This window comes from Mus caroli, unplaced genomic scaffold (assembly GCF_978045245.1).
Source record: "Mus caroli unplaced genomic scaffold, Mus_caroli_1 scaffold_1, whole genome shotgun sequence".
In the NCBI taxonomy this organism is placed as follows: Eukaryota; Metazoa; Chordata; class Mammalia; order Rodentia; family Muridae; genus Mus; species Mus caroli.
This window is the reverse complement of record NW_028227256.1, coordinates 187,443,078-187,507,922: the sequence shown is the minus strand read 5'-3', so window position 1 is coordinate 187,507,922 and position 64,845 is coordinate 187,443,078. Positions and strand designations below refer to the sequence as shown.

Here is a 64,845-nt window from a genome sequence, read left to right as displayed (position 1 = left end):
AGAGAAGAGGGAGAGGAAAGAGAGGGAGAGAGAAGAGAGGAGAGAGGAGAAAGGACAGAGGAGAGAGGAGAGAGAAGAGGGAGAGGAAAGAGAGGGAGAGAGAAGAGAGGAGGACAGAGGACAGAGGACAGAGGAGAGAGAAGAGAGAAGAGAGAGAGAAGAGGGGGAGGAAAGAGAGGGAGAGGGAGAGGGAGACCCAGCCTGGCTTGAGTGTTTGAAACCTCAAAGCCCACCCGCAGTGACACACTTCTTCCACCAAGGCCACACCTGCTCTAACAAGGACACACCTACTCCACCAAGGCCACACCCACTCCACCAAGGCCACACCCACTCCACCAAGGCCACACCTGCTCCAACAAGGCCACACCTACTCCACCAAGGCAACACCTGCTCCAACAAGGCCACACCTACTCCACCAAGGCAACACCTGCTCCAACAAGGTCTCCTACAACAAGGAGATGTCTTGTGTTGCCATGTGAGTTTTGGAGATCAGATATACGTCCCCAGGCTCGCTAGGCAAGCACCTTACTGACTGAGCCATCACCTTAAACCTCTATCATGGGTTTTGAGACTCTTCTTGTCCCCATGCAGCTCAGGCTGCCCTCACTCTCCCTGCCTTGACCCCTAAACGCTAGGATTACAGGCACGCACCACTGTACTAACTATGCAAAGTGGTCCTTAAAAAGATCAATCAAGTCGATAAAATTAAAGCTGAATTGAAGAAAAACTAGATCACAGAGACACAGTGTCAACAAGGAATTGTGACTATGTTCTTCCAAAGCCAGGCAGAAGATAACAGAAAACTTTGAAAAGCTATATACCAGTAGTTTTAATGACCTAAACCAACCAGAAAAATAGATTTTCTTTAAATATACAAATTATCAAACTAAACCAAAACTAGAAAAGTAAAGAAAGTCTTTACTAATACAAATTTAATTCCTAATCTAAAGCTCCCCAGAGAAATCTCCTGGTGTAGACATTAAGGCATAAATAGTAGAAATTCTACACAAACTCAGAGATGAGCAGGAAATATTTCCTAACTAATTTTACCATGATTATAAAGCAAAGACTAAAACATAACAGCCCCAGGAACGTTGCTTTTTAATGGTTTTACACTGGAAACAACACGATCTTCGTGACTAGATAGACCATTTTTATGTTTGCAAATACACAGTACTAAGAAATTAAAAAAATAAAATCCCCCAAAGCTGTGAACAATAATGATGTCTGTATAAGATTCAGAAAGAAGCAGACTTCAGGCAGTAAATTGTAGTGAGAACTTTGGTTTCTTTAAAAACCCAGTTATGTTATGTGAATATGTTTTTGTTAAAATCCCAGGTGTGGGATATGGGGCTCCTTCAGATTGTCCACGGCCTTTAACCATGATTGTCTCGTGCTCTAGGAGGGGTGCGATTTTTGCCAGCTGCACATAGTTTGGAATTCTGGGGACTCTTGAAAGGGTATGAATTTAAGATCCTTGAGAGGGCCTGGGGTAGCTACTTCCTCTGACCCCAGTCCCCATCCAACTGACACTGCTACTGCTGGTTCCTGCTGGTTCCTGCTGGTTCCTGCTGGTTCCTGCTGGTTCCTGCTGCTGCGTTTGCTAGTGCTGTGTTGCTGAATTGTTGGCTGGTGATATCCTGATGATGGAGACTGGACTTGCCTCAGGGAACTAAAGGTCCCAAACCAGCAGGAAGTCGTCTAAAGAGATCTATGCCCCTTTCCCCACAAACCTTCCCACCTACCTAGAGTTGGTGGGTTTCAGTGCAATAAGGGTCGGAAAGGTGGTAGATAATAGAACCCAATAAAATAGGCACCCCCAAAAGTACACTAACAGTATATCTTGTGTAACTCCAGATAGATGAAACCAAACAAAACAGTGATTTACTGTAAACTGTCACTGACCAAACTAGCTAGTGGTTGCCTGGCTGTGGGAACTAGGGACTAGATAGTTGGGAAAGGGTATATGAAACCCTATCATGGCAAACAATGTTTGTATTATGGCTTAAAAATGTTTATAGAGGTGTACATACTTGTCACATAATTTTTTGCACTTCAGAGTTAAAATATGCATGCTTTGTTGACATTTATCACAGTAAAATATAAGTTGATACGTAGGAAGACTGTACAGCACAATAAAACAATGTGATGTTGTAGGAGAAACAACCAAAACGGAAACACATAAAGGTTGAAGACGAGGGGGAAAGGTATATTCTACCCAACACTAACAATTGGTTCTAAATGAAACCCCAATAAATGAACCAAAATCGCCATCAAACTGTCATCAAACTGTGGCTTTCTTGTGGAATTGACAGCAGTGTGAGGGAGAATCTCATAACTATATGGGCAGATGTGTTCATTAAAAAATGTTTTAAATCCTCAAATAGATAAAAATAGATGAAAGCTATTATGCTGCTGAAACAGGTCATATTACCTCCATGATTCAGAGAGGGAGGGAGACAGCTTTATCTAAAAGCACTTTTGATTAGAAAGTAACAACCCCTGTTATACCTGTCAGAAACCATCTAGGAAAAAAGCATGCAAGTGGGTTTTCTGGAGACAGTCCACTGTTTTGCATGGGCTGCTATGGGTGAGCTCTGAGGCCATCAGAGACTTCTTCCCAGGATTGCTTCCTGCTACGGATATGCCTTTTCTGTCAGTATTACATAACCTAATGATTGATGGGCCCCTGCCCACACTATTGGACACATTTCCTCTAGATCACCATGAAGATGTACTCTCATGTAGTAATCCGGTATAGACGAATAGATGATTTTACAATTTCTGATGATTTTATAGAACTCAAATTGATGTAAATAATCTCAAGTCCTCTAAGAAATAAAGCTGCAAATAGTGCTCTTCACATGTCACAGGCTAATTGCACCAGGGAAAGAACGCAGGCTTGGTACAAATTTACGATCAAGGAAAAGCATTCATTCTAGGTCAGGTTCAAGGAAGAGGCTACAGATGTGCACTATAACAAAGCAAGGGCATGTAAAACTGTTGCTTTGAATTTATAATGACCTTGTAGAACAAAACACTGCTTTGAACTTACTGTCAACATCCTTCTGTAACTCTCCTTCTGTGTAACATTTCATCTATGAGGTAATTGTATAAAGAACTTTTGTCTAAAAAGGTAAAACTTGCCAGAGAGAAAAAAACAAAGTGTGGCATTTAGGGCTCAGCCCCATTCACCAAATGAATATATGTCTATGTCTGTTTGCCTATGGGTATGTACATAAATAATATGTAGGTATATGTGTATCTATGTAAGTTGGCATGAACACTTGTGAAATTGTTGAGACAGGTGGTCCGGCAGGGTCAGTGTGTGTGTGTGTGTGTGTGTGTGTGTGTAGGTGTGTGCTTGAATTCTCCCTTTCTTCCTCTTCTTTTCTCTCTGGCTCACAAAGAGTTAACAGGCTCCAAGCCTCTAGCCTGGCCATGGAGGGGTCCTTGAGTCAGAGAGAACCTAAGCCTTTTTTCTAATACTCTTGCTGCTATCAGTTGGGAGTCAAATTACCAGAAACCGCAAGGATATTTACTTTTTTTTAAAAAAAAATTATTTTATTTTTAATTTATTTTCCACACTCCATATTCCATACCCCCGCCCCCATCCACCTTCCGTTTGCTCCACATCCCATACCTCCTACGGATATTTACTTTTAAAGAAAAATATTTCGGCATTTAGGTGCTATTAGGAAAGTGGAAGTAGTATACTCAGTTTAGAAGAGCCTTGTGAATATTTGAATCTGATGAAAAGTGTTCCCCTCGGATCTCATATTCAGCAAATCCTGTCGGCGTGCGCCACCACAACCCGTGCGAATCGCATATCCAGATTTTGAAAATATGACGGAGATGACTGAGAGGTCAGCAGTTGAGTTTTGCATGCATGTCTATATTATTTGTTATACTGTGCCTCTGTTATCCCCCCTCCCCCCTTCTTTTCGAGACAAGGACTCTGTCTATAGCCAGGCTGTCCTCCAAACGCCCTCCGCAGGGCTGCTATGGCAGGTGCGCGCCAACTTTTAAAGTAATAATCAACTTCGCAGCCAACTTTTATAATAATAATCCCCTCAGAGCTAACACCTTACGCTTGTCCTACGGTTAGAGCGAGCGTCCACCCCGCAGCACAGGCCTCACCCTGCTCCTCAAGCCCGCCCAGCCGCTCAGGGCTTAACCCTCATTCAAACCCCGCAGTCCGCTCCTCGGACTGTGCCGCGCCCGTCTCTAGGCAACGCCAGGGCATCCGACATCTGCGCAGGCTCCGCCACCGGCACGGCTTGTTTTTAAACAGTCGTCCAAAAGGGCCAATCAGAGGCGGCTCACCGAGAAGCCGGGTGAGGACTGGTCGAAAGCCTCTCGCTATGGCCAATGGGCGTGGAGGCTAACTGGGCGGGACCGGAAGTGAGCGTGAGGGAAGAGGGGCGGCGGCGGCGGCGGGCAGTTTGAATCGCGCGTGCCGGTCCGGGAGGAACGGTGCGCTGTGTGAGGAGCTCGGCGGTGAGGAACTCGGGGCTCGCAGAGCCCGGAGCCAGGTTCTGTGAGGAGCTCAGGTGAGCAGCGTCCCCCCTCGGGGCCCCCGTCCTCCTCCCGCGGCGCCCCATCGGAGGCCCGCATGGTTTCTAGAAGCTTCTGTCTCACTTGGCGGCTTAGGGTCGCCAGGGTGCCAGGCTGTGCTGCGGGCTCAGCAGCCAGAACTAGCTAGCACTGGAGAGAGGCAGGGGGATGATCCTGACGGAGGACAACCGCAGAAACCTGCCAGAGCCTCTTTAGGGCCTGAGGCGGGCGGTGGTGGGCCCATGAACGGAGCCCTCCGCATTGTTAAGACATACTTTCGGTGGAAGTTCTTTTGCCTCGTCACCGCCGAGATTGTGCTTCATCTTTCAAAGTCTTCCTCTCAGACCCTGCCTCTTTAATCTTACTTTTTACAACTTTTGCTCCAGTGACCCGTTTTAGGTGGCCGACAGGTGGTTCCGTACCCAGTCAACACCTAATGGCAATTAGGCGATCGGTGTGATGTATTTATACGTACGTGTAGGAGAGCTAGAAAATGTATATAAGCGTGTAATGAACATAGTAAAAAAAAATGCCTTTTAAACACCCAAGACTAATAACCAACTCTCTGACATCACTCACTCAAAATAACAATCCTAAAACCCCACGATGCCCACGGAACAATATATAATTGGAGACTAGACAACGCTCTGCGCTGCACATATGATAATACAACACCGTAATCTGCCCTCAGGAGCCTAACCCTCAAATCAAAAACTTCTGTTGGCTTGTAAGGCCTTAATGGGAAAGGGTGTGTGTAGTCCTGCTTCAATTTGATGTCCCAGGATCAGGTGCTATCCAAGGGGGTCTCCCCCCCTCTCTGAGAAGGGAAGGTGTTTGTGAGGGTGGGACTGGGATCACAGGCGGAAGGGGCGGGGCTACCATTAGGATGTAGAATGAATAAATAATAATAATAATAATAATAACTAAAAGAAAAAAAAACAAAACTGAACCTGACGTTAGGCTAAAATATGTCACCCAGGTGAGCAGCCCTGGGAAGATAGGGTTAAGACTGTAGTTAGAAATTTAAAGTGTAAATGCTGTATACTAATTCTCAGCATAATAAAATATAACTTTAGTTATCTTAACTACATATATAAATATCTTCTTGCTGTCAACAAAGTGTGTGCCTACAAACATGAATATAGCTGTTTGTAGGTTTTGAATTAGAAAAGAAACCTGCTGGATTCCCTTGTTTATATTGCCTCTCTAGATGTTTTGTTGTTTTTGTTTTGTTTTTTGACTTGTTGGCTGTTTTTGCCCTGGCTGTCCTGGAACTCACTTTGTAGACCGGGCTGGCTTCAAACTCAGAGGTCCACTGGCCTCTGTCTCCCAAGTGCTGGGGTGAAAGACTGATATGGCTGTGGCACCTTGATGTATTGATTTCGGTGGCTGGCTGAATTGTTAAGACAATTTTTGCATGTGGTTTTTGGTCTAATGTACTCTCCTCACTCTTGAATAAACAAGCTACAGGGTCAATTGTTCTTTGTTTTAGTTAAGAGGCCTTTGATTTCTTTCAGAAAATTTTGTGGGAAATTGGGTGTGGAGTTACACATGTCTTCAGTGAAATGAGATCTGGGGAAAAAAATAATGAAGCTGACAGCAAACAGTGTCGTTCAGGCCCGGTATCTAATATGCCAAGATCCTTGTTTCTCTTTAACTTTTGAAAGTACTTTTTCAAAATATTTACAGTTAGATACTATCTCAGTATACAAACACAGATGTGGCTCGGAAAGCGGTGACCCACATTTCCTCAGCGTCATGAACTGAAGAATATTTTGGGGGCATTGACATCATAGTTAACACATACAGAAAGTGTACTGGGAGATGCCATTGTAATGCTCCAGGAAGTTGCCAACATCAGTCTCACAATTGACAAAACAAGACACAAAGAACAGTTGGATCTGAGTGACAGTGGCAGGGCTCGAGTTGTCCTTTGAGTCCCTGTCTGTGTTCCTTTTTCATGTGGAGTGTGCCTTTATTACCTTTGCAACAGTCCTGGCAGTAGCCTGGAGCTCACTCGACTGATGCATGCATCAGTTTAACAATTGATAAGCTTGGAAAGTGTTAGAATCTTATGAGGAACTGACTGGAAACGATGACCTGCTTGGGAATCACAGAAAAGGCTTTCCTGAGGGTAAAAAGCAGTGGTTCTCAAACGGTAGGGTTTGACCCCCCCAGGGGTCACAGAGCAGATATCCAGCACATCAGATGTTTACTTTACGATTCATAACAGTGGCAAGCTTACAGTTAGGAGGTAGCAATGAAGTATTTTGTGGTTGGGGTCTAGGAGCTGTGGTAAAGGTTTTCAGGATTAGGGAGGCTGAGGAGCACTGCGCTAGAGTCTGAGTGCTAATGATGGGAAGAAGGAAAAGAATGTTTGTAAGATAGTGTGACGCTTTCCTGCCATACAGCTAGGATCTGTTGCAAAAGCAAGTAGCTCTAGAAGATGTTAAATTGGAAAGATAAGAATAAAATGAGGAAACCACAGAGTGTTATAGAATTTTAAGTTTCTTTACTAATTTTATTTTATTTTTTTTCAGTTTACTTCTAAATGCTTTAAAAATAAAACAAGATGAGCTGGGCCCTGGAAGAATGGAAGGAAGGTCTCCCCTCCAGAGCTCTTCAGAAGATTCAAGAGCTTGAAGGACAGCTGGAGAAGTTGAAGAAGGAGAAACAACAGAGGCAGTTCCAGCTGGACTCTCTTGAAGCTGCGCTGCAGAAGCAGAAGCAGAAGGTATCAGTGTGGCAGGCGGCTGCCTGCTGGCTCATTCACCTTTATTTCACTTTCCCTAGGAAGCAGAGCTTGCCATCTCCAGGTGATAGCTCCTCCCTTTTCAGACGTTTTCAATTGCCTCTGGTCTTCTTCATCTACTTTATTGCTGCCTGCCTGTGGATATTTAGGGCTTAATTTCATTCTAACTTATGTTTGGGAAATGGCTTTTTTGCCACGTGTGATAAGGTCACGTGTCTGGCTTCAGACCTGGATTGGGATAGTTTTCTGATATTTTACAGTTAAAATGGAGATTGCCATCTAACAGTGAGTTTTAAAAAACTTTGATGTTCCCAACATCATCTCCTCTGGGGTATTAATGAAAATGTTTAAAAAAACAAAGCAAAACCCTGCTCACCAACAGGGTGGTAGTCAATTCTGAGTATGACTTCTAATACAGTTTTGCTTGTGGAGGGATTTTTGATTCCTTAAATATCTGGCTTCCTCAGTGAAACTTGAAAATGAATAGTTCAGGAAAAGTTATAAGGTTTATTTTAAAATTCCTTTTTAAAAAATATATTTATGTGTGTGTGTTGTGTGTGCCTGATTGTATACCACAAGGTATACACGAGGGCTCAGAAAATGACGTCAGAGCCCATAGAATGAAGTTCCTGACAATTGTGAGCCATGTGATGTGAGTGCTGGGAACTGAACCCAGGTCCTCTGCAAGAGCTGCAAGTTATTCTTACTCACGGAGCCATGGCTGCAGGCTTTTATTTTCAAATTCTTTAAAGGATGTTAAACGATAATATAGTGTGTGACTTTATAGAACTTTCTGTCTCAATGCTTAAGAGTTTGGTCATCTAAAAGTTCTTGGTTCATGAAGCATCAACCCCCCCCCCCCCCCCATCCCCCCGGGCTTCTTATTACTACAGTGTCTCAGAAAAGTTAGAGTCAGGCTGATATGTGACACTTGGTAAGTACATAACTATTCTCTTGTCAACAAAACCATCTCTGTTAGGTTGAAGATGGAAAGACTGAGGGTGCAGACCTGAAAAGGGAAAATCAAAGACTGATGGAGATTTGTGAGAATTTGGAGAAGACAAGGCAGAAGCTTTCTCACGAACTTCAAGTTAAGGAGTCACAAGTGAATTTCCAAGACAGTCAACTGAGCTCATGCAAAAAGCAAATAGAAAAACTGGAACAGGAACTTAAGCGGTAACTGTCTGAGTAACAGTCCTGTGGACCTGAGTGCTGAGGGTCTCAGACCTCCACCTGAGTGCTTGGGCAGAGGCGGAGGCATCCTAACTTGTAGCTAAGCTCTGTTAAAACTTGTAGTGCTGAGGGTCTCAGTGTACAGTACCTGCAGAAAGACCAACCGCTGGCTTTTGCCAGGTACTCAGGGAAGCTACAGCTGCCAGAGACCAGCACTTGCTTGCCTGTGATCTCTGTCGCTGGAGCAAAAGAGCCCCTAAAGTAGCAGTTCTAGCCATAATCTTTTTAGATATGTTAACTTAATTTGTATATCTTTTTACAATGCCATATAATATCTATCAAATCTTTAAATTATTTATTTGTGTGTTCATGCACACGTAGGGAGGTCATTGAATAATTTTTGGTAGTCATTTCTGTCCTATGAGTCCTCAGGATCAGTCTTGGATTGGTGGCAAATGTCGTTATTACTGAGGCATCCTGCCCACCCAAGTCTCTTGTTTTGCAATGATTAGCATAAGTAATGTCTCCATTTTCATAATTAGAACCTATGTTTCAAGACTATCACTTGACTTGGGTTTCTGAGGTTGTATCCCCAGCCCTCTATGCTTCTTTGCTGCTAAAGTATTATAAAGTATTATAGGACTTCATAAAATTTTGAAGAGAGGGTACTTCCTTTTACATCTGGCTTAAGAACTAGCTCTCACTAAATGTTGGATAAAAGGATTTTGAGAGGCTAAGTTTCATACACTTGTTTGTTCTTTGGAAATGTATGGCATTGGTATTCTGTTGTCTTGGTTCTAATCTGTGCTGTTGGTTTCTTGGGTTTTTATAACAGGTGTAAATCTGAATCTGAAAGAAGCCACCAAGTCGCACAGTCGGCAGATGTTTCTCTGAATCCGTGCAGTACACCACAGAAACGCTTTGCAGCTCCACTCACACCGAGTCAGTATTGTATCTCTATAAACAACTCGTGAGTTTTAAATTATGAATTAATAACTTAGTCTAAGTTTGGACTTAGCTTTTAATTTTAGTGTTTCAAAAATGTCATTCCCCAATTGCATGTTTGTTGTTATGTTGATCCATTAGGGGTAAGCATTAACTCTTACATTTTACCTTTCTGCAGTATGTTTCAAAAGAAATTCAGTTTTAGAATATAGGAAACACCTCTGTTTCCATATGAGTAATTTGATCAATACTTTGACATTTTGCTCCACAGTGTTCTATTAAATATTGTTACTTATTTCAAGACTTAGCACAATCATTGCTGATCTTTTAAATTCCTTTATGAAATCATTAGTTGGCACAAAATCTTATTTGGTTGTCTGGGCTTAGGTTCCACATATGAAGATCTAAAAGAAAAATATAATAAAGAAGTTGAAGAACGGAAGAGACTGGAGGAAGAGGTTAAAGCTTTGCATGCAAAAGTAAGTTCATTACTGCCCCTGCAGATGAGGAGGCCTTTACAGAGCCCTTGCTGTAAGATAAGAAGGGCTATCTGTCTTCTATTTCTCTTACCTCGAGAAAAACTCCAGCCCTCATTTGGTAGTGATTATTTTTCTTTGTTTTAAAAATAAGGGCTAGCAAGATGGCTCAGCAGGTGAAGGCCCTTGTTGTGCCATCCTGACTTCCTGGAGGAAGGAAAAACCGACTCCCAGAGCTGTCTTCTGATCTGCATGCAGGTGCAGCAGTATGCACCTTCTTTTTTTTTTTTTTTTTTTTTAATATTTTTATTAGGTATTTTCCTCATTTACATTTTCAATGCTATCCCAAAAGTCTCCCATACCCTCTTCCCCCCACTCCCCTACCCACCCACTCCCCCTTTTTGGCCCTGGCGTTCCCCTGTACTGGGGCATATAAAGTTTGCAAGTCCAATGGGCCTCTCTTTCCAGTGATGGCCAACTAGGCCATCTTTTGATACATATGCAGCTAGAGTCAAGAGCTCCGGGGTACTGGTTAGTTCATAATGTTGTTCCACCTATAGAGTTGCAGTTCCCTTTAGCTCCACCTTCTTGAACTCACCTGTTACTCAAATAAAATTAAACTTAGGAGAGATCTGGGCATTGTGGAACATGCCTGTGATCTCAGCACTGAGGAGACTGAAGCAGGAGGATCTCGAGTTCTAAGGGATCCAGAACTATATGGTTAAGACCTTGTTTTAAAATGAAAACTAAAGACTCTAGGTGAGGTTAGTTTTTTCTGCAAATATTAAATGTTCATGGGTGTATCAAGGCCATTATCTTCTTATTAAAACTGAGATATGGAGAGGAACATGTTTGGAGAGGGAAGGTCTAGGGAATTCTCATTCCTGGTGCTTGCTGCTGACGCCTGTGGTATAATGCAATTAATATCAGAACTGTGGGGTTTGAGAATTGTTATTGTGTCCTGTTTCTTGTAGGTAGTTGTCAGTGGGTTTTTCTGTTTGTTTTGTGTTTTTGAGACAGTCTCCTATCTTAGACTTATTATGTAGCTGAGGATTGCCTTGAACTTCTGAGCTTCCTGCCTTGTTTTCTGAGGGCTGGGGCCAGGGCCTCAGATATGCGCCACTGAACTTGGTTTTATGCAGTGTTGTGGATAGGATCAAGGACTTCATGCATATTGGCTACATGCTCTACCAACTGTGCTGTACCCTAGAGTGAGACTCCATTATCATATGGGCCAGTAAACAGAAGTGATGAGATAATTGCTTAAAGGCAACAAAAACATAGACATTTAGTGAGATGCTATAATTCAACAGCTTAAGGCAGACTTTATAAGTAGGTAACTAAATACTGATGATCAAAAGATACCTATTTCTTTTCCTGTTCTTAAAGCTTGTTTTGAGGTTACCAGGATTTTTGTACCAAATGTACTGCTTACCAAAATAAATAAAAGTAAAATTATCCAACTTGTCTTAGAGACATGTACTTCCTCATTTGGTACCAGTTCTACCCCTGATGTTAAAAGGAGGGTGAACTCCGTAACCATTGAACCTCTCCAATAGACAGAAGAGTGCTTGCTGTAGAATTAACATAGCATCCATCTCCAAGTCTTTGTGTTTATCAGAAGGAGGGCAGAAAGAAACTTCAAAGCACAGGCTACGTGCAAGTGTTGATTAGAAAACATCCCCTGATGTTTCTAGGGGTTACCAGGTGTGAAGATGAGGTTACTGACAGTTCTATAGGTTGATATTTAGTGTAAAAGGCGGTGGGGAAGGAAGACAAGACAGACAAAGGAAAGCTGGCTTGGGAATTTAAGATGGAGGTAGATAATGGTAAACAGCACCAAGATTTAGCCCTTATGAATTGGTGGCATCTCAGGTGGTAGTTCTTGCTCACCTGAGAAATCTAGGTCTTGGGACTTATGATGTCCTGCATCTGTTTGGTATTCATTATTAGTATGCTGTGCTAGCATTGTCATTATGGGATTGTGGCTTCATGTTCTTTTTGGAAAGAATAACCCTGACTGTTGAGATTTCCAGGTTTGTGCTTGTAGAGCATATATAGGATCCTAGGTTTGATCCCCAACACTGGGGAAAAAGATAAGTACATTTAAAAAATATGAGATTTCTAAAGGGCTCTAAAGAGTTTCTGTTTTTTGCAGAAAGTGAGCCTGCCTGTTTCCCAAGCCACCATGAACCACCGGGACATTGCGAGACATCAGGCTTCCTCATCAGTGTTTCCTTGGCAACAGGAAAATACCCCAAGTCGCCTTTCATCGGATGCTCTGAAAACCCCACTGAGGAGAGATGGCTCTGCTGCTCACTTTTTGGGGGAAGAAGTGACTCCTAACAAATCAAGTATGAAGACAGGGAGAGGAGACTGCAGCAGCCTCCCTGGTGAGCCTCACAGCGCTCAGCTTTTGCACCAGGCCAAAGCCCAGAATCAAGGTGACTTTCTGACAAATTAAGTTTAAATGAAGGTTTTCCTAGATAATTTTAGTCTGGAGTGTGCATTGTATATTTTGTTAGAGACCTTGCTAGTTTATATTTCAGACCCATGTTGTAAAATTTGCCATAATGACGAAAGACACTGACGTTTTGGAGAAACTTGTCTTTTTATTGAAACATGGTGCTATGAGCCTTTAGAAGTAGTCTGAAGGCTTGGATTTCTTTCCCCAAAAGCAGAGAGAGAGAAGGTTATTACAAGTTTGCCATCCTCATGCTTCTCACCTGGCTCTTAAAAGGAGCCTGTGCCCTGACCAGCCTTGGCCAGAGGTATGACCTGTGTGCAGAGCAGCTCTGCCCTGTGTGCCAGGCTGTCTATATGGGAGCAAACCTGTAACCTTGGCTGCTGTTCTACACTTAAACTGACAGCCAAGCGTACCAGGTGGTGTTTTGGAATCTGCTCTGTGGCCATGGTAATTTCCAGTGCTGTGATACATGGAGAATCATCATCAGTATGTGCTGGTGAGAGCTGCTGCACTGCCAATGCCATTGGAACCAGCACTGTGTGCAGGAACAGGGAGGGACCTCATTGTTAATTTTGGCAGTATTAGAGGTTTACACTGTTGTTCTTCAGTGGAGACAGAGCTCTGAGGTACTGTAGGGAGTGAGCGTTCACTGCCCACCACAGGGTTGGATCGATATGCAAGGACATAAAGCAAGCCTTACTGCCCAGAGTGTAAAGTTCAGGGAAGGCTTTACAGAGGACATACCCTGTGAGAAGCACAACACTGCCGTAGATACTCTTGAAAAGCATTTCCCTCCTGTGCTCCTCCGTGAAGATGGGAGTAAGATGTTTGTATTTCTTTTCTTTCTCTGGAGTATTTAAATATATGTCGGTGGCGATGCTGACTGCTGAAGTTACATTCAATGAGTTTTTGTATTTAATGTAAATTAGAGGTATCTCACTGAAGATCTCAGAGTATGTAAAATAAATAAGTTGTGAACATTTTGTAAATATATGTCTATTTATCCATCTAAATTGGAATGTGGTTTTCTTTTGTGCTTTAGACCTAAAAAGCAAGATGACTGAGTTAGAACTACGCCTGCAAGGGCAAGAAAAGGAAATGAGAAGCCAAGTGAATAAATGTCAAGACTTACAGCTACAGCTGGAGAAGACGAAAGTGGAATTGATTGAAAAAGAGAGAATTTTGAATAAAACCAGAGATGAAGTAGTGAGGACCACAGCACAGTATGACCAGGCCGCAGCCAAGGTGCTTGACTTTCATGAATGACTGATAAAGTGCTGGGTTTTGACATCTAAGTTCATAAGGAAATTCTTAGTGAAGGCCTTGGAAAGCACATGGGGGTGCTGCTGGTGTGGGTGAACTAGGAGGCTGTGTGCTTGGGCAGGTAACAGGACCTGTCTCGCCTGTGCTGTTGCAGCTGAAGTGACCTTGAGTAAGTCACAGTGAACAGTGATAGCACTGATGGGACAGGAGGAATAATGAAGCTGTAGACGCATTCATTCCAGAACACAGGGTGGCAGTTAGATGATCTGCCCCTGGGACTCAGCAGGTGCATGCAGCCATAGACCTTTTTAAAGGTTTTGAGTGAGGTCGTATTTAACCCAAGCCTACCTCTGGTTCTCTGGCTTTCACTGTCACTAGTTTTCATTCACTAAGTTATTTATTGAGTGCTGCTGTCTGTTCAGCATTGTTCAAGACCTGGAGATATGTAGAGCAACAAAAATGATTGGAAGAAGAATATAATAATAGTGAGATAAATTCAGAAAATAGTAGTATAATAAATAATAAAGTTTTTTTTAAAAGAAAATTCCACTACGATCATGGAGAAGTGAATTACTTTCCAGAACCAGCTATGATGGATCTGGTGCTTTCTGGAGCCAGTCTCTGGCCCAGTGGCTTATCTTATCATTCTGTTTGGAATACCCACTTTCCCTCCAATCTTTGTGTTTTCTTGCCATTGCTTCCGGCATCTTCTTCACAGTCCTCTTAATGTCACTATTTATATCCTAGGCATAGGGTTCTTTCTATTGGCTATTACAATTACAGAGAACCCTGAAAAACCATGTCTGAGGTGTTCTTAAGGAATTGTTTCCTTTTCATAAATAACATTTCTGAGTATTATGTGAAAAGTGCTTCAGTAGACCTGTGTCTCTTTGCTTTCCATGGCCAAGTTCCTTGTTCTTCCCTAACTAGAATTTTGCTTTAAGGTAATTGAAGATTCACATTTAGTTATATGAGGTTCTAGCTTATTAATGTGGCAGACTACACTGATTTGGTTTCAGATATTTGAAGGAGCCTTATTTGTTTGGAAAGAGTCCCACGTGACTACGTATGGTATGTAACTTTTTATTTAGATGTGAATTTTATTTGCCAATAACTTGGTAAGGATTTAGGTATCTGATTTTCATGAGAGGTATTTATTTGGCATTTCTTTTTTTCTGACATCTTTGTATGATACTTGTTATCAGGGTAATTTCAGCTTCATAAAATGAACTGGGGACGGTGCTGCTCTGTTTCCTGGAAGAAAGTGCCATTGATTTATTTTTCTTCTTGGATGCAGTAGAATTAGCTAGTAAAATCACCCAAACCTGGAGATTTCTTTCATGGAAATTTTCATGTTTTACATTCAGTTTTTAAAAAAATATTTTATGTATATGAGTTCACTGCAGCTTTCCTCAGACACACCAGAAGAGGGTATCAGATCCCACCACAGATGGTCATGAGCCACCATGTGGTTGCTGGAAATTAAACTCAGGACCTCTGAAAGAGCAATCAGTGCTCTCAACCTCTGAGCTGTCTCTCCAGCCCTCCCTTTTTTTTTTTTTTTTTTTTAATAATTAACAAAATCATTTGTCTCCAATGTTTTCTGTTTTTTTTTTTTTTTTTGGGGTTGCTTAAACACTTTATTCAGAGGCTTGGGGAAAGGTGGTAGAAGTCTACGCTGTCTGCTGTCCTGCACGGGGCAGACCTTAGAGCAGTCCCCGTCGCTAAGAGCTGTTTTCTGTTTTTAATCAGAGTTGTCAAATTTCTGTATTTGTCTTTCTGTTTTCATTCTACTTTGATGTATGCTTTGCATACAGTTAGGTCATGGTTTTTTTTTTTTTTTTAAGTTCTTTACTGTTGGTGAATTTAGCTCATTTACATTTAATGTAACTATTTGTCATGACTTAAGCCTGCCATTTTTGTTTTGTTTTCTGTTTCTGCTTTTTATTGCTTTGTTTCTTACCTTTCCATAGATTACATAAACATTTCCTAGGATTCATAGGTGATTGGTATGTTCATTTTGCCAGCTTTAACAAGTTATGTCACACTCGTCTCCCTTGCTCTTACCCTCCCCATGTATAATAGTTCAAATGTTTTCTGGCATGTTGTCAGATGTTTAAAAATGTCAGAGATTATTGTTGCTTTCTTGTGTTTGCTCCCTTTCCAGGGTTCTGAGTGTATGTGTTTGTTCTGTGAGTGTTACTCTTCTGCTTACAGTGCTTCCTGTTGGACTGTTTCAGGGTGTGTGTGCTGGCCAGAAGGCCCTAGTCGCCTTTATTTGAAGATGATTTGACTCCTCTTCATTCCTGAAGGCTATTTCTGGGTTGAGTTGTGTTTGCTTGTTTTTGTTTTCTCCCAGTGAACTCTTTAGTTAGTCTCCTTCCTTCTTTCTATTACAGTTTATCTCCAAGTAATGTTCTGACTTTGAATTTGTTGCTGTGCAGAATAAGTGAGAATATCCCTAGTCTATCTTTAAGTGAAGTTTAGATGTAAAGATTGAGGTAAAGGTTTTGGCAGAATACCTGGGCCACTGTGAATTTGTAATATTAACTGCTGTTATTACAGCTTATTATTGAGTTTATAGTCAACTCAGCTAATTTTAGGTTACATCTCTGTCTTCTATAACAAGAACTAACATTAGTCTTGTTTTGGTGAGAAAGGATCTTTGTCCTACCTGTCATTTTTGGTGAGATCTCTTATCAGATTATTGTTAGAGTTTTTACTTGGACAGTGCTTAGAACTTGACTCTGGCCTTCATCTCATTACTATTCCTCCAGGTCCTTACGATTTGGTTTTATTTCTGTGTCTTTTGGATATCTTTTTTCCCCCCGAGTCGGTTTCAAATCTCACCAACTGAAAATTCAGTTTCATTTTCTTTTATGCCTCATGAGAACTTTGTTAAATGTTTCGCTGACATTGCATTATGTTGTGTGTCATTAGGATTGCTTATTTATAAAAAATGGAGCTAATAACCTCTGTGCTCTCACGTGATTGAGTGCTTGCTTGTCATGTGGGTCTTTCTAACAATTTCAAGCTTCCCTTTGAGGCTGCAAGGGAGGAGTGCTCAGGGTCAGAAACTGCACAGTTGCAAGACTTGAGCTTACAATTTTGAGCATTGTTTATCAACTTTATGCAGATGACACTTTCAAAGGCGTTGTATATTAGATATCCTGTATAGCATACATTTACATTATAGTTCATAAAAGTAGCGAAATTACAGTTATAAAGTAGCAATGAGAAGAACTTTATGGTTGGGGGGTCACCACAACGTGAGAACTGTGTTAAAGAGTCTCAGCATTAGGAAGGAACCACTGTCTTAGAGTATTATGGAGCATACATGACATCTAGTGGCCAGTTACTTCCACATGGACTGTGCATAACTGGTACCACAGTGGCAATCAAAATATTTTTGAATGAAGTATAAATAACCTTCAAAGTTCTGTTTTAATGTGCCCTGTCTATAAAGAGAGGATTGAAGTCCCTTAGGGATGTGTTGCACTTTGAGGGAGCACCAGTAGAGGGCACCAAGGGTCCATTTACTTTGGTGCTTTTTATTTATTTATTTTTATTTATTTATTTGGTGAGATTGTCAATCATCAAAATGCCAGTCTGTCCTTATGGCCAGTGATCTTTGAGTTGTCTTATCCATTTCCATATGCAGAGCAAAGTAGATTCTCAGTCACTATTTGTTAAATTTATATTTTTTCTTATAAATCATGTAGTACTATTCCTTGGGAATTTAAAAACTTAAAAGCTTATTGTAACAATGAAGGTATCTTAATGTCTGAGGCAGAAGGTGAATTTGATCTGTTGGCTTAAGCATGTAATGTTTTCTGAGGCTAGGGAAATGGTTCAGTTGGGAAAGTGCTTGCTGTGGACCTGAGTGGAGCCCCAGCACCCAAATAAAAAGCTGGGAACCCATCTGCATGATAGAGCACACATATGCACACACATGAACTCATCTGCATGATAGAGCACACACATGCACACACATGAAACTTTCAGTGGTTTCTGTTGAGAAACTGTTCCTTTGTGTAGTTCAGGCTGGCCTCAAACTGATGATTTCCTGTCTCCGTCTTGAATGCTGAAATGTGCCACTATGTAAAGTTCACTTTTATCATCTTAAAGCTCTGCTATTTCCAAAATCATTTCGTCACCATTGACCAGTTTGGTACTGTTCATCTTTGCTTAGTTAATAACTGACATTTTGTCTTCCAGCAAAATATTGCATAGTGTTTTCTTCAATTCTCAGATTTCCAATATAATACTCATAATAGTGTTAAATTAGACTCTGGGTAGCTGAACAGATGGCTTCCTCAGTAAAGTGCTTATCACACAAGCCTGAGGACAGTAGTTTAATCTGTCCCCAACACTCATGCTTAAATTACTTGCATGCATAAATGGGATGTGACTCAGTGGGTCAAAGTAGTTGCTGCAGAAGCTGACAGCCTGAGTTTAGTCCTGGGAGCCCTTGGTAGGAGAGAACTGACTCCCTCCCAGAAGCTCTCCCATCACATAGGTACACATAGTAATTCAACATAGCTGGTAATGGTTGCATGTGTCTGTAGTCCTACCACTGGAGGGGAAGTAGGGTGGAGACAAAGGCAGAAGGACCCCTGCTGCTGGCGGTCTAGGCTGTCCAGCAGAGTTGGTGAACTTGTCCAGTATCATTGAGAGACTGCGCCTGAAAAACTAAGATGGAGAACCATTGAGATGGCGAACACTGATGTTGACTCTGGTCAACATCAGTGCACCTGCTCATGTCTCTTTTCTACATATTTGTAAATCCATGTACACATACACTCAAACATGTATGTATTGGTAGAATTTCAGAGAAAAATATTAGTGGGGAGGCTTACTAAATTGATGCATCTCACAGAGTGGAGAACTCTTTCTCATTAATATACGCTTTCTGTTTTTTCGGTTATTTATGTGCATTGATGTTTTGCTTGGATGCATGTCTGTGTGTGGGTGTCAGAGTCCCTGGAACTGGAGTTACAGACAGTTGTGAGCTTGTATGTGGGTGCTGGGAATTTCTAGTCCTTTGGAAGAGCAGCTAGTACACTTAACCTCTGAGCCACCTCTCCAGCCCCTGTAAAGCTCTCTTATTACTACTTGAATGTTATATTTTGGGGATCAGCCATTGTAAGGATTTGAACTTAAAGGGGTGGGTTCAAGGAATGCAATGAATCTCAACACTTGGCTGATTAAGACAGTTTTGTTTAATTTTAGGAAAATACCCTAAGTTTTCATGTAATTTTAAAATTGGCAGATAACTGTATACGTAAGAAAGCAACAGCATATTCTTTCTGTTGCTTGTGAGAACATAATAAGAAAACAGCTGTGATTTTTTGGGGTTCTGTGAGCCTCTAGAAATGTAATGGCATAATGAGTATTATGGGAAAAAGCAGTTTATTTAATATTTAAAGTTTTCAGAGAGATTCATTATGAGTTGGGCATGGTGGTACATTCCTTTAATCTCAGCACCAGAAAGATAGAGTCTGGCAGATCCCTGAGTTTTTGAGGCTACCTTGGTTAATGTTGCAAGTTCCAAGCCAGCCAGGGCTGCATAGTGAGACCTTGACTTGGGGGTTGTGGGAGGACCTGTCTGTCTATCTGTCTCTAATATGATTGCAACAGACTTTCATAGGACAGTAAGGATCTTGCCCTAGTTATTTTTTTAGCTCCTAAATTACTAGGCCAGTATCACTGCCTTGCTTGTTTATAGATGTTCTATGTGAAGGAGGTCAGAGGACAACTTGCAGGAGTAAGTCCTCAGCCTAGCTGGAACAAGAGTTTCTGGGTACTTCTCATGTATGCATCCCTCATCTTGCCATGGGAATGCTGAATTTACAGATGCAAACCATCCCATGCTGCTCTTCATGTAGGTTCTGGGGACTAGAGTCAGACTGTCAGCCTTGTACTGAGCTCTCAGGCCCCGAGATCTGCTTGCCGTGCAGTGGTGTTGCTGTGTTCTAATACTGCTGTCTGCCTTCCCCATGCACACATTGTGAAATGTTTTAAAGATATGCTGATGTCTAACATCGTTGCTGATATTTCCTCCGTATAAATTTCATATGTGTTTATAGAATCATAGTAACCTTAGGATTTGGATAATGAATATGAACCTGACTTTGAGTGAAATAAAAAGACCAAAACATGGTAAACATGAAACAGACTTTAGGGATTACAATTTATTTTTTGAGACAGGTTCTCAGTATGTAGCCCTTGCTGGCCTAGAACTCATTATCTAGACCCTACTGACCTTGAACTCAAAGATCTGCCTCCCTCTGCCTCCCTAGTGCTGTGTGGGTTTCAAGGTATGGATCACCATGCTGGCCTGGACTAAAATTTCTTAAAAGACAAAATTTGGCTTCATTCTCTGAGTAACTAGTTTTGTGTGGAACATTTTTATCTGTTATCAGTGTACTACCTTGGAACAAAAGCTGAAAACTTTGACTGAGGAGTTGGGTTGTCACCGACAGAACGCAGAGAGTGCTAAACGTTCTCTGGAACAAAGGATTAAGGAGAAAGAAAAGGAGCTTCAAGAGGTAAGGTGGCTGGCTTCATGGAGGACTTTTTATGAGAAAAGCCTGTTGACTTTGCAGTTAGGAAGGAAGAACTACTCACTGTGACTGGGGACACCGGAGCAGGCATGCTTTGTGAGCGTAAGGCCACTGCATTTCCCCTCACAGCTGCGTTTTTATACTTTTTCCACCATTCACTTCTTGATTCGCAAGGATGGACTCTTTTGGAGTTAGTCTTGTTTATGGGCTTGGAATGTGACACTGAGTGGGAAAGGAGCAGCCTTAAGCTCTTGCTTCACGGTTAGGGTTGTCTTATGTTCTTCAGTTCTTCAAGGCTGTGAGGTGGTTAATTACCTAATAAGGTGTTGGAGGTAGTCAGGTAGTCAGTCACCTTTGAATCAATGGTGGCCTGGTGGGAATATTTTATCAGTGTGGGTTGTTCATGTGCTTTCGTATGAGCATAAATGGTAATCAAGATTCCTTGGTTGCCAAAATCAACTAGTAACATTTACTTGTTCTTTCAAACGAAGATCATTGTAAATGGTATATAACTGATTAGTTAAGCCCTCTCTCTCTCTCCCTCTCCTTTTTTCTCTCCCTCACTTTCTCTCTCTCTCTCTCCTTTTGAACATGAGCTTTCACTGGCCAAGTGCTGGATTAGATATATGTGTGTCACCATGCCAGATCCTATAGCTGTTTTTTGTTTTAAAAGCAAGTCTATATGAGTATGTGAGTGCAGATGTACATACACATACATGCACATGTATGGGCGTGAGTGAGGAGGTTGGAAGTTGATGCAGAAAGTCATCTTCAGTGGCTCTCCACTTTACTTTTGGAGGCAGGGTCTCTGAATTGAACCTAGAGCTGGCTGATCTATTGTTATAGCTAACCAGCTTACCCTGGGGATCCTCTTTCTCTGCCTCTCGAGTGCTGAGAATACAGCTGGCTGCACACCTGCCTGGGCTTTCTGGGGTTCTTGGGATCAGTGTTCATACATGGATGGCAAACCTTTTATATACTGAGCCATCTTCATAGTGCCTAAGCCTAAACTTTTAGTGTGTTCTGGGCTAAGTTGTGTTGATTGCAGCTCAGCTATTCTTTCCTACCCTTCATCCTTCAAAACTGAGATAACTAAGATAGGCAATAGGTGGAGATAGACTGGCTTCCATGTGGTCATCTGTCGACTTTTGACTTTTCCCTTGGAGAACTGGATTTGATTATCAGAAACCAGCATCATGGGTGATTGACTGTATGTGGCATTCAGTAGATAGTCAGCATAGCTCCCTGTTGTCTCTTGCACTTTGCAAATAGCATTGCCTGGTAGGATGCGTGTGCTGCACCTGTGCCTGGGATCGCCTTTGTTAATGGCTGGTGGATGTGATGTTTTGCTTTTCAGGAGCTGTCCCGACAGCATCAATCTTTCCAAGCTCTGGACAGTGAGTACACTCAGATGAAAACCAGACTTACCCAGGAGTTACAGCAAGTCAAGCATTTGCATAGCGCCCTCCAGCTGGAACTGGAGAAGGTAGGGTGCTGAACTTAGTTCACACAGTCCTGCACAGGTGCTCCCTCTGTGTTTTAGTTGACTTAGGTTTTGTTTTAACTGAAAGTGAAAATTAGGAAAAAGTGTGACGTTTGATACATACTTTTTGAAAAATATGATATTTCAGGTTTAATATGTCTATCTTAAACATTTGTCATTGTTTATGGTGAAAACTTTCAAAATCCTTTTTCCCAGCATTTGTGCAGAACATAACTATTGTGTGTAGTCAGCCTACTGAACAGTAACCTACCGGACCCTGCTCCTGTCTGTCAGTCTTTAGAGAGTCATCTTTCCCTTCCTCCTGTTCCCCCATCTCTGAAATGACTGTCTTCTTCCCAACATCCTTGGGATCAGCTTCTTGGTACTCTTATTATGGAAGCCAGTCTAGGTCTCTGTCTCCTTAAATATTCTGTGCTTAGTTCCCTTTCAAAGTAGAAAACAATTTTTATGGTTTAGTTTTCTCAGAAAAAGGGTGATAGCTTGCGTTTTTAGGTCTGAAGATCAGTGCAGGTGTTTGATATTCTGGTCATTATGTAACAATGGGAAGCTGTCCTAAGACTTTCCTTCCCCCAGAGAGTTAAAGTTCTGGCAGTTACCAATTGGCTTATTTAAGACTCATAAGAGTGGTGCACCCAGGTTTCTGGCTTTGCATGTTCTGGCTATGAGATGATGGCTCTTGTTCTATGTCTTGGGTCTATGGCATTCGACCTGTGTGAATTGGTCATGTGACTTCAGCTGTTGTTTTCTGGTTGAGGACCTCCTTTAGTCCCCTATATCCTTGAAAACAGGAATTACCTTCTTCACAGTGCTCAGGCCCACACTTCCAGGTTTCCCACAGCTCTTGTCTCACATCTCAACCTAGTTCATCAAAACTGCTGAATCTACCTTTGTTGATGCTGTTGTTTGTCTGTTTTATAATGTATATGTATATATTCCTTTGTGAATGATAGTACATTTTATTTTGTAATATTTTTAATTAAAAAATTAGAAGATGCATACAATAAATTGTGATCATATTTTACCTCCTTTCTCCTTTTAATGCTTTCTAGAGCTACACTCCCAACTCCATATCCTGTTTTGTTTTTTATAACTCTTGAGTCCAATTTGTACTGTTGATGTACTCATGGGGATGGCGCATTCAGTGGAGCAGTGACCATACCCTTAAAGAAAACTGTTCCTCTCTCAGCAGCCATCAGTTGTCCATTGCTCCTCAGTTAGGAATGGGAGGTAGCTATCTCCTCCTCCCCAGTTCCTGCTGGAGTGTTAACTAAGCTGATCTTGTGCAGGTCTTGAACACACAACTGCAGCTTCTGTAGGCTCATGACTGCAAATGTCCTGTTATGTCCAGAAGACTTCACTCTGGTCATCTCCACCCTCTGGCTCTACAGATTTTATAGCATGTGGTCTTGTCACCATTACTTATCAGGGACTGATTTTGTCATCCACCCAGAAACTTTCCCATGTGCCCTTTCTCTAAGCTAAGAATAAATTTGACTTTTTTGTCAATGTTAATACATGATGTTGAATAAAACCATTTTAACCATGTCCATTGCGCATCCCTATCCCAGTTATCATTTTCAGTCGCCATGCTAGCTTCTTGTCTGCCTCCCAAATCCCCATCTGTGCTTGTCTCTTAACAGTCTGTTTTCGGTCAGTAACCAGAGCAAAACTATCATCAGGGAAGTCAGACCCCACAGCTCCTTTGCTCAATTCTGTGTAGTCACTTACTGCCCCATCACTAGGCCAAATCTTGCTTGGGTGGCAGACCCAGGTGCCTTCCCTAAGTCCCTGTGAAGTTCCCTGTGCCCCCCTCCCTTGCTTCACTTTGCCATGTGGCCCCTGGCTCTCAGCTCAGGCCTTGATTGCAGTGCTACTCTTGGGCTGCTGTTTGCTCATGGATTGGGAGGCCTGGACTTGTGCATTTACCATCTCTGGTTGCCACACCTATCCTCAGTCTCTGATACTCTGTTTTCTTTGGTTTGTTTAATTTCTTTTTGTAGTGTGAACATTTGGGTGTGTCTCTGGCTCATTTGTGTACTGTGCAGTTAGGCCTATGATGTTCTGAAAACGTATGGACTTTTTCTTGTTATTTCCCTTAATGAAGTAAGTACTTACACAGCACCCACGGGTAGTATAGAGATGATGTGAAACTCACAGGAGGGTGTGCCCAGGATGGAGGCAAAGCCCACAGCATTCTATATAGTGAGGGGATAATCACCCATTTTCTCTCAGTCTGTCTGTCTGTCTGTCTCTCTCTCATCTCTGCTTTTCTTAATCTTTAAGAATGGTTGATTATTTGCAGAAAACATGCATTCAGAACTTGGTTATTTTTTCTCTTTTGTAGGTCACATCAGTGAAGCAGCAGTTAGAAAGGAATTTGGAAGAAATTAGGCTCAAGTTCAGCAGAGCAGAACAAGCTCTTCAGGCAAGTCAGATCGCAGAAAATGAGCTGAGGAGAAGCAGTGAGGTATGTGAGCAGGAGGGTCAAGGAAGAGATCCCACACAGGATAAAAAGAGAATGTCTTTCTTGGGAAAACAGTGTGTGTGTGTGCGCGCGCGCGCACACACGTGCATGTGAGTCACAGCATGCTCATGAAGGTCAGAGTACAACTTGTAGTCTCTCTTCATCCTTATGTGGGTTCCCAGGATCAAACTCAGGATAGCATCATTGTGTGCTGAGTCATCTCCCTGGTCCAAAAAGGGACTCTGTATTTTAATTTATCAGTACTTTATTAGTACCATACTTCTTTTTTCTTTTTCAAATGTTAATGTGTTTTATATATGTTTAATGTCCTTGTTTTCTATTTTTTATTTTGAAATGATTACTCATGCATTTCGCATGAGGAATTAAGAATATATAATCCAACCAGACCCTCCAGAGCTCCCAGGGACTAAATCACCAACCAAAGAGTACACACATGGAGGGACTCATGGCTCCAGCTACATATGTAGCAGAGGATGTTCTTGTCGGCATCAGTGAGAGGGGAGGCCCTTGGTCCTGTGAAGGCTCGATGCCCTCATGTAGGGGAATGCCAAGGCCGGAGTGGGTGGGTGGGGGAACACCTTCATAGAAGCAAGGGGAGGGAGGATAGGATAGGGGGTTTATGGGGAGTGGGCGGAAACAAGGAAAGGGGATAACTTTTGAAATGAAAATAAATAAAATATTCAATAAAAAATATACAAAAAAACATATAATCAAGTTTTGAAATTTTTCATTTATATGTATGTATTATCTGTGCACCACATTTATGCTTGCTGTCCAGAGAGGCCAGAGGGGGAGGTTGTGAAAGCCTCTGTGTCCTCAGCAAGAGCAGCAGCTACTGCTCTGACCCTTTGAGCTGTCTCACCAGTTCTACAGTCACAAGTTGTAAAGTAGCAGTTACTATCTGTGGGTCAAGGCCACCTCAGGGTCGAACGACTCTCACAGGGGTCGAATATTAGATAGCCTGCATATCAGGTGTTTACATTATGATGTATAAGGGTAGCAAAATTACAGTTATGAAGTATCAACGAAAGTAATTTTATGTTTGAGGGTCCATCACAACATGAGAAACTATATTAAAGGGTCACAGCATTGGGAAGATTGGGAATTGCTGCTTTAAAGATTATTTTAGACCACTTGAGAGGTGGAATTATGAAAAAAAGGAGGGAATTGTTTGGAATTTAAAGGGAGTAAATGAAACTGTTAATGTGGATTATTATTTAATTTACCTCTCTACCTTCTCTCTCTCATTCCTTCCTTCCTTCCTTCATTTGGCAGAGTCTAAGTTGTCTAGAGTAGCTCAAGCCTACTGACGTAGGGAACATGGCCTTCAGTTCCAGTTCCCACTGCCCCTCTCCCAGGCCTGGCACCACAGGCCTGTGCTGGCTGGCACACGTGTTCTTTTTGTTTTGAGATACACACACTGGCTCTGTGTCCCAGACTAGTATGGAGCCTGCCTTATATCCACAATGCTGAGGTGTGAACACCTTTTTCAAGGATTAATTTGGAATTATACAGTATTAAAAACCCCATGGAAATCATAGACTTAAAGAAATGACCTTAGTTCAGTCTCTGGCACTGTCAAAAATAAATAAAATAAAATAAAATAATGTAATTATAACTGGATTTATTCTTTAGAAATGAACATTGATCTTAGGGCCCAGTGTGCAGCCTGTTGAGTGTTACCTGGAGAGATACCTGTTCTGCCAGGCAGTGGATGAGGGCCAGCTGTAGGAGTGTTCTGAGAATTTTATTCCTACACATGTCAGTTTGCCTTCTCTGAACTTCTCTGGTACCCTGGAGTTTGTTTTAAAGGACTTAATTAAGAAGCATTTAGAAACAGCTGATGGATGGATTTGACTAGGGCCACAAATTAACAAAGAACAGAGGAGCAGTAGAGGTGGCTTCTCAGGTATTACAGGAAAATGTTTTCCCACTACTGAACTGTTTTGTCATCACTTTTTAGCCTGCTTATGATGAAAGAAAAATAATTTTATCCGTAACGACAGTTCCTTATCTAGGTGGTAAAGTCTAAATGTATTTGCTCCCATGGTATTTCACTGTAAATGTGAACACCTGTCATAGCAAAGAGGAAGTTATTAAAGCAGCCAGCAACAAAGTGGGAAGACTGCTGGAGATGGGGTGGGGGCATTCAACTCCTGCACGCCGAGTGGAAAACATTCAGTCAAATCCTGTGATGAGTTCATCTGCAAACATTTCCAGTGCATGTTTATTGCAGCAAAACAAATGTTTGCCTTTTGGCCAGTGGGGACCAACCAACAGATGCTTCTGCTAACATTTCCACAGGCAGACTGGCATGAAACTCTTCCCTCTGTGAGCTTCCCTTTTAGCCAGGAACTCTCCTGTGACTTGACTGGCTGCCCGTTCAAACAGTTTGTAGAACTATCATCTGGTTCAGAGTCTAAACACCCTTGACATGACTTGCTGGGGCATTTTAATAGTAGGGCCATTGTCTTGCAGGTGTTTCTGAAGGCTTGCTTTATCCCCACAGGGTCTGGGTTATAATTCCAGGCTGCTCTGCATTACATGCCTACCATGTTCAAATGAACATAGTCATGTGTAAGAAGTGATCAGCACAGGGCCAAGATACAAATTTAGTCTTGGTCTTAATTCGTGTTTATGTCTGCCCATGAGCATTCTTTAGGGATGACAGACACAGTAAGAGTTGAAAGGGCTTCCCTGCTCTTCCCACTTTGAACTGTGGTTGGGTCCAGAGAAGTGATTTGTCAGTGAGATGTAACCTGATGTAGCCTGGGGGTTATAGTGCTGGTGACTCTAGTGGGAACTATCTGGATGTCAACCATCTACTGTGCTACCTTGGGGTGAGCCCTTCCTAGTCTGCATACAGATGCAAGTAATATCCCTTCCTTTCAAGACTATTCATGATTAAGTCTATTTTTATATAAAGTATGTGGCCCAGTGCCCAGCATGTAAATGTCCAATAAACCATGGAAGTCCAGGATGTGCTTGCTAGTTTTGTTTCACAAATATCAGTGACTTTTGATATTAAAATTACTTGCAATTATGTGTCAGCCCAGAAGGGTCATGGCCAGGAGACAGTGTATTTGAGAATTTTCATATTTCTGTATCTAATTAGAAAGTAAGCACAAACAGTTTAATATGCTTCTAGGTTTTGGATGCTGAAATGAAGTGGCAGTTGTACTGAAATTTTCCTTGACTGTGTTTAGTAAACTAATATACTTCTAGCAATTAGAAATTATCAGTGCTGGAAATGTGATTTAATAGCCCAATCAAGGGTAAAGTTAACATTTAGTATCAAAGTGATGTGGGGATTAGATAAGCTGCTCACCCGGCTTCGAGAGCCAGCTTCCATTGCACTGGGGTTTGGCAGTAAAATGCCATCATTGACAGGCAGGATGAGGAAACGCTTGCTTGGGGACCTTTCTAGGCATGGGGATCTGTATTGTATTAGGTCCTCTAAGGAATGTGGTCTGGCAGGCAAGAATGACAGAGGAGAAGGGAGATAGCACATCTTTGTATCCATTCCATTCCCACATAGATAGCCTTCACCCAGCAGGGGACATATTGAGCTGTTCTCATGGATGGGATCATGAAATCCGCACTCGAATCGCACTGTTTCGGCTGGCCCTGGAAGTGATGCTTCCCTTGCTGCACCTAAACCAAGTTGCTCTGGGTGGGATTGCTTGCTAAGCTCAAGTGCTGGCTTGTGGTCTAGAGATTGCTGTTTTCCCGAGTACTGCCCAATTTTGCAAATCACGTGAGGACTGAAGAGATGCTTAGGAGAATATACCCTTGTATGCTTAACTCATTGTTGCTAATGAGCTGCCCAATCAAGACTTAAGTGGCTGTAGCCTCATGGAAAACTAATTGCTGATGGATGGCAGCCTGTGCATCCATTTTCAGATGTTCATTTTCTAAATTCTGGCCTCTTAAAATTCTTGGGTTGGTTGCAGTCATAGCATTATAAGCCTGCTGGGTCCCAGGATTGGCTGAACATTCCTTCGTTAGGAACCACTATTTACAAAGCTAATGCCAGAATGGGGAAAGACACCCTAATCTTTTCATTGAGCTTGCTGTTTTCTTAAATGTCTGCAGTTATGGACTAAGACACCTAAAGACAAATAGGCATGCAGATACAACAACCACCCCTCCTCCTTTGTGGTACCTGCTCTCTCCAATGCCCCACCCCCACCCCCCGTGGAGGTGCATTCTATTTATCATGCACAGTCTTCCCAGCTTCCTTTTCAAGGCCCAGATTGGATTTGATTGTAAAATAGTAAGTCAATACATGATTCAACTCTGATGACCTTGTAACTGTTAGATTTGGGGAAGAAATTCTAACAGTGCCCCATTACACATGTCAAAGTATTTAAAGTGTTCTCTCTTTTACATCTGTGATCTCATTAGATGGGTGATTATTCTTAGTCTACAGAACAAACAAGTGATAACATTTCTTTAGTTTATTAATGCTAATTTTAATCAATTTCATTGTTTCACCTTCATGAATTTTTCCTTGCAAGCTTGATTACTGACTAGTATGCAGGTTAATGTCTCTGTCTTAAGATCTTTTGTAGCTGTCCTTTAGTTCTCATTGATATCTTAATTCCATAGTCAGTTTCCTAGTGTAAGCAAGACAGGATCAGAACACAGGAGACAAGAGTGTAATACTGTCAATAGCCTCTGTCTCATTTTAATGACGGAATGAATGTATATACATGAACACAACAGCTGCCAGCAAGTTTTCAAGTACTTCCAGGAGCCAGATTCTCCCTCTTTTTGAATTTGGCTTTGTTACATGGGTACCCATCTGCTGGTAGTAACCAGACTGATAATTGAAGGCAGCTTTCCAATATAGCATCGCCAGGGCCATCTGTTTTCTAACAGTGCAGTGAGGTTTTGAAGGATGGGTCTTAGTTGTTTCTTTAAGATTCAAAAAATGTCTTCCTACTTCTTAGAAGGGTATTTTTGAAATGTAATTTAAAAAGTGCCTTACAGATTTCTTTCATTCCATAAGGTGTGAGATATATTTAAGTTCTCCCAGTTAGTGGAGATAATGCCTGTTCTTGAGGGGAGGGTATCATATAGGTGCATGTACCTTTCAGCTATTAAAATATTATTAAAGTTTCAAGGGGTGCCTTTACTCTCAATGTTCAGGAGGCAGAAGCAGATAGATATCAAGTGTGAGGCCAGCTTGGTCTACATAAATTAGTGTGCCAATCTCAAACACCTCAGTTCAATACCTGCAACCAACACACATGGTAGAATAAAAAAACCTGACTACCCCAAGTTGTTATCTTGTCGAAGTGCCATAAGCATGCCCTGCCTGTCCAGTGCATGCATGCATGGATATACACACTAATAAAGATAATAATATAGAGAAAAACCTAAAGAAAACAAATTTAAGTGTGACTGGAGTGGTTTTTTTTTTTTTTAATGTATCAGTTTTAGGTTAAGGAGGAATAGGTTTTTTTTTAATGTATCAGGTTTAGGTTAAGGAGGAGTAATAATGTTTTTATTTGGTGTGTACATTTGTGTGATTTAGCTCAAGAATTCCTAACAGAGTGGAATGAAATTGCACAATTGCACTTTTATGTATGTGTTTGTGTGTGTGTTTTCTGTACACATCCCTGTGGGTATGAATATTTAATCATGGACCCAATGAACCTGTGAGTGCTCAGGCTCCCCTATACAAGATGAATTATGTGCCAGCTTTTGATGTCACATAGATTATTCAGTGCCTTTTTAGCAGTTTTCTCTGTTAGATATGTATTGAATGACTAGGACCACACCTTATACCATGGAGGTGATCCTGCTGAAGGCTGAGATGCTGTTTTATTTATATATACATTTTTATAGTATACATTCCAGTATACATTACATATGTGACCACTGTAGCTATGCTGGTGAAAGCATTCATTGAAGGAAATTTCATCTATCAGGGCACTCTTGTGATAGTAAACCTTATACTGCTGTTTTTGCAGTGAGAAGCAAAAATTTGTTCTTGGAACATTAGTGTTTTTTGTTTTTTTGTTTTTTTTTTTTAACTAATCTGGCTTGATAGGAATCTGAAACTCTTGTCTTTAATTATCTTATACATAGGCTTTTTCTTCTGAGCTAACTCTTTAACAACCAGAAGGTTTGAAGAAGCATATTTCCTGACGGTATAAGATAATTCTTAGATTTGGTATCTGCTTTTATGATGTAATTTGATTCAAATAACATGATACTTTAATTAGATATTGGAAAGGAAAGTTGATTGCTGACTGAGATACAGACAGATCTGTGAAGGACTTTTATTAAAGCAGAAATTGTGACTCCCTTGAGCATTTGTTTAGATTAAAACAAACTAAATATGTTTTCAGGAAATGAAGAAGGAGAACAGTCTCATTAGGAGTCAGTCTGAGCAGAGGACCAGAGAAGTCTGCCACCTGGAGGAAGAACTTGGTAAAGTCAAAGTGTCTTTGAGTAAGAGCCAGAATTTTGCAGAAGAAATGAGAGGTGAGTGTAGTATCTTTAGAGTTGTCTGTGTATACATGTGCCATGGTGTGTGTGTGTGTGTGTGTGTGTGTGTCTAGGAAAACTCCTTTCTCCATATCTTTTCACCATATTTGGAGATCAAATTTAGGTCATCAGGCTTGACACTAAACACCTTTACCCAGTGACTCACTTCAGCAGTCCAGAACTCTATTATTATGTCTTATTCCCATGAGGAAAGATGGATGACAGCCTATCAGAAAAATGTTGTGTCCTTTTCTATCTACCATGCAACGTCCCTGGGGTTGATAAATAAGAGCACACGGAATCTCAAAGTGCATGGTTTTTACTCTTTTTGGCATCAGGGGTGAACATTTCCTACACAGTACTGTATTGGCCGTGCTCTTTTACCCTAGAGTGCAGTCCTTTATGTCTCAGGTGTGTTCATTGCATACAGATTGCTGTTCACTCATTACCATTTCACTTAGAAATGGAAAAACCCTACATTAAATGCATGCTTTCCAACCCTTTAATAACCATTGTATTTTGACACTTACTTGACTAAATGACTTTATTTCCTGGGTTTACAGCCAAAGAATAATGTTGTATATAGTAAATTGGTCCATTTTTTCACATTTATTTGGAGCATATCTTTTATATAACATTTTCTAACCTGAGATAAGTGCATGAAGAATTTATTTCTAACCCATTGACCTGAATTTGTGATACTTCTGTGGGTTTTAAAAAATTTTTCTTTTTATTCTCTTTATTTTAGACTGGGCTTTGTTAAAGGTTGGGCATAACTAATCTTCCTGCCTCAGTTTCCCAAGTAGCTAGAACTGAATCCCTGAGACTGCTTTCCTTTTCCATAGCAGGTGGAAGAAGTACCAGTCTTCAGCTTTCCTAAGGAAAACAAGAATGGGTCATTTTTCAGGCTTGATCAAAAGTATGATTGTGTGAGGCCCACAAATGCAGAGTAGTATAATGCATCTCAGAGGTGCTGGGTCACAAACCTTTAGGTCATATTGGGTAGGGCTGAAATTAGTGCATGAGAATAAGTGTGGTTTTTCATTTAGTATTACATTGCATCACACTAGCTTGCAGTATTTACTGTAGACGCTTTCGATTAGTCCCCTTACCCTTAAACCTTTTTATCACTGCTTAGTGAAAAGAGTTCCAACTAGGGAGGGCGGGTCATCAGAGGACAGAAATATGGTGGTGATGGGAGCTTCCTCTTGAATCTCATTCTCTCACTACATTTACTAAGGAGGGGTTAGAATGTGCATAACATATTTGCCCACAAATACTCAATGTAGATTTTTTTTTTTGTTTTTCGAGACAGGGTTTCTCTGTGTAGCTCTGGCTGTCCTGGAACTCACTTTGTAGACCAGGCTGGCCTCGAACTCAGAAATCTGCCTGCCTCTACCTCCCAAGTGCTGGGATTAAAGGCATGTGCCACCACCGCCCGGTGATTATTCCCTTTTTAAAAAATCTACGTTGACCAAACAAAAACAAAAACAAAACAAAACACTGGGCCAAAAAAAAAAAAAAAAGGGAATAAATACTCTAAATTTCCTTATTGTTGTTTTATGCATCATTTTTATGAAGCTACTTGAGATATCAGAAAAATAATAACTAAGGTAATTAAAATTAGGTGTATTACTTTCAAGGACTTCAGCATTAATGTCAAGTTTTACAGGATGTGACAGCCTATTAATTTCAATACTTTTATCTTTTTTTAGAGTTTAAAATTATATTTTATTTATAGAATTCATAGACTAGACATGTTAGCCAATTCTTCCCTACTGAATTATACCCTAATGCCAGAGTATAAAATTTTTATGAAATAGATATTTGTTATAAACATTGACAACTTGTGTTCATTTGTTTGTTTAAATAGCTAAGAATACCTCTCAGGAAATCATGTTACGAGATCTTCAGGAAAAACTAAATCAGCAAGAAAACTCACTAACTTTAGAGAAGCTGAAACTTGCCCTAGCTGATCTGGAAAGACAGCGAAACTGTTCTCAAGATCTCTTGAAGAAAAGGGAACACCACATTGATCAACTGAATAATAAGTTAAATAAGATAGAGAAGGAATTTGAAACTTTGCTGAGTGCTTTGGAATTAAAAAAGAAAGAATGTGAAGAATTGAGAGAAGAGAAAAATCAGATTTCTTGTTGGAAAATTGATAGTGAAAAACTCATAAGTCAGATAGAATCAGAAAAAGAAATCTTATTGGGTAAAATCAACCACTTAGAGAACAGCCTCAAGACACAACAAACAAGTCCTGACTCTAATGAGAGAGTAAGAACACTGGAGATGGAAAGAGAAAACTTTACTGTGGAGATTAAAAACCTTCATAGTATGTTAGACAGCAAGATGGTAGAGATCAAGACACAGAAACAAGCTTACTTGGAACTGCAGCAGAAATCCGAATCCTCGGACCAGAAGCATCAGAAGGAAATAGAGAATATGTGCTTGAAAGCAAATAAGCTCACTGGGCAAGTTGAAAGTTTGGAATGTAAGCTTCAGTTATTGTCAAGTGAAGTAGTGACCAAAGACCAGCAGTACCAAGACTTGCGTGTGGAATATGAGACACTGAGGGATTTGCTCAAGTCCAGAGGATCTTCTCTGGTGACAAATGAGGATAATCAGAGAAGTTCTGAGGATAATCAGAGAAACTCTTTGGCTTTTGAACAGCAGCCTGCAGTGAGTGATTCCTTTGCAAATCTTATGGGGGAAAAAGGAAGCATAAATTCAGAAAGGAGTGACTGCTCTGTAGATGGGGGCCGAAGTCCAGAAAATGTAGCCATCTTACAAAATAGAGTCACTTCACTTGAAAGTTCCTTGGAGTCTCAAAACCAGATGAATTCAGATTTGCGAAAGCGGTGTGAAGAGTTGCTACAAATCAAAGGGGAAGTGGAAGAAAACCTCATTAAAGCAGAGCAGATTCATCAGAATTTTGTGGCTGAAACAAATCAATGTATTAGTAAATTGCAGGAAGATGCTGCAGTTCATCAGAATATTGTTGCTGAGACTTTAGCAACCCTTGAGAGTAAGGAAAAAGAGTTACAGCTTTTGAAAGAAAAATTAGAAGCCCAGCAAAGAGAGGTTCAAAAGTTAAATAAGAATAACTGTCTTCTTGAAGGTACTCTGAAGGAGCTACAGCTTTTATCTGACACTCTGAGCTCAGAGAAGAAGGAAATGAATTCTATCATCTCATTAAGTAAAAAAAACATTGAAGAGCTAACCCAAGCAAACGGGGCTCTCAAGGAAGTTAATGAGGCCTTAGAGCAGGAGAAAATGAATTTACTCCAAAAGCATGAGAAGATTACAAGCTGTATAGCAGAACAAGAGAGAAGCATTGCAGAGCTGTGTGATCAGTACAAGCAGGAAAGATTTCAATTATTACAGCGGTGTGAAGAAACAGAAGCTGTGTTGGAAGATCTCAGGGGAAACTACAAAACAGCACAAGAAAACAATGCTAAGTTAGAATGCATGCTCAGCGAGTGCACTGCTCTTTGTGAAAGTAGAAAGAATGAACTGGAGCAGTTAAAGGAAACATTTGCAAAGGAACAGCAAGAATTCTTAACAAAATTAGCTTTCGCTGAAGAGCAAAACAGGAAATTAATGCTAGAGTTGGAGATAGAGCAACAAACTGTGAGATCCGAGATTACAAACACCAAAAAGCGTTCCATGAGTGAGACTGATGGCTTAAGGCAAGAATGCTTGACTTTAAACGAGCAAAATGAGCAGCAAAACGAAGTTAGCAACTTAACACTTGAGAATGAGCAACTGATGGAGTTAACGCGGACCAAGCATGATTGTTATCATCTCGCAGTAGAGCCAGTGGAGAACTCTGTAAAAGCAACCAAGGGTGAGATAGGTAAGAGTGGTTCCCAGTGCCAGATGGATCTCGACACTAAAGACGTTTCTCTAGACAGTTCTAAGGCTCAGTTGGTACATCTAGAAGCTTTGGTAAGAATTCTGGAAGTACAGCTTGACCAAAGTGAGGAGGAGAAGAACAAGCTGCAGCGGGAATTACAGACAATTAGAGAGGAGCTAGAAACCAAGAGTTCACAGGACCCTCAGTCACAGGCAAGGACTGGGCTTACAGACTGTGACACAGCAGAAGAAAAGTATGTGTCCGTGCTCCAGGAGTTGTCAGCAAGTCAAAACGAGAATGCACACTTACAGTGCTCTCTACAGACAGCAGTGAACAAACTGAATGAGCTAGGGAAAATGTGTGACGCATTGAGAGTTGAAAAGTTACAGCTAGAGTCCGAGCTGAATGACTCACGGACAGAGTGTATCACGGCAACTAGTCAGATGACGGCAGAGGTCGAGAAGCTAGTGAGTGAGATGAAAATGCTAAACCACGAGAGTGCTCTGTCCCAGAATGAGCTGATGAAAGACACCTCAGATGTTGAATTTCATGATAAAGCAAACCACACATCTATTTTCTTGACTCCTTTGGACAGTAGCAATTTCTGTGAACAAATGACCTTGTCAAACAAAGAGGTCCGAGTGCACTTTGCTGAATTACAGGAGAAATTCTCCTGTTTACAAAGTGAACACAAAATTTTACATGATCAGCACTGTGAGGTGAGCGCTAAGATGTCAGCACTGCGTTCCTACGTGGACACATTAAAAGCTGAAAATTCTGCCTTGTCAATGAGTCTGAGAACCTTGCAGGGTGACGTAGTAAAGGAGGGGGAGCCTGCAGCTGAGGGTGGGCATGGTCTGCCACTGTCGTTCTGTGGGGCAGGCAGCCCGTCTCTGACAAATTTTGGAGAAAGGTCCTTTTACAAAGGTGTTTTAGAACAAACTGGAGACACGTGTCATCTAAGTTTAGAAGGGAATGCTTCAGCCAATTCTTGTGACTTTGATGAAGTGTTTTCCAGCAGTCTGGAGGAGGAGACGCTGACTGAGAAGGAAGTCCCACCTGCCTCTGTGAGGACCGTTGAGGAGCTTGAAATCCTGTGTCAGGTGTACTTGCAGTCCCTCAAGAATCTAGAAGAGAACATTGAGAGCCAAAGGATTACGAAAAATCAAGAACTTGAAGAGCTTGAGCAGTTACTGAGTTCTGAGAGGAAAGAGCTAAGCTGCCTTAGGAAGCAGTATTTGTCAGAAAAGGAGCAATGGCAGCAGAAGCTAACAAGTGTCACTTTGGAAATGGAGTCCAAGTTAGCAGAGGAGAAGCAGCAGACCAAGAATCTGTCCCTTGAACTTGAGGTAGCACGACTTCAGTTACAGGAGCTGGACTTAAGCTCGAGGTCTTTGCTTGGCACTGACTTGGAAAGTGTAAGTACCTAGGATATACATGCCATTCCTCTGTGTGCATGCCTAGTTAAACTCAGTAAATGTTTATAGGATTGAATTCATAGGAAATCAAAATTGGAGTATTTTTAGGGTTTAAAGAAATAAATGAAAACGTAACCAAAACCTTCCCAGAGCTAACCGGACTCAAAAAAGCGAGGAAACTATTTGAGGAGTAAATGTCCATTGTGACTTGTTTTAAATATTTTATGGAAAAGCACCAAAAATGTTTTTAAAGTCTGAAGTTGTAAATCTTTAGAATGTATACTGTCTTAGTCACTGTTTTATTGTTGTGAAGAGACACTGTAACCACAGCAACTCTTACAAAGGAAAGCATTTAGTTAGGCTGGCTTACAGTTTATCAGTTTAGGGAATTATCAGTATGGTAGGAAGTATGGTAGCACACAGGTAGAGATGGTGCTGCAGAGTAGCTGAGAGTTCTAGATCCAGATCTTCAGGCATCAGGAAGAGAAAGAGATACTGGGCCTTGCTTGAACATTTGACATCCCCACCCCCCCACCCCCCCAGTGACATACTTCCTCTACCAAGGCTACAGCTAATCCCTTTTAAATAGCACCACTCCCTAATGACCAAGCATTCAAATATATTAGCCTGTGGGGAGACCATTTCTATTCAACACACCACATATACTTTAAACATATACTGGAAATTAATAAGGTACACTTAAATATTAAGAACTTATGAGCAGTGAGTGATGTGTTAGGGAGGCTTAGCTTCATGCCTTTCAGACTATTTTAAATGTTATAGTATTAGTTATTAAGCTAGATATAAGAAATTATTTAAATGTTATTTTATTTATTTATTTATTTTTAGCAGTTAGCAATTAGCAATGGTATCAGTTACTTAAAGAGATTTATTTTATACTTTAGTTCCTTGTGGTTTTGTCTTTTCTAGTTGACCAGCTTAAATACTAATGCAGTACAGTTTTGGAATTCTGTGAGGTGAAGGTCATAGATCATTTTGAGGTGGTGGTAGGGGTAGTCATAATGAGAGTGCCCTAGTTCATATGAAATTGAGACAAAAACATGCACTTTATCCAAGAAAGTACTGACTAGGATGAGGTCTTTGGCAGACAGTCTGCGCATAAGCACTTTTCTTAGTAAGTAACTGAGGAGGACCTAGAGCATGAGGACTAAGGATCTAAACAGCAACCATCTTATCTGAGGTTTGTGAACCTCTCTGATAACCTGATAACCACAAAAACTACTCTTTTATGCTTCCTAAAACGTTAAAAGCTGTGAAAGAAAGATGCAATTTCCACATTAGATGTAGTGAAATGAATGTCCTGGAGGATTAATCCTTATGATAAATATCTTACCCAGTGCTTTGCACATAGGTAGAGCCCACTGAAGGTTCATGTTGACTATCAAGACAGAGCAGGGTGGAATGAAGTGTTGAGAGTGATGCTATTTGGAGGGATATACATAGCAGTACCCATACGGGCAGTTTCTATAAAGTAATAGTTAAACCACTGATTCTATTTTGATTCTTCCAAAAAAATAAAATGCTTTCTTGGTTTATATTATGTTTATAGGCTGTTCGTTGCCAAAACGATAATTATGATATAAAAGAATCAGAAGTATATATTTCAGAGACTACAGAGAAAACACCAAAGCAGGACACTGACCAGACTTGTGATAACGATATTCAGCAGGACCTTGGTCTGGAAACTTCGGTCACTGAGACTGAGACTCCCAGGCTCACAGGAGAGGGCTGTGAAGAGCAGCCCCTGAAGGCCAATTGTGAGGCACCAGCGGAGGTCAAAACCCAGGACTGCTCAGAATGCATTTCTGAATTGTTTTCTAGTTCAAATGTTTTGGTACCCATGGATGTTCTGGAAGATCAGGAGTCTATCCCGAATCTCCAGTTACAGAAAGACACCTTAAATGAGAATTTGAGATTACTTCCTGAAGTAGAGGACTGGGACAAAAAAGTTGAAAGTTTGCTAAATGAAATTATGGAGGCAGATTCAAAACTGAGTTTACAGGAAGTACAGCTAAAGATGAAGATTGCAACATGCATACAATTGGAAAAAATAGTCAAGGACCTCAGGAAGGAAAAAGCTGACTTAAGTGAAAAGTTGGAATCCCTTCCATGTAACCAGGAGGTATGTCTGAGAGTAGAAAAGTCAGAAGAAGATCTTGGTTTTAACTTAGATATGGGAGCAAATGAGTTGTTAAGTAAATCTACTAAAGATAATGCAACCACCACAGAAGACAATTATAAGGAGAAGTTTCTTGATATGGAAAGAGAACTGACCAGAATTCAGTCTGAGAAAGCTAATATTGAGCATCACATCCTATCTGTGGAAACTAACTTAGAGGTGGTTCAAGCAGAGAAGCTCTGTTTGGAAAGAGACTCTGAAAGTAAGCAAAAGGTTATTACTGACCTTAAGGAAGAACTATTTACAGTTACAAGTGAGAGAGACAGACTCCGGGAAGAATTAGATAGTGTGTCAAAAGAAAGGGAAGCACTGGATCAGATGTCTAAAAAGATGAAAGAGAAAATAGAAGAGCTGGAGTCTCACCAAAGGGAGAGCCTCCGTCACATTGGGGCAGTAGAGTCTGAGGTCAAGGACAAAGCAGGTCTCATTCAGACTCTGTCCTTTAATGTGGGTGAGCTAACAAAAGACAAAGCTCATCTCCAGGAGCAGCTGCAGAATTTGCAGAATGACTCACAAGAATTATCTTTGGCGATTGGTGAGCTGGAAATACAAATTGGACAACTGAATAAAGAGAAAGAATCACTGGTCAAGGAGTCTCAAAACTTCCAGATCAAGCTGACTGAGTCAGAGTGTGAAAAGCGGGCAATCTCTAAGGCCTTGGAGGTGGCACTCAAGGAGAAAGGTGAGTTTGCAGTGCAGCTGAGCTCAGCCCAGGAGGAGGTGCATCAGCTGAGACGAGGCATTGAGAAACTGAGTGTCCGAATTGAGGCAGATGAGAAGAAGCACCTCAGTGCTGTGGCGAAACTGAAAGAAAGCCAGCGTGAAAGTGACTCATTGAAGGATAAAGTGGAGAATCTGGAGCGGGAATTGGAGAGGTCAGAAGAAAACCAAGAGCTGGCAATTCTTGATTCTGAGAATTTGAAAGCAGAGGCGGAGACCCTTAAGGCACAAAAGGATGAAATGACCAAAAGCCTGAGAGTTTTTGAATTAGACCTTGTTACAGTTAGGACTGAAAGAGAACATCTAGCAAAGCAGCTACAAGAGAAACAAAGTCGAGTGTCAGAATTAGATGAACTGTGCTCTTCCTTGAGAAGTCTGTTGGAAGAGAAGGAGCAAGCAAGAGTACAGATGGAAGAAGACTCTAAGTCTGCAATGCTGATGCTTCAGATACAGTTAAAAGAACTCAGGGAGGAAGTGGCAGCCTTGTGTAATGACCAAGAAACCTTGAAGGCCCAAGAACAGAGTCTAGACCAACCAGGGGAAGAAGTGCATCATTTGAAAAGTAGCATTCGAAAGCTAAAAGTTCACATAGATGCTGATGAAAAGAAGCATCAAAACATCCTAGAACAACTGGAGGAAAGTAAGCACCATGCAGACTTGCTTAAGGACCGAGTTGAGAACCTTGAACAAGAATTGATACTATCAGAGAAAAACATGATTTTCCAAGCTGAAAAGTCCAAAGCAGAGATACAGACTTTAAAATCAGAAATTCAAAGAATGGCCCAAAACCTCCAAGACTTGCAGTTAGAACTTATTAGTACAAGGTCAGAAAATGAAAATCTCATGAAAGAATTAAAAAAAGAGCAAGAGCGAGTATCTGACTTAGAAACAATAAATTCTTCTATTGAAAACCTACTGAAAGATAAAGAGCAAGAAAAAGTACAGATGAAAGAGGAAGCGAAAATAACAGTGGAGATGCTTCAAACCCAATTAAAGGAGCTAAACGAGACAGTGGTTTCCTTGTGCAATGACCAAGAAGTCTATAAGACCAAAGAACAGAATCTGGGTAGTCAAGTACAAACTCTTGAACTTGAGAAGGCTCAGCTGCTACAGGACCTTGGTGAGGCCAAGAATAAATATATTATTTTTCAGTCATCTGTAAATGCCCTCACTCAAGAAGTAGAAGCTGGCAAACAGAAAGTAGAGAAGGGAGAGGAAGAGATCAGGACACTGAAAGAGCAACTTAAAGGTCAGGAGCAGCTTGTGTGTAAACTTGCCCAAGTGGAAGGAGAGCAGCAACTCTGGCAGAAGCAGAAACTAGAGCTGAGAAATCTGACTATGGCGCTGGAGCAGAAGGTCCAAGTGCTGCAATCTAAAAACGACACGTTGCAGAGCACCTATGAAGCCCTGCAGAATTCTCACAGGAGTTTAGAAAGTGACCTTGGATTGATAAAGTTGGAGAAAGTAGCGCTTGTTGAAAGAGTAAGTGCCATTACTTATTCTCATGTGGAAGTATGGTCAGGGAAGGAGACACTTTGTGTTTATATGGTCTTGACTACAGGATCATTGAGTCAGCTCAGGCAGCAGTGATTGCTTTAATGTGCTTGTAAGGGACATTTTTGTGAATTAGATTAGGTTTTTGATGTGATTTTCACATCTTGGGTTTGATGTAGTTAGTTCTAGGTTCTTATCTACAGTTGAAGTTCATCACAGTAAAACAGCTCCTTAACCTAACTGTGGCAAGAATGTAACAGCTTAGGGTCAGAAGACATCCTCTGCCCTTCTTACCTTTAGGAGAAAGAATGCCTGAAGATACTGTAATTAGGACCAGTGGGACACTCCTAGCTTCTAGGGTGGGGTTGAGAAAAATTAGGCTGATCTGTGAAAGGGATTCCTTCAAATTAAATGTTTTGTTCAACAGATAATTAAAAAGGAATGTCTAGAAAATGAAGTCTATCACAACTGTATTTTCGAAGATTTGTGTGTTTATAACCTTAATCCTTAGCATGAATGGTGGGATTAGTATATCTAAGAGCTGATAAAATTCTAAGACGGTAAATAAAAGCTAAGGCAATCCCTTAAAACATTCTTAAAACATTAAATTAGAACCTTTATGAATGGTTTTAAGTCTCAGGAATATTATCTTTCTTCTTTCCTTACTGCTATCTTAAACCTTTGCTGAGGAAAAAAAATGGGAGCACATAGTTGATTTTGAGTATAACAGGTGAGTGGATTAGTTGGGGAAGAGTGGTCAGCCAGGTTCTGTTTTCTTAAAGAAACTGTGTGTGTGGCTGGGTGACGGTGGTGCACGCCTTTAATCCAAAACCAAATAAATGAATGAATGAATGAATGAATGAATGAATGAATGAAACTGTGTGTGCCATAATAGGCGATGGTGGTGCACGCCTTTAATCGAAAACCCAATAAAAATAAATAAATAAACAAATAAAAGAAGCGGTGTGTGCCATAACAGTGGTTAATTCACTCATAACAGAGCAGAGCAAGTGCTAATGAAGATTACATTCCAGGTTAACACAGTGACTGGGAAGGAAGCAGAGCTACAGAGGGAGCTGGGAGATATGCTACAGAAAACAACACAGCTGAGCGAAGACTACAATAAAGAGAAAACCAGGCTAACAGAAGAAGTGAAAGTGCTGGGTGAAGAACTAAAGAACACCAAAGTAAGTTTCCCATGACAGACAGATTTCTTTGCCTCTGCTAATTGGTGTGCCTGCTCTGGTTGTCTTTGTAAGATATTCTGCAATGTGCCACAGTTGTTTCAGCTTTTGGAACCCAAGCTGATATGCTCAGGTCTGTAGTGATCTTCACCATCTGATACTTCTGTGAGCCTAGGAGCCATGAGATATTACTTTAGGAACCATGATCCATGTCATGCTGAAAACAATTTCCAAATCCACACTGGTTGTCGGGGAGACTTAGGGAGCTGAGTAGAGAGGGGGCTTATTTTATGCATTTTGAGATGTTATATTTTAAACATAACTGTACTATTGTTGCTTTAATATGTTTTAGCTTTTTAATACATATATATTTTAATATACTTATAAAATGAAATCAAAGATTTTAAATGAACTTACATCTGTTTTGTAGGCAGCGCACCTGAAATCTGTGAATCAGCTTGAGAAGGAACTTCAGCGTGCTCAGGGGAAAATAAAGTTGATGCTCAAATCCTGTAAACAGCTGGAAGGAGAAAAGGAGATGCTGCAGAAAGAGCTCTCCCAGCTTGAGGCTGCACAGCAGCAGAGAGCAGGTGGGTGCTAGATAGGGTGCTCTGTGTGCACGCTTAAAATCGCTTCAGTGCTCAGTTCTGCGCTAAGTTTTAAAAGTAGTTTAGTAGTTTTTTAGTAGTGTTTTCTAATTTCTGACCTGTGGTCTTAACCTTGTGTTAAGACTTAACTATAGTTAAGACTATAGGATTCAGAGTGAAGCCTACATTTCGAAATAGAATTATTTCCACGGGGGAAGGATGGTACCCTTTGCTAATAGATCTCCATAAAGAGTTTGCCGTTTTGGTAGTGTTTTTGTTTTGTTTTGTTGTTTTGTTTGTTTGTTCGCTTGTTTTTTGTTTTTCAAGACAGGGTTTCTCTGTGTAGCCCTGCTGTCCTGGAACTCACTCTGTAGACCAGGCTGGCCTCAAACTCAGAGATCCTCCTGCCTCTGCCTTCCAAGTGCTGGGATTAAAGGCGCACGCCACTACTGCCCAACATCTCATCTCTTTCTCCCTCTCCCTCTCCCTCTCCCTCCCCCTCCCCCTCTCCCTCTCCCTCTCCCTCTCCCTCTCCCTCTCCCTCTCCCTCTCCCTCTCCCTCTCCCTCTCCCTCCCCCTCCCCCTCTCCCTCTCCCTCTCCCTCTCCCTCCCCCTCCCCCTCCCCCTCCCCTCCCCCTCTTCTCTTCTCTCATTGGTAATTAACCATGCCTCTTTTATCCACTCACACTCTGCTTTCTCCATGGATACCCAGTGACTGCTGTGTGTGGGAGGCTTCTAGAGTGTGGCAGTGCAGTGCAGTGCAGTGCAGTGCAGTGCAGTGCAGTGCAGTGCAGTGCAGTGCAGTGCAGTGGTCTTTTCTACCAAGAAGAGTGATTGGAGTAGGTTTGGGAAACTGGGAGTTTTCCTCATAAGTCCCTTGCGATCCCTAGCACCAGAAGCTTACTGAGGCCCCTGCCTTGCTGTGGGTCTACATTTGTACCTGCTTGCCCCTGTATTCACTCAGAATGCTTTCACGGCCTTTAGCGACTTAGATTTTCATAGGCTGGCACCTGTCACCAAAACCATGCAGCATAGACTTTGTGATCATTTCAGAGTTAGATTGCTTATTCATTTCTGGTGGAAAGAGTGGGTTGGGAAAGAGGGATATAAAAGTTAGTTTGCTGGGCTCTTGTAACTACTCTCTAAGGGGATTTAAGTTTAGTTGGGTTTTAGTTGCACTGTCATGTGTTAGACTGCTTCATAGTCTCCAGACACAGCAGGATGTGCTCCTTAACGTCTGCACAGGTCCAAAGACCAGGCTTAGGGATCACCTGCTGGGGCTGGAGACATGGCTCAGCGGTTAAGAGCACTGACTGCTCTTCCAGAGGTCCTGAGTTCAACTCCCAGCAACTACATGGTGCCTTATAACTATCTGTAATGAGATTCAGTGCCTTCTTCTGGTGTGTCTGAAGACAGTGTACTCACATATATGAAATAAAAATAAATCTTAAAAAAAAAATTACCTGCTGGGAAGTGTCCATTATTAATGGAGTAGCGGCAAGTTGTGTGACAGGGTCACTTTGTTTTCACAGGTTCTCTTGTTGACAGTAACATAGATGAAGTAATGACTGAGAACAAAGCTCTGAAAGAGACTCTGGAAGAAAAAGTCAAGGAAGCAGACAAGTACTTGGATAAGTACTGTTCCCTGCTGATAAGCCACGAGGAGCTCGAGAAAGCCAAGGAGATATTAGAAATAGAACTTGCTCGGCTGAAGTCACGGCAGTCCAGACAGGATCTCCAGAGTTCTCCTTTGCTTATTTCTTCCATTCCAGGACCGTCTCCAAATACTTCTGTTAGTGAGATGAAGTCAACATCTGGCCAAAATAAAGCTTCAGGCAAGAGGCAAAGGTCCAGTGGGGTTTGGGAGCATGGTGAACGGGCAGCACCTTCTACAGCAGAGACATTTCCTAAGAAAAGCAGGAAATCGGACAGTAAGAGCATTCGCCCTGCTGAGCACGAGCAGGAGACAGAGTTCGAGCCAGAAGGACTCCCAGAAGTCGTTAAGAAAGGTATGCAGAGATTATATACAGAGTTATAGGGTGAGGATGCCTCTCATCGGAAGACCATGAACTTAGAGCTTGCATATGGCCCTTTGTTCAAGTCCTTGTGAAATATGTGAAGTTTTGAGATTTCACATAAAATTGGCACAAGGAAAGATAGAAATCTTTACTTTTTAGGTTTTAAAATATTGCACAGTAGCCCACTGCCTGGAGAAACTAGTTCATTTTTTAAATTGGTGACATTATAAATGACTGAGATTGACTCTTAACAGTACAAAAAGCTGGTAGACTTGGAAATGACTGCTAAATGTCTGTTTAGAAATTCTGTTTTCAGTCAGCTTTTCCTTTCTTGGGACAAGTGGGCTGGTTGACAATGCCCCTTCCTCCCTGCCCTCTGAAGTAATAGTTTAGAACTTTGAAAGCTACTTGATATTGTTGCAGTGTCTAAAATCACAAGTAGACTTTTTTGTTCTCTGTCTTTTTTTTTTTAATTCTTTCTGATATTTTGAGACAGAATCTTGCTGTGTAGCCCAGGCTGGTGTTGATCTTGAAGTATTTCTGTCTTGGCCTTTTTGTGCTAGGATTACAGACATATACCATACCCAGCTTCAGTCATATAGTTTTATTTATTTATTTATTTATTTATTTATTTATTAAATCTACAGCAGGTTGGGTCTTCTGCCCTAACCCTGAAATCAAAGCTGATGTGAAGCGTGGTTCCCACGTATGTAGCTAGCTAGCACTCTCTAGTAGATTACTTACTTGTAAGCCTGTGGTTAGAGCTGAGTGCAGTTGTAGAGTACCTACCCTGTGTTGTCACTGTTTTGTTTTTGTTTTGATTTGATTTGTTTTGGGTTTTCAAGACAGAGTTTTTCTGTGTAAGAGCCCTGGCTGTCCTGGACTCACTTGGAGGCCGACCTCGCTCATAGAGATCCACCTGCCTTTACCTCCGGAGTGCTGGATTAAAGGCATGTGCCACCATGCCCTGCCCCCTGTGATATCTTTCAGGGTTTTGTGACTAGTCTTCTCTACCCCAGTCAGGTCAGTTCCTTTCCTGGGAGGAGACAATATGAGCAGATACAAAGGCACTCTTAGGAAGTGCAGCCTGCACTACCTGATTGCACTTGAGCCTGTTTTCCTTAAGTCACTGTTGGCTTACATTGACTCTGAGACAAGAGCTGGCCTTTTCTCATCCTAGTTCATTTGTATTAAATGTCCTACCTATCTTAGAAAGTGCAAGGTAATATAGCCATATAGAAGAAGCCGTTTGTTTTTAAGGTATAATGTGATTTCTCCTTGATCCTTTTTCTCACTGTGGTGTCTTTGAAATCTTTTATCTTTGTCATAAGGAATAACCTGTTAATTTTCCATTTCATCTGATGACTACCAAGGCAATGAAGCTCAGTACATTGTTTCCCATGACTGAGGGGAAACACTGTTTTGTAGTTAATTTTACTGTACATGCATGCACAAACATCTGACCTCTATTGCTAGCCCAGCCGACCCAGCCAAACAGCTAATCAGTGCCATTACCAACCAGCAGCTCTTTGCCCTTAGGGTTTGCTGACATCCCAACCGGAAAGACAAGCCCATATATCCTTCGGAGAACAACCTTGGCAACCAGGACAAGCCCCCGCTTTGCTACACAGAAGTTAGTGGGATCTTCCCCATCTCTAGGCAAAGAAAATGTTGTAGAGTCCTCCAAACCAACAGCTGGTGGCAGCAGATCACAAAAGGTAACATGTGAATGTCATTTCCTCCCTGTTATCCTGGAAGTCTGTTAGCAGGCCTAGGGATGAGTATTATTGCAGTCTGACTCGGGCCTGAATGAGCAAGTCCAAGGATACACATCAGTTTCCCGAGGCCTAATCCTCTACTGAAAGGGCTGCTTGTAAATAGCTTTCTGGAAAGTGTCGGTGTTATGGGAAACCCAGTACATTTGCCCGAGAGTGAAGCCTGGCTTCAGTAGTTTGTAGAGGTTGGTTTCCTTTGGGCGTCACTGTTTATCTGCCCCCCCCCCCCCATCAAAGCTCCTAACTCTCTACGACTTATATTCACTACATTGGGCAAAAGGTGGAGAATTTTTATTTCTAATACTGTAATTCCTACTAGTAGCACCATTTCTGTGAGCAGTGACATGTGTTTTACTTAACTTTTATTTTTAAATCTCAGGTTTGCCATGAACTCACTATATAGCCAAGGATGGCCTTGAACTCGTGATCTTTGTGCCTCTACCTCCTGAGTGCTGGAGTTCTAGATGTGCACCAGCACTCCCCAATTATCCTTTGTGTATGCTTGGCAAGCTCTCTGCCGTATCCCTACATCTTACTTCACTCAGGGTTTATTCATTGTTCTCTTACACTGTAGCGCTGTAAAAGAAGGAAGAGAATGACATCCATGAGGAAGCCTCCCCAGGCTCACACCTCTCTTTTGCAGCTTGTTTGTGTTTCTCAAACTACGAACCATGGGGATATTCTTGGCAATTTCTAGAATAACTTCAAGAAGTTTTAAATTTTTGTGATGTTACTTTGCTCACCTGTCAGAGTTTATATGCAATCCAATAACATTCAGCAAGTACAGTGGCTCCCATATACAATATACACATATATATTACACGAGTGAGCACAGCTCTAGGATCTCATATAACAGAAACCAGAAACATTGGTGATTAGTTGTATCAGAGCAGCAACACATTGCAAATGGGTTTGTTTTGATTGATGACATTCTGTATACAGTTAACCTTGTAATTTGCTTTCTCCTAGCTTGTAGCTGTAAATGTTACCTTGAAATTACTTTAGTAATAAGATTTTATAAAGATAAGAAACCATCCTATGAAGTCCCCACAGAGTCTGTTCTTTTTTCTTTCTTTCTTTTCTTTTATTAGGAATTGATGGTAAAGGCTGTTTGCATGTGGTGTTCATATTTATTACCTAGTAGAAAGGTTTTTGCACACTAGGGGGCCTGCACTCTACACTGCTGTCGAACCTGCTGGTACGGAGCAGTAACCATGGTTTCCTGCGGATTTGTGTTCTCTGCATTAGCTGCATGCAGTAGTTGGCACCAGCAGTTATGAATTACAAAGCAGTTTTGTGCACTTGAATGGCAGGGGACCCTCTTAAGACCAGGGGGTCTAGGAGACTATGATTAGATTCACATTTTAAGAACCCAGCCTAGTCATTTTCAGTTTTAGTCAGCATTTTCTGACATCTCTGTTCGCCTGAAGTGCTTTGTCACTAAAAACTGAAAAGTCTCCCCTAAAGTGAAATCTGGCAATCTTATATTAGTTATTAATAACTGATGAGTTCAATGTAGAAAAAAATGGGTAAGATGCGTTGGATGCAGTATTCTGTTCATTATGTCACTAGGAAATGCTAGTCTGCCGGAGACAAAGGAGCTGCTGTTTATAGACTTGATTCCCTGAATGATGCTGCTTCCTGGGCTGGCCTCTGTAACTTGTAAGGCCACTGTGGATGGTGTGAGGCTGTGAGTACAGGGTCAGCTGGCAGCTCTTTGAGGACGTTGTATTTTCCCCTGCTAGTAGGATTTATTTCCACCAGGTCACCACATCTATCCTTTCCATCCTGGCTGCAGGCATCACTGGTAAGATGGGTAGTGGCACTGTGATAGAAGCAGGGCCTTGCCAGGCTGTGGACAGAGAGAACACTGAACTGTCTACATGACCATCACACTCACAGTGTCAGACATGAAGTCTGAGCTCAGGGAAAGCCAAGGGACTGCAGTCTCTGGCTTAGGCCTTGCTGTTTCAGTTCCTTCTCTCTGAGTGATCCATCATTCTCTCTGCTTCCATCCTTTCCTTCTTCCCATCAGAACCTAAATACTGAATACCCTAGGCCTCTTAGATTCAAGGGAGACCTTGTCTTGGTGTCATTGCTTCTTTTTAAAAGAAAAGAAATGATATCACCAACAAACCTTTTTTTCCCTTCAACTTTTCACCAACTCCTGGTCCTTGGCTACTGGCTTTTCAGTGTCCTGTGCACAGGATCTGACGTGAGAGCAGGCTTTCAAGGGGGTTGACTTATATTTACTGTATGTTCTGTAGTGCAAAGTATCTAACTGCTGTTAAAGCCACATGCTTTCTGTAGAAAGAATATAAATGGGAAAATCCTCTCCAGTCTTATTTTTGTTTCAGAGTCTTCAGAACCTCGACATCTTACTTGGGGAGTGTCTGTTGTATGCTTATGTTTGGGGCACCACACTGAACACCAGTCTGAACTTGCAAAGTAGTCTTTTTAAAGGTTTCTTACCTTGTCCTTCTCAGGGGGTGGGGGGTAAGGCACAGTACTGGGTAGAATTGAACATACAGCTTTGTGCATTTCTGTAGATTTCCACCACTGAGCTCCATCCCCAGCCTTCTTTCTTAACTTTTGTTTTAAGATAGTGTCTTGCTAAGTTGTTTAAGATAGTGTCTTGCTAAGTTGTCTGACTTGCCTGAATTTGCTTTCTAGCAGGATCAAGCAGGCCTTAAAAATTGCCATCTTCTTCCTCCCTCAGTCTCTTGAGCATCTGGGATCCAGGCCTGAGCCACTGGGCCCATTAATGACTGGTTTTGCTTTCAGCTGCTCACTATTGTGCAAGCTGGCCTTGAACTCCTGGCTCAGCTGATCTCATCTTGCTGCCTTGCTTTTTTCTGAAGGTTTTGTACTTGAAACTTCCATTCTTGCCTTTAACTTTTTGTTTTTGTATTTCCTTGTATTTCATCTTATTTTGGGACAGGGTGTCTTATTGATCAGGAGCTCACCAAGTAGAATAGGCTATTTAGCCAGCAATCCCTACAGTGCTGTCATGTCTCAAATGTATATATATATTAGGTCCCCAGGTTTACAGTACCAACAGCCTGGTCTCCAGCCCTTCTTATCCGATTCTCATCCTTACAGTTCCTCACTGTTATGTATGTCATGTGCTTTGACTCCTCACCTATATCAACATCTTAACCTTTCCTTACAGTTTTGTTTTCTGGTATAATTTCTTTCATCTAAAAGACAGAACACCATGGGAGATTTGTTCTTTCTGGACTTAATTATTAGATAATTGTTTTCCAAATCCAATATGGAATCAACACTATTAAGAGAGTGATTGACACTTCTATATGAGTCCTGGGTGTTTGACATATTGTAAATATGGTGCTTTCCTCTGAAGTCAGTTACCTGCATTTGTATTGCACTTACTGTGAATGCCACAGGGACTCGGGACTTATGAGCCAGGTTTTGGTTCTCAGGAATTTGTTGTGCATCTGCCTTGTAATCAGGTGCATTGTGGGTGTTAAAAATGAGTATAAATAAATTAGATGCAGTCTTTACTTTTAAAACTTTTTGCTTTCAGTTCTGAAATGGCATACTTGCTTGAGAGCAGGGCTCTGGCCATCAGTGGTATCGAGAGAAATCTGAGACTTATTATATATAGGTTGTGTCTGATGTTGTAAATTCCTGTTAGGTAACTCCTGCTTTCAGGGAGGCAGATAATAAGATTGTAGTCCCTCCCACAGAAGAGCCCTAGGTGATAGGTGCTGACCACTCTTGAGAGTGTGACCAGACCTTACTGTACAGACCTCTGTCCACCATCGAGGAGGCTGAAGCAGGAGGATCGCAAGTTCAGTGTTCTCTCTGCCCTATAAAGTAGGTTCAGAGCTAGCCTGGGCAGCAAAGTGAACCTCTATCAAATCTAAAGTAAAAATATGGCTGAGAATGTAGCTCACTGGTGGGTCAGTTGCCTAACACATGTAGTGCCTCGGTTCAGTCCCTTATAGAACAAAACAGTGATAACCATCAAAAAATATGGATGCATTTTTGAGCCTCTAACAGATCTATGTATGTTGCAGGTCAAGGTTGTTCAGGAGAGCTCAGCGGATTCACACACTGCCTTCCAAGAACTCCCAGCAAAATCTCTCACAGCCAGTAATATTCCTGGGAGAAACTCTACAGAGAGCCCCAGGGAGGGCCTGAGGGCCAAGCGGGCCTACCCTGCCTCCAGCCCAGCTGCTGGGCCTGATCCCATGAACAACGAAAACTGCCGGGTCCAGTGAAATGTCCACTCAGGGCTCTGGAAGGTGGCATGACTCAAAGGAGCCTGCCCGTGGGGACTTGTCTTGAGCCAAGGACACCTTATCTATCACTAGAGAATACCTGAGTCTTTATGCTGTGTGTGTGGTGCTCAGGTCTCCCATATGTAAGGCTGCAAACGTTGAAAGCACCTATCAATTACCTAGTAGTCCTAATTCTTACCCCAAGTGTAAATAGTAATGGATAGAGCGTGAGCATTTGCTGCAGTTAAATGGAAAGCACCATGATTTGTGTGTGGATTTTACACTTGGTGCTGCAATGATTTGGTTAGGATCTTCCTGTGTAGATCAAGAGTTGGAGCTGAGTTAAGTGAGGACAGCCTGTGTGCGCAGTGTGTGATATGGTCTTCCTTTCTGTGTGTCTCATAGCTTCCTGCTTCTATCACCTGTCCATAGCGTGTGGGGAGTTTGCAGTGTGCACTTACTACTAGTTAGTCTGATGGTTTCATACACTTCCGTGGTGGTGTAGATCATGTTTACTGTCACTGTTTTCCTGTCATCATAGTTCTTTTGGTATATATTTCTGTGTCTCGTGTTACAATAAAGTATGTCCTTGTAAACTTTTTGTAAAAGTTATTTCCTAAATATAAAAACATTATGACCAGCACCACTATGTCTTCTTAACTAAAACCGCCTCCCATAAAAGTAAAAATGTTTGAACAAATGATACATGTCTTTGAATGTGTGATACTAGTATACTTACTGAACATGAGGCATACTGTAGAATGTTGCTCATACAGATGGTTTGAGAGTATGGATATATTAAACTAGTATCTTGTGCTCATTAAATACCACTAGCAAAGGTACAAGAATGTTCCCATCTGTCTGTTGATAATAGGGCTTGAAAAGATGAAGGCATTTTGACTCAATAACAAATAAAAACACTTGACTAAGCCTCTATGCCCTTGAATAAAGGTAAAAGATTTTTCAGGCTTTAAGTTAGCAGTAGATGATTTGTTCTTGGCTTTCATTTCAGATTGGTATCGAACGTTCACAAGCACAGTCATTTTAGATTTGAAAACTGTCTCCTGCTGACGGTCTCACTGTTGGAAGATAAACCACTCCATCTCCTGAGAGCGATGCTCTACTCTCTCAGGCTGCTCCTGTCCCAAGGCCACCATGTGCTCCAGTGCTGAGGTCAGGCCAGCAGCTTTAAGGGATGCAGCAAGAGATGGAAAGATTCCATGCCAGGGTGTCACCGAGTACTTTCCAGGGTCCTTAGAAATGGCATCCTCTTCTTGTAGGTCTGCCATAGCTCCTCTGTGACATGAGATACTTGCATTCCCAGAAGCAATAGACTCATCTTTTGGTTGCATGCCAAGCTGAGGGTAAAGAATGGCTTGTTTGTTGCTGCAAATGAGGAATATGTAGACAATGGTCCTTGGAGCAGTATCTGAATAGAAAGCAGAAGGCTTTCATTGGTGAAATGCCAGGCATCATGTGTGGACACATTTCTGAACATGTTCTGTGTGGGGTGAGAAGGTAATGACAGGTTCCTTGTGTAGCCTGGCTGCCACAGGCCTCATCTGCCTGCATCTGTCTCCCAGGGCCTGGGATTCAATGCATAAACCACCAAGTTTGCAGTTCAGTGCTTGAACTTTAATATTTATAATCCCTTTTCACATGACACCCTGTACCTGGTATATAATACAAATCAGATGTATACTGATAAATTGAAAGTTTATTTTAGGCTGAGAATGTGACTCAGGGTTCAAGTATTGTGTAGCATGCTCAAGAACAGGCTTTGATCCCAGTACTGCCAACAAAGAAAAACAATCTTTTGGTGTACATATGATGTATCCACCACTTTTTTTTGCTTTTAAGGAAGCAAATTGCTTCCCAATGAGATGAATGAATGTCTTTATCTTATATAACTTAGATCTTAGCATTTGCATTTGATAGTGCAGGATGTAAGAGCACTTAGTGTTTTCCTGATTGACAGAGGCCTTTATGGTCATCAGTGTGGGGACCCTGCTTCACATAAACATGTAGTACAAGATGGCACATGTGTTTAGAGCTGTTTCAGAAATATAAATTCCATCCCAATCTGAAGCCACAATTCATTTAGGGGTGTGTGTGTGTGTGTGGGTGGTGGTGGTGGTGGTGGTGGTGGTGGTGGAGGGAGAGTGTTGAGTTAAACAGTATTTTTAAAACCAAACATTCTGGAGTTGGTGAGATGGTTGAATGGGCCCAAGCCTGATTACCTGCGTCCACATCCACAGAACCCATGTAAAGGTTGGAGACAAGAACAAGCGTAACAAAATTGTTCTACAAAGTCCCTCTCATCTTCTCATGAGTGTATATACAGTATGTGTATACATTTAAAATCAATCCAAGGATGATACCAATTAGTACATGCTAAAGGATGACAATGGAAAATATTATGGGTAAATATACCTTTTGTTTGTCTGAATTGTCATCTTGGAGGCTTACTGCCTCAGTTTGCTAACCTAGTATAAGGACCATGTGGACTCAGGTGGCAAAGCTACCAGCCACACCCCACCTTCTGAGGCTGGCAGGCACTGGCCTACCTGCGGCCCCAAGGTAACCATGGAAACCAGGCCATAGTGAATGTGTGCGTGAGGATAAGGATGGCTCATGAGGTAATGTGTGAAACACCTTACTTATGATTAGCTGAATTTAGCTTAAAAACTCCAGTCTGGCATGGCAACTCGCTCACCCCCAGGACCCAGTGGAGATGCGTAGACAAATCCATGAGGATGCTCGCCCAGAGGAGACAAGCCTACATCGTGTGGTTCAGCTCCGGCAGAATCCAAAAGGCAGCAGGAGAGGCACGGTGCGATCCCATTTCACCATTTACTTGTTTGTTGCTACTTAAGGAATAAATAAGCTGTTTAACCTTTCCTCTGAGTTCGGGGATTTCCTTTCTGCCTCTGTCTTTAACCCCATTTCACGATAGTTTCCTGACACCTAGGCCTAGTCCCGGAAGCTTCTAACCTCTGTACAGACTTATCTAGGCCTAGAGTGTTTTCAGCCTCTGAGACTGACTGCTGAAGAGCCTCGCGCTTTGTAGTTCTTTCTGAGCTTTGGCTGGCTGGTCTACTCAGCCATCCCAGCTCAAACGTCTTTCCAGGCTGACTGTTTCTGTCTGGCTTCTCTCAGTTTCTTCCGAACTGCTCTGCTCGACCTCAAGCTAACGCTAATCTTCCGACTCCTCGTTCTCTGGTTCATCCTGTCTTACCTGTGCCTAGCCTCTTCTCTCTGCAACCTGTGTCTATACAACTGCTTCAGTAAAATTGCTTCCCTCTCTCTCTGCTGCTCTCTCTTGAGTAGCCTCCCTCCCCCACCTCTCTTCTCGTGAGAGTTGGGCATAACGTATTATGTCACATCTTCCTCTAATATGTCACTTTGAGACATCACTTTCAAACATGGGTGCTTCCATCTACAATCTGTCCCTTCATTGTTTGGGTTTACAGGTGTATACTAAGGGTGTGTCTGTATTCCAGCCAGAGGGGTTAAGGGTTTGTGTTTAGGCAGAGCCACACCACATGAATCAGTGGCAGCAGCTCAGTCCAGAGGAAGCTCGAGGCTCTGCTGTATGCTATGTAGAAGCAGATCCTTGGGGGCGATTTCAATCTCCAATTATCAGGATACCAGCAGTCCAGTTCAGTAGTGCCAGGATAGCAAACATGAATCATAATTGGTGGCATGACCCAGCAGAAACAGTCAGGGCTCCACCGAATCTGCATGAGTCTGCAGAGCAACCAGGACTAGCAGGGATGCCAGGAGAAATTCTCTGCTGTGCCTATCTGAACACAGTGAAGATCATCGGAGACTTGAGACCAGTGAAGCACTGCAAGCCCGCCACCACTGCTCATCGAGTCCTATGTATACTCCTCCAAACATCAGGGTCCTCCCATGGGCCTCGCCTCAGCAAAACTCCACATGAGTCTGTCTCAGCTGACATATCCAGAAACTTCCGTTTCACTCTGCCAATTGGCCAGCATCCGAGGAAGTGGCAAGAATCTGCTAGAACACTATCAGATGGTTTTTGGTACGTTTCTCTTTATGAAGTCACGGCAAACGATGGCCAGTAAGCAATGGCAAGGCCTACCAATACCATCGCATCATCCACTGTCTGTTGGAGTTTATTTATATTCCTTTTTAACGTCATGTGTCCTTTCATGTGTTTGTTTTAGCAGGGCAGTGGTGGCGCACGCCTTTAATCCCAGCACTTGGGAGGCAGAGACAGGAGGATTTCTGAGTTCGAGGCCAGCCTGGTCTACAAAGTGAGTCCAGGACAGCCAGGGCTACACAGAGAAACTCTGTCTCTGGAAAACAAAAACAAAAACGAAAACAAAATGTTTGCTTTAGCAAAACATCCTTTCACTTGTGTCAGCTTCAGGAAGACATTCATGTTTCTGCTTTAGCAAAACATCCTTTCACCTGTGTGCCCCAGCAAAACATCATTTGACATAACTGACTTTCCAAAGAAACCAGAAGTTTCCACCTCACAGCCTACAAGTTAGCCCACCATTTAAAGAGATAGCAGTTATTTGCCTGTGAATATGGAAGTTGGGTCCTAAAAGTGGGCTAACACTTTGGTTTTTATCATCAGAATTATTTAAAGTTGGTAGCATGTGTTATGGGCTTGAGCTACATCGCGTTGATTTTAGTGTCTTGTAAAGTGGCTAAGCTACAAATAAGACTCTAGCTGACTAATATGGGGAAACAAATTCAGTTCAGAACTCTGGGCATCCAGTTCTCATCCGCACAAAGACGTGCATGGCATGGTGGAAAGACATTTCCCTTGTGCTGGAACTAAAATGGCCATTTGCAGTAGCAGCAGTCGTCAGGGCTCCAGTGGAGCATCTTCAGAGAGGGGTAACATCGGAAGTGTAAGCATAGCCGGATTTCCCAAGAATCCCCCTACCTCTGGTGTGTTTGCGTTCAAGGTTTATTTGAGTTTTCTCATTTGGTTCCAAGTCATCTGTCTTTTCAGTGCTGTTACCTTCCCAGATGTATAGCCCTGGAAAATTTAGGGCACTTCTTTGAGTCTACAAGGGGTACTGTATTAAGTCTACAACAGCTTCTAACTGCTTTTTCAGGGGCTTAAAACATTGGTGATTTTGGAATTTCCAGGTTCTTTCAAAATCACTTGAGTGCCAGCAATATGTCATAAAAAATATTGCCATAAAAAATAATGTCATAAAAGGTAAACAGGCTAGTTCCCACCAGACCCTGGTTCACAGCACCGTGTTCTCCCTAACGGTGCTCTTGTAGGACTAGGGTGGCCGTCGTATTAAAGTGGGTGCTGATGACCAGAAGTCAGCTGGAGCTGGCTGGTATCGGAGGACATTTAAACTGTGATCTTTTGCCTGTTATTCAGATAAACTATCTTCCCTGTGGAAGAAGGGGCTGAGGACTGCTTTGCTGACTAGGTCAGCTCTTCCAGGGCTGTAAAGCCCAGTCCCACCACAACTGTCCATCCATGACTCCCCTGAGCTGTGGCGCAGACCTCTGTAGGAAGGGAAGCTCATCTGAAGTCATCATTGTGTTTGTTCAAGTCTCACACTTTTGCGAGGTCTGTGCTCTGTCTTCCTTTTGTGGCTGAGATGAAGTAGCAGGGACTTGGGAGAACTCCAGCTCCTTGATATGAAGACCGTGTTTAATGTTGAATGTGCTTCCTGTTAATCTTGTAGAATGTGGGCTATTCTCATGTGATGAAAGATGATGTGTAGTAGTTACTTCCGGTGGCCATAATAAAACACCAAACAGAAACTCTTAAGGGAGGAGAGTTTAGTTTAACTCTAATTGAGGGGCTGTATTTCATGAGAGGAAAGACGAGGCAGCAGGGTCTTGAGATGAGATGGCTGCCAGTCTGTGCACACATGCAAATTCACCAATCAGGAGGGTGTCTGGTGCCCTGCGTTTTCACTCTGTGCCTTAGTCCCTTGCGATAGGGTGCCTTACTGAACACAGTGTTAGGGTGGTGACCGGCAAGCCCCAGTGACCCCTTGTCTCTGTGGTCACTGATGTGCTACCAAGCCCAGCTCTTTATGTGGGTGCCAAGGATTTGAACTCGGGTCCTCATGCTCGAGCAGCAAGCATGCTTAACCCCTGAGTCGTTTCTCCACCCCTAACTTTTAAAAACACTGGAGCTAGAATTGTTAGAAAAATCTGTTCTTCCAACATAATATGTTAGAGTCAGATCAAATTCTGCTCTCCAAAAGTCAACTGGAAATCAGTCTGTAACCTCCTAAGTATGTATTTTGCAAAAAAAGGGTAGTCACAGATTTGTCTATAGCATTCAATTATTGGTCATGCAAATGAGCCATGATCAGTACTTTTTTTTTCATTTTTTGTTTGGCTCATTAAAAATAGAAAACAATTACAGCAATTTTACTTACAAATGAGTTATACTCTTTAAGTTCAAATGTAAATTGATTGTTTTGGATGCAGACTAGATTCCCTTATAGAAATAACACTGCAGAGTGTACCTAAATTGAAGCAGAAAGCAAATTTAGCACAAAATATGTCAAAATGGCAATTAGGTTTGTGGCAACTGTACAAACCTCCTTTCACAATTCTGCAGAAAACAGATTTTAAGAATGAGGTTGCCCAAGACTCGTATTGCTCTGCTCCCATCTTTTCTGCAGTGTGCCCCCACACTTCTCTCCCTCTCCTGCCAGTTCACAGGAGTCACATAATGGTCTCATGGGATGCAGACTCATGTCTGCCACCACAGCAGCTGCTTCCAGAGGGGAGTGGTGTCCTGAATGTGGGTTCTGACACTGCAGCCAAAAGCAGCCCTTGAATGCTGCCGTGTCTGTGGGTATGAAGCTGGTATGTCCATGGAAGTGGTTTATCCTGTAGTGTGCTGCTGTTGCTGCTGCTGTTGCTGGCTCGTGAGTGTGTGTGTGTGTGTGTGTTTACAGCAGTGGCTTATCTATTGGTGTGATGCTGATGTGTCTGCATGTACACAGAGGAGGATTATCCTGTTGGTGTTTTAGGAAATCGCTTAGAGAGAATCCCCCAAGACTTATATGTTTTAGTTAGTTCACTTGTAGATTGAGTTTCAGCCTACAGAATCTCCACTAGCCTGGCAGACAAATAAAGTTATTGTGTTTATTCTTCTTTCTCAGGAGTCTAATCAGTAAAATCATGTTTGTCGAGCCTGACCCTTGCCATTTCAAATGCTGTGTTTCATTTGTCTCCTGTGACCTGCTGTTCTGTTCAGTAGATTGTTTACTTAAGACAAAACAGAAAGTCTAGTCTTGTCTTCCAAACCCAAAACTCTTTCCCTTTCGTAACATTGTGGCTATTAGGGATTGGACCTGGGAACCCAGGGAGACACTGCACTGAGGGATTGGACCTGGGAACCCAAGGAGACACTCTGCACTGAGCCGCATCCTCAGCCATTATGTTTATCTTTAACTTTCTGGTTATTTGAAGTGTGACTGCACTCTGTTATCTAGATTGGCCTGGAACTTGGTATGTAGCACAGGATAGGCTGGGGATCTTAGCAGTCGTCATGCTCCAGTGCCCTGACTTCTGGGATTACCATCATAAATCATATCTGGCCCAGAGCTCTTCACTATTTGCATATATCACCCTGAAAGAGAGTAAAGGCCTGCTTGTAATTAATAACCTACCTGCTCACCTGGCAAGTTCTCTTCTGTTAGGAATTTACCCAGTTTTGATAGAGTTGAAAATGAGGCATCTAGATTCCCAGCAAAACTGTCAGTGTGATGAGAATGGGGAATCTCAGCTCTGCTCTTTGGGCTTCTTTGGTGCTGCTTTGCCTGAGGTTGGAGATGATGGGTAGGTATCCACAGCCACAGGCTCTCCATCAAAGCGCTGAGACCCTAGCTGTCTGTGTGAACGGAACCTCTTGGAAGTACAGCTGTGTTACCTAGTGGAGTTTCTGGCTGCATTCCCACTGCCTCCTGCTAGACCTTGAACTCCCTGGGCAGCCCACGTGGATGATTCCTCTTAGATAGCATCTTCTGGAAATAATGGTCATCTCTTTAGACTCAGGTCAGTTGGAGGTCGTGCTTGGATGGTTGTGTATAGCCCTCTGTGGTAGAGTGACCTGGCAGTCAGTTGCCTGGGACGCACAGAGCAAAAGAGAAGTGGGTGGGGTGGGTGAAGAGCATTTCGTTCTAAAACACAACCCTGGGAAGAGAGAGAAACATCGGAGGTTGGGTGTTCAACTTGAGATGCCCACACAGGCTCCGTCCATATGGAAACAGCAGGTGTGCTTGAGCTTGCGTGTAGCCTGTCTTCAGAGTGGGGCTGCTCTTTCCAGAATTCAAAGCAAGCTCTCCTTGAGAAGACTGACTGCATATTACACCTACCAATCTGTTGTTTTGAAAACCAGAAGCCCAAATTTGCAACCTAATTCTTGTTCTAGCGCATGAAGTGAAATTAGACGATTTTCTCCTTTGAGTTGTCCATAAACTCTCAAGAAGAGAACATGTGGGTTTGGAAGTGTTTTGCTCTGATTTCCCAAATGCAGAGTGCATCATAGTCAGTGAGGAGATTAAGCCAAATTTAGCCAGTTTAAAAAATCACCCACCCCCCTTGAGAGAACAGTGTGGTTGCCGTGGCAGAGATGGAGAGTGCCCGTCCACCTGTTGCTTCCACTCTCCTTGTCAGAGCAGATGGCTTTTATTCAGATGCTTGGCATCAATTAACTCAGGGAATGTGGACCCCTGGATAATTAGCATAAGTCAATTATGGCAGTCTTTCTCTTGCAGTATTTGCTTATAATGACCATCCTGTAAAAACCAACTGGGACTTGCAAATGAGGTGTTTCCAGAGAGAACACCAGGTCTGACTGCTGGACAAGCCTATAAAATTCTCTCTCTCTCTCTCTCTCTCTCTCTCTCTCTCTCTCTCTCTCTCTCTCTCTGTGTGTGTGTGTGTGCATGAGTGTGCCTTCACATGTGTGCAGCATTCTTGGAGGTCAGAAGAGGGCATCAGGTCTATGGAGCTAGACCTCTAGGCAGTTGTGATCTCTTTTCCTTTCCTCAGCTCTTCTACCCTAAAACTATTTATAAAACCAATTTCCAAGAGCAAAATCTCTTGCTTCACTCACAGAGTTGCTGATAAAGAGCACAGGCTGTTTTCAGAGATTTCTTAGTCAGCACCTACCATCTCTACCGTCTCTTTGACTTTAGCCTCCTCAGAATAAGAGAACACTTTGAAAGCCAACACTGCTCGCAGCTCTTTGAAGCCCGGTAGTCTCTCAAAGCGGCTCTGCCTGGTGGGTACAGAGAACGTGCCTAAAACTTAATTTTAGGCTATGCATGAACTCAGCTCCTCAGAAGAATCCACAAAGAAAGTGCGTAATTACTGTGCTGCTGAGAGGGCTCAGCATCTAAAGGGGCCAGGCTTGGCCTGAGCTTCATCTCTGGGGCCCACAGGGTGGAAAGAGAGAACTGACTCATAGAAGTTGTCACATGACTTCCCTGGGTACATGTCTGTGTCCCCCTCAAATACATGTAATTAAAAATGTTAAATATATAGTTTTTAATGCCTCTTAGTTTAAATCTTTAATGTAATTTACCACTCTGCCCATTGTGACTTCCCCTAAATACTGTATTGTTTATTATCTATGTTGTCTTTATCACTGTGAGACTGACAAAATGGAGGTCCTGAAGGAAAGATGGTTTTCTCTATACCACACACTATCTCATCTAAAAGCTAGATTCTAGTCACCTCCTCAAACAGCGTGTGGGCAGCCAGGGTGAGCAATCGCTTGCTTTGCTTCCCACACCTAGATATGAACATGTTTGGGCCATGTCAAGAGAATGAGGTCTCAAGTTCTAGGAAAATGGCTCCTCACTACCCTGCCTTAGCAGGGACAGCGTGGGATGAAGTCAGTGGGGGAGCTGTGTTAGGTTGATGGTGGACAGCAAGATCACATGTGACTTCCATGGGTCCATGGATTACAGAGCCTCTCGGATTCTGTCCACAGGCTTTCTCTGAAGTCCAAGCCCATGCTGACTTAACCTCTGTACTTCAAGGCTTCTCATCTTGCGGCTCTCAAATGTGCAATGCGTCCTTTTTTTTTTTTTTCAAGATTTATTTTATACATGTGACTATACTGTAGCTGTCCTCAGACACACCAGAAGAGGGCATCAGCTCCCATTTCAGATGATTGTGAGCCACCATGTGGTTTCTGGGAATTCAACTCAGGACCTCTGGAAGAACAGTCAGTGCTCTTAACCTCTGAGCCATCTCTCCAGCCCCAGAAATGTGTCGAACAGCTTTTTGTTACTGTGATAAGACACCTGAGGAGATAAACTTAGTGGAGAAGGCATGGATTTTGGTTCATGGTCTCAGAAGTTTCAATCTATCGTTTACCGGTGCCACTGCTTTGGGCTTGAGGTTAAGTGACAGCGGGCTGTGTGTCGGACACCGCTGCTTGCCGCATGGAGGCCAGCCAGCAGGGGAAAGAGGTGGGAACTCTGCCTCCCTGGCACAGGACGAGGACCGCACTCTCCTCTGCTGGCTTCTCCCTCATTGTCTCAGTGGCCCATCAGTTTATGAAGGATTATTGGATCAGTCCATCAGTGGAGCCAGACTCCTCACAGCCAGCTCTTTCCTGCAGAGCAACCAACTGGCAACAAACTCTTCTTGGTTCGCAAATTCAGAGCCAAGCCCTAACATGTAACCTGGACTTTAATGTCAAATAGAATTCCTTAGGTCTAATCTGTCAAAACACACGACCTCTCCCTTTCCATGGACATGCTGCTTGAATTATTAGTATCAATTAATACTTGATAATCGATGTTTACCAAACTTGCCAATGATCAAAGAACCAGATTGAAATCACAGGGTTAATATGTCCAAATAAGACCTTCATATTATTTAAGTAACAGTAAGGGAAGCCCTGCTGTCTTGCTTTGGAAGCTGTTAAACAACTGACAGAAAAGCTGAGTTTTAGAGGGAAATTTAACTGAAGTGTTAGAAGGCCACACGCTGTTGACGAACAAAGGCTGGGGAAGAATTTGCACTGGTCACTGGAAAGACACGGCATTTTAAAAATGATTTAAAAATGCGTGTGCGCTTGTGTGCTCACTACTCTCCAAAAACATAAAACATGGTTGAGCCTGGGAGTGTTTAAAGTGGTCAGAGGAGAAGTGGCAAGAACTGTCCCTTTGTCTCTGTCCATCATGTGGGCCCAAACTACCAGGTTTTTAAAGTCAGTATAATAGTAATTAAAAAAAAATTTTTTAAGGGGAATAAAAAGAATAAGAATATGGGGGGTTGGAGAGATGGCTCAGTGGTTAAGAGAACTGACTGCTCTTCCGAAGGTCCTGAGTTCAAATCCCAGCAACCACATGGTGGCTCACAACCATCTGTAATGAGATCTGATGTCCTCTTCATCAGATGGACTGAAGGGGTGTCTGAAGACAGCTACAGTGTACTTACATAAAGTAAATAAATAAATCTTAAAAAAAAAAGAATAAGAAAATGCTGATCAAGAATTCACTGTAGCTTTAAGCATTAGTTTCATCTGTAACGGAGTTATCGGGAATCCACCTTACATGACCTGGCCCTGGATTAAAGGTATTTACCACAGAGCCCTGTGGGAACGGCTGTTTGCCAGGCTTCCCATCATCCTCTGCTCTGCTTATTGCCATGTTAAAGTCTGAAAAGAATGCATGCTTTGCATTATCTTTGTTCATATAAAACTGCCCACTTTAAGTAGGCGTGCAGTTTATTATGCCTGTGACTGTAGCTTAGGAGGCAGAAGCAAGAAGACGGACGACGGCCACAAGTTAAGGCCAGCCTGGTTGGCATAGCAAGTCACATGCTGATCAGGACTGATTAGACACATCACCTCAAAACAAAACGAGAACAACTCCCACCCCTCCCCACTCCCTACCCCCCAAAAACAACAAAAAACAAAACTAGCAAAATCTTTTCCACTTCAACAGGTTCCTAGACCATCCAAAAAATAAAAATTAGAATGATTAAGCCAGGGAGTTCTTAAAGGTTTATTTATTTTATTCTCCGTGTATAGTAATTTTTCTTGTATATATGTCTGTGTGCCACGTGTGTGCAGTACCCACAGAGGCCAGAAGAGAGCACCAGATCCCCTGGATTTACAGCTGCTGTGTGTCTTAACTGCTCACTGCAGAGACGCGTAGAGGTAGAGTACTTGTTGTTAATTGATGATAATCAATCTTGACTGAGGTTGGTGATGGGCCTGGGAGACTCAAGACAAATATAACCCTCACTGGTACAAAGGCTTACGGTTCCTTTATGGAATTTAAATGCACATGTGATCATGAGACACCCCCACCCCACCCCCAAATGTCAGGGAGGTCAAACACTCCCATGAAATAAAGCCAGGCAGAGGGAGGGAGATTACAGAGGAAGCTGGACTTTTTCTGTGACCCCCATTTCTCCTTTTCCCCTTTTCTGAGAGACTCAAGTTTAGTCTCTTGGTGTGAAGGGTATGAACTCTGGAGCTGGCTCCGGTATCAGCAGGGAGATGTCTCAGCTGTCAGGCTGACCATGGTTCCCTGTTCCTTTCCACCCGGCGCTCTTTCATTTCCCCGTCTCCTGGCCTGAACCCATGACTCATCGGTTCCTGTCCAGGCTAACTTACTTCTTGATGGTCTGAGCATGGCTTTGACTCTCCACCAAGAAAAACAAACTAACAAAACACCACGCTTCTCCGGAGTGCAGAATTATCCACTTCCACTTCCATTTTAGGCAAATTAGAGAACGGGTCGCCTGTGATGCCTGTGTGTCTCAAATACCAATTTAATCCTTCATTATACAGGCTGGGTTTTTTTTTTTTCAATACCACTATACATTTTTTAAAAAAACATACAAGTAATGAGTGTTTGTCAGAGAAAACTCTCAAGACAGGAAACCAGTCTACTAGTGGTCGCTAGGAGACAAGCTCTCACCCTTGTCCTCCAGTTGGCTAGAGGTTCTTTCATCAACCCCACCTTGAACCGGAAGATGCCTGCAGCCTTTGTTTCATCCCTTGCGGTCCTCAGTTAGCACCGACTGATCATTTCATCCTCTGCACTCTACTCCATCTGCCCCTCTTCGTGTCCGTTCCCAATTGGCTTTGGTCTTTCCCCATTCTAATGTGTCTTTCTGTATCGACTGGCTCTCGCCGTCTGGGATGCTTCGTCTCCTCGCTCATCAAATCCAGCCATTCTTCCTCGGTCTCCCTTCTCTCTGTCTTTTTCTGGTGCAGGACTGATGCTTAATTGGATGTATGGCTCTAGGTTTGGTTTCTGCTTTATTTTGGGAGCCTGTGCTGCTCTCTGGTCCAGGCTGCTTTGGAACTCACTGTGTAGCCTACAACTGGCTTCAAGTTCATGGCAATCTCCCTGCTTCTAAGTACTGGTGTGCGCCACTGCACTGGGCTTGGGCTCCAGGCCACACAGTAATCATCGCTGCCCACATCACTCAGTTTTTGTGCATCACGTGTTGCTCTCATTGTCTTACTGCGTGTTTTATTACCCGGACTATCATGGGGCATACCCCAAAGCTCTTTGTAGATTTGGTATTTCCTGCAAAAGAGTACCCTGCATACAAAAACCTTCAGTAAGTATAGAATGTTACTTAATGGCTGAATGTTAATTAAAAAACACTCAGTTATGTAATTGGTCAACAACAATGTAATTGTCTTTAGGGATTTTTTTTTTTTTTGAGTAGACTCCAGGGTCAAATGTGTTTCAACACATTTTATTTCACAAAACATTAGAACATTCGCTCCAACCTAATTATATGGTTTATACTCCAAAGCTGTCACCTCCCTGAAGGATTCTCACTCTTCCTTGGACCCTTGCTATCCTGTGCCTGGCGTGAGCCCCCCCCCCCACTTCTCTGCAGTTGTTGACTACCTCCTGGGGTACCATCCCCTCCTATGAGGGCCCAGGGTGAGGCCCTTTGGTGGTTACTTCACACAAAGCAGCAGGTGTTTATTCCCGTGTATCTCCTACCTCCTTATCTGGGCGTGAAGAGTTTTGAAGACAGCAGATTGCATGACAGCAGATTGCATGCGGAGACCTGGAGAGGTGGTATTAGGAATTCTTTTTTTTTTTAACTTTTTAAAAGATTTATTTATTATTATAAATCTAAGTACATTGTAGCTGTCTTCAGATGTACCAGAAGAGGACGTCAGATCTCATTACAGATGGTTGTGAGCCACCATGTGGTTGCTTGGATTTGAACTCAGGACCCTTGGACTTCGGAAGAGCAGTCGGTGCTCTTAACCAATGAGCCATCTCTCCAGCCCCCAGTATTAGGAATTCTAAAGAGAGACATTTGTGCCCTTTAACCTTTTCTCGTTGTTAAAGTTTGAGAGTTTCTCACAATCCATTTTGCTCATGTTCACCCCTGGCACTTTCCACTTCTCACAGGTTTACCCAACATCTCCATACCCCATCCTGTATCTTAAAAACAAACAAACAAACAAACAAACAAACAAACAATCCCTACCAACTCTGGTTTGTATTGGTCCTACACTTATGGCTGTGGAGCCATCTACTGGAGCTTGGTCAGACTACCAGCAGTCAAACCCTGAGACAACTGACACTCCCTCCCCAGCAGCCATCACCTACCCTGGCTTCTCAGTCAGGGCTGGGGGCTCACGAACACCATCACAC

General features: G+C 42.2%; 1 protein-coding gene across 1 annotated transcript; it reads left to right on the top strand.

The window, feature by feature from the left end:
- Nucleotides 1-4,474: 4,474 nt before the first annotated feature.
- On the top strand, nt 4,475-50,790 carry Cenpf (centromere protein F). Its single transcript, XM_021160826.3, has 18 exons — nt 4,475-4,553; nt 7,098-7,291; nt 8,289-8,485; nt 9,318-9,424; nt 9,815-9,906; nt 12,062-12,347; nt 13,413-13,615; nt 20,059-20,184; nt 21,557-21,685; nt 24,048-24,170; nt 30,551-30,686; nt 32,563-35,969; nt 37,540-40,371; nt 41,418-41,570; nt 41,998-42,157; nt 43,687-44,163; nt 45,712-45,890; nt 49,991-50,790. Exons 2-18 carry the CDS (start codon nt 7,130-7,132, stop codon nt 50,192-50,194), a joined length of 8,973 nt encoding a protein of 2,990 aa, XP_021016485.1. The 5' UTR covers nt 4,475-4,553; nt 7,098-7,129; the 3' UTR covers nt 50,195-50,790.
- The last annotated feature ends 14,055 nt before the right edge of the window (nt 50,791-64,845 follow it).

Excerpts from the sequence above, each read along its gene's own strand:
- Cenpf (XM_021160826.3), top strand. The coding sequence starts at position 7,130 with ATGAGCTGGGCCCTGGAAGAATGGAAGGAAGGTCTCCCCTCCAGAGCT. Across the intron at positions 20,185-21,556 it reads AAGAAAAGGAGCTTCAAGAG|GAGCTGTCCCGACAGCATCA; the intron begins GTAAGGTGGCTG and ends TTTGCTTTTCAG. Across the intron at positions 24,171-30,550 it reads AGCTGAGGAGAAGCAGTGAG|GAAATGAAGAAGGAGAACAG; the intron begins GTATGTGAGCAG and ends ATATGTTTTCAG.